We start from the raw sequence: 72,089 nt of genomic DNA, 5'->3' as shown, positions 1-72,089 counted from the left end.
CAATAGATTCATGTTTTGTATTACTTTAAGGTTTAGACTAATTACATGAAAAAGTTTGATGTGAATTGTCTTGTTCTTATGAGTTGCTTAGATTAATAGATAAGTTAATTGATAGTTGTTTTCAATCCATTTTAATCTAAGTGATGATTCTAAAATGTGTTTGTGTAACTTGTCCTCAAGTTATATGAAAAGTCACATTTAAGTTTCATAAAACTCATAAAAGTTGGCAAAGGTTACAAGAATGAAGAGTCTTGTCATTGAATAGTTTTATGACTCCATAACTTGTCCTCAAGTTATGGAAGTTCAAGAGTCACTTCATTAAGTAATAAAATATGTAACCTTAATTTAATTCCATAAGTTATAAAATAAAGAAAAAGTTAATTCTTTTATTAGTTTAAAGTCTTCCATCACTTGTCCTCAAGTTATGGAGCTTGAAGAGTTTTTTAATTAAAACTACTTTAAACACATAAGTTATGGAATAGAAAAGTTTTGAAAGTTACAAAACTTGCCCTCAAGTTTTGGAATTTGAAAAGTTTTCACTTATGAATACTTTAATTCCAAGTTTAGCCCTTAGAATTTTAAAAGTTAAAATTCAACCCTTATTCTTTATAATATTATAAGTTAATAATATATATATATATATATATATATATATATATATATATAAGAGCAAGTTAGTCTTACCGTTAGTAGGCCTTATTCACGAAGTCGGTCTATAAGGGGGGTATAAGGTTACTGCCTATAAAATGGCAGTTTAATGGGTGTCCACTCTCACCCACCGCTTCCTTGACTGGTGGAGGATCGTTAGCCGAATGGGTTTGACCGGACTATAATTTTCCCTTCATTAAAAGTATTAATGATAAATACGAAGTAACTAAACTCTTAATAATAACCAATCTTAGTTACTTAGGAAAATGTGAATAAGGTGCTAATCCATGAAATTACACTTTACACTTTGTTTAAGTCAGTTAGTGGAGCGTGTGTGGTTAACCGGCACACTAACTCGTATTTAACAAGGTAGGCAAAGGGTAACTTAATTTTTATCATCTTATCGATGGAGCGTGTGTGGTTAACCGGCACATCGATTGAGAGGTAAGCACTTAAGGGTACCAAGTAATTTGCATGGTTACTTCACACCTTGTTTTGTGATCCTCGGCATCCCAGTCACAAAACCTGAAGGGCACACTCGAGATTGAAACATGCCATTGAACAGTTCAATGAATCTCAAAGATCTAGGAGTTTCAAATCCAATTAAAACCTAATAATACATTTCGTTTATCTAGATGGAAATTGGTGAATCGTCATTCACCTACCTTCAAATATTTTATAGCTTGGATTACGGCATCCCTCTTCTAAGTTATAAAATAGTTTGTTGGGTCCTAGCCTTAATATTTCATATTGGGTGTTATATTAAGGACTTTAGATCAACTATCTTGAATATCTCCCAAAAGATGTATGGTTTAGACATTTATGATCTTCCCAAATCTCTTGAAACACGCTTTCCTAAATGAAGATGATGTCCCATGGAAATCATACTTCTTTCACCTCCTCCAATTATTCTCCCTAAACCACAAGTTCAAGGTCACTCAAGCCCTATTGGCAAGGCAAGGTCTAGGTGTGATCACATCTTGGAGATGAAGTCACATGCTGACAAGCCGGGAGAGTTGGGTGTCAAAGTCTTAAGAAAGTTAGTGGTTCAATCACTTTCTAAGTCACATAGTGAGTTCCTTGGGACTCCTATGAAACAGACTATGACAAGACCCTTAATGATCTTATCTATTTTCTTGGTGCTGCTAAATTAGAAATGATTTAGTGTACTAGTAAAGCAAATTTGATTAGGAGATCAACTTCCCAAAACTTTATGGACAAGGACAATAGTGACACAGGAAATCCAGAAATTCATTCTCTTACCAATGGAAAGGGATTGGGCATAGTCAACTTGGTTGACCAAATGGTAAAGAGAAAGGATAAGTCTGAGATAGTCCCATGTACTATTACCTAAGGGTCCATATATTTCTATTGTCAAAGGAAGGGGCTTTGGTTACGAAGCTGCCAAACTTACCTAAGGATGGTAAAGTCAATAAGTTTAACTCTACTTCAGGTAAAGTCCACTATCTAACTCTGCTAAGTTTCTATTCTGAGATTCTTGATACATGATGTGACTGGGTCACATGGTGATGTTTTAAGAATCAAAGAAAAGTGAAGAAACTTAAAGAAAGAATATGTTGAATCTGATCGTGTAGATGGATTTCTATCGCATAGTTTGAAGATCGGATTCTTGAGCTACTTCTTAGGAGTTATGAGATATTGCTTAGGAATAGATAACAACAAGTTTTCATATGGATTGTAAGGACAAGTTCTTCCGCAAAGTTTTAAAATAAAAGAAAATTTTTGGTTTTATTTATTTTAAAATATCCTTACAATGGCATTTGAGGAAAAATTGCTGCTTATATGATTCCATTAATAGCAAGAGTGGAAATATGAAATTGATTCTTTCATTTGTGGTAATGTCTAAATTTACCAAATAAGGAAAGATTCTCATCACCCAAGTTTCAATTGGACCGGAACTTGGAATCATGCAAGTTGTATAGCATGATGAATGAGAACTTTCAAGTATTGGAAAATTAAGACTAATTACTTATTCACATGGATGTGTGAGTCAAGAGAAGGACTAAGGGATCGAGTACACATTCTTGTGCACTGGTCAAGTCCACCACAAAAGATTGATAAGACTATTCGTCATAGTTTACTAAAGCTCAGTAAATATGGTTATACTTACAAGCTTAAGTGTAACTCTGAGACATTGGAAAAGGTTCCAATGTAAGGTAGAGCGAATAAGAAGAATCAAATTCGGCAAGAAGGATAAAAGTTTCTCAAATCTGAAAAGATGGGAGAGTACTTTAGTATCAATTTTGTGATCATCTTAACGATTAAGAAACCATAGCACAATTAATTCTCTAAGGAATCTTAGTGCATTCTTATGACTAAGGAGAGGAATCTTGAATTGTTGAAATGGTTAAATCAAGAAGATGTTTCATACTTCGTTCCAATACAATTCTTAGAGTCATACTCCAAGATTGTAATTTGAGTGACATGTCTTAAAGAAGGTTTAAAACACTTGTCAAATGTAAGAGTAAAAGTTTTCTACTCTTGTACATTTGAAATTGGTAAGTTGTGATGTTTTGGATAAAACAAAGACAAACTTAGGCCAATTGTGTGAAGTGTTTGTCTTGATTAGGATCCACACTATCTCTTGAATATCTGACAAGAAAGTCTTATATGTCAACAGGACAGTGGGAGTCTTAAAGGTCTTGAAAGTCTTAAGAACTAATCAAGAATAAAACCTGAAGTTCTTCACTAGCACACGACTTGAGGTTTATAACCTATCGTGTTGACATATTCTATGCCCATTCCAGTTAAAGTTGGTTTTGCATATGAGTTCTTAGAGTTCTCAATTGGTTGCACAATAACTTGGAAGCAATGGCAGGCCCTTGAGCTGCCAGGTGGCAAGAAATTAAGATTGAGTTCAGTCCATATGAGATTGGATTTGTCATTATCTTTGTCTTGTGACTATGGTTTTGACAATTCACATGGATAAGAACACATACACCATTAAATCTAAGTGTGATAAGGTTTCTCTCCGATTCATGAAAATGATGGTGAGGAAACACTTCCACTAAGTAGATTTTAGCTAGATAGCAATTGTGATATTTGCATTCTCAAAGTCGTTAGTGGAGCGTGTGTGGTTTACCGGCACACTAACCTGGACTTGTGAGAAGTGGCAAAAAGGTCTAACCATTATGATTACGCCATCCCTCTTCATAATTGTTTAGACACAAAAGTGTGCTATCTAAGGCAAGGTGTATGATTTTGATAAAGTTTTATCAAAGCAATCTAGTATCAGAAATCTAAACTTTGGTAAGAAAGTCAATAAAGTATTGATTTCTAGAAGTCGAGCTTTCTGAGTATCTGTCAAAGCTCATGGGAGCATAAGTGTTATGCTAATAATCATCACGTTAGTGGGAGCATGATAATTATGATGAGTATTGCAAGTTAGCAATGTTAATTATAGAAAACAAAAGTTTCAATTGGGAAAGAGTTGTTTTGCTATAATTAAGGGAGAGGAAATTATACTTCATCTCAAATCTATAAGCTTAGATTTTGAGGTTTTAATCATTTAGTCAAGGATATATATGAATTTCATGTTGGAATGGCTCAACATAAGGAAATTCTGTATATGAGTCCATTATTTGCATTCTAAAATTCGATTATGATTACGGCATCCCTTTTCATAATCTGAATTATGAGAATTTGGCAAATAGAAATGGAAATAGTATTGCAAAAGACTGGTTTAGTCTTTATGTGAGACATCATGAATCGTGTCCCATATGCTTCGGATATAGGATCGATTACATGTGCTATATTCATCCTTTCTAAAGTTTTCCAAATGCCTGGGGCATTAAGAAGGGAAAAGTTTTAGAACTGGATATGACTAAAAGGATTAAGCAATTGTCGAGGACAATGTAAGGTTTACCAAAGATTGGTTGCTCAAGGACAATTGGAAGTATAGTGATAATTCTGGAAGGACCATATTGACATAATCTATAAGGAGGAAACTCTTGTTCAGAAGTGATACTCAAAATGGAATCTGGAAATGTTTCACAGTTAGAAATTATTTAATCTGTGTAAGATTAGGAAACTTAATGCAAGAAGGATGTTTCTAAGGAGCAGATCTCCTTTGGAATGCTCTGTAATGGTTGTTGTCAAGTCTTTCTGACTTCGTGCATAATCATTACAAGAGGATCAATGCATATAAGTTTAGAATCTAATAGATTTCAGTAAATCGCATGAATTTGGAATTCTTGCATTTGCAGTAAGGATTTGGGTCTGTGAAAAGAGAATCATTGAAGTTATGTTCAATTGATCTAGTTCACAAAGTAAAGATCATAGACAAACATAGTATGCATACTTGGTGTGTGGCATGACTAGTGTTTAGAAAACATAGTGTACATGCGTGGAGCATGGGATAACTATTGTTTTAAATTCAAGAATAAAGTTGATAGATGAAACAGTATACAATGAATAATGTGTAATCATATGGTGATAAATAAAAGGAGTTTTATTTATATTCATAAGTTCTGAGACCAGATTGGATTCAATTATTCTTGTGTTTCATTTTGCATGTTTTGACTTCCAGAATAAACTAGGCTATTCTTCCGGAATGACTAAGTTATTCAAACCATCCACAGTCGGACATATGTTGGAAGTAGATATGAATTAAGACTGTCATGGGTTGGCTTGTAAAGGTCTAAGGTGTTGGACAAAGGGCTACAACACTCATGAGTGCACATAAGTTCTGAGTATTGGATTCAACCCGTGCTCATTGGAATCACTTCATGGATTTTATCACGAGTGATCATGAGACGATAATATCTTATATTCTTCAAACCTAGAGATATGAGTTGTTACTATGAGTTGGTTGTACATTGATTGCATGAAAACGCACTCGGTAACTCGGTGTTATAAAACGTGCCTTTGTGTATGATTCAACAAGTAGTAGAACAAGCCATATGAGTCAAAGTTTATCCATTCCTTTTACCTTCAGGATAAAAGTGATATCTGTGGGCCCCTCGATGATTTAGCGATGACACATGTGAGTGCTTGGCCAAGCTAGGACTAATTTGATTTGTTCAATCAGTCAGTCGTCATGAATCGGAAATCGGGAAACAATAAATGGACAGAGAGAATGATGATAATCCATGTCTCAGTCCATATGATATCAAGAATGGAGGAATATATGATCCCTTATCTAATGGACAAGTTCGTTGACAAGATCAGAGTTCGACAGCGGATTTAAGAGCTACGATTGCCAATTAGGTTTTGAAGTCATACTCAATAATAGTTTTAGACTTATCCAAGTGGGAGACTGTTGGATTAATGTCTAAGTCCATAACTATATTTTGTAAATACTTGACCCAACCCGGCATGGTCCATTTGGGTTGCACTTCATCGACACAATTTATATGGATAGTCTTTTGAGAATAGTATATTTATGATTAATATTAATATATTATAAGTTCTAATATATTAATATGGAATCATATTGTTTAATTAGTATTGATCAAGACTTAATTTAGAATTAATTAAGTGATCAAAATGAACTAATTAAATATGGACTCTTATATATATATATATATATATATATATATATATATATATATATATATATATATATGGAATGGGCCAAGTTCATTTAGGTTGGGCTAAGCTTTCATGGATAGTCCATGGAGTGTTTAACCCATGGATCATATGAAATGAAAGGTCATGGGTTTAACCCTAGTCTCCATACTATATAAAGATGTCCTTCGTTGGTGAAATTGGTCACTAGTGTGGTTACACTATGAGGGTTAGCCGATTTCACTAGAGAGAACCAAGTATTCATATTCTCTAAACTCTTCCAGGGTGTTTTGGTGATTTATGATTCCACTTGAGGCTTCCATACTATTGGGGCTAAGCTCTTAAAGCTTGAATACATCAAGCTACATCAAAAGGTATGTCATCTAACTAGAACTTTGTAGTATAAGAACTTCATAATATGCTAGTTAGGATTAAAGCCTTCGAAAGTTCTTATTTGCATGTATAATAGTGAAAACATAGATCCAAGGTTTATAGGGTTGCATGTACACCATAGGAGTGTTAGAATGCTCAAAACCCAATAGTCTTGTTGTTATTGAATAAGCATCAATCATGCTTTCACATTGTTGGTTCATAGTTGACATAATTGTTGTAGTTACAAGGCATCAAATTCCTAGTTGTGACAATATTTATTTGGAATTAATTGAAATGTTGAAAGGGGTTCATGGTTGAAAAAGAAAAGGGGTTTACGGTTGAAAAATGGGTTCACAGCGTCTTCATGAGGAATTTTGAAGACTTAAAGTCGATATAAATATTTGAAGGTGGGTTTGAATGTTCTTGGTGGAAATATGAAATTTTGAAGGAAATTTGGGTGTAAACACTTGAAGATTGAAAGAAAATGAAGTAGTTCACGGATGAAGATTGAGAGGATTTTGGAGTGGTTTACGGTTGAGAAATGGGGAAATGAATTGATTCAAAGGGTGAAAACATATATATAGGGGGTGTTTACGGATCATAATGGGTTTAGGCCTTGGGGTTTACGTTTATAAAGTGGGCTTGCCTAGTGTTTTTGGATTTAGGCCCACTGTAAACACCTTTTTGCATCAAAATTCAATTTGTAAACTACTTTGAATTTATTCCCTAAACCATCAACACGCTTGATACTTTGATTTTGTACCGTGAACTCCATTTTGGAGTGACTTTTGGACCGTGAACACTCCCTTGGAGTGAAATATTGGTTGTGAACTATTTTATTCTAGAACTCTTTGGCCGTGAACTCCCTTATGAAGGTTATTTTATGTTTTAAACCTTGATCTTTTACCAAGTGTTGGATTATACCTTCCTATTTTAGTTTAGGTTTCTTTCTATACTTCTTTGTTAACTCTATAAACAAGCCCTAAGGCTATAGAGGACACCATGCAATCAAGGTTGCAACACGGATTACACTAGTACTTGGTTAGGGTTTAGACCATGTTGGGTCTAAAATTAGGAGTTGTGACAATGATTATGGTACACTATGTATAATATAAGGGTGTACTTTGAACTCATAGTTATGTGTTTCTGTGAATATTGTAGTAAAAGCAAGAGAAAGCAGAAGGCTTACAAGGAGGTTGGATCGAGATATGGACGTCACTCCAAACCCTAACCCCTAATTCACTAATTAAATGGTGGGATTAATTTTGTATTTACGGGAAGATAGAGAGGGAGAAGATGAATAGGAAAGTAAATACGTACCGTTGAATCTTTTTCTCCTTCTTCAGCCTTGACTTTTGAAAATCTTCCACCTCTTCATCCTCTTACCCTCCTCCCACACAGAACATGTAGGACACTAGAGTAGGCAACCATGTTATGTAATTGCTTCACCGTCGGGCCCCATCGTGAGTTGCAGCAGGGCGTTGTCAACGTGAAGAGTCACAGACCCCCAATCGTCGGTTATATGAAGGATTTTGTGAGGTCCGCATCCCTAGTTCTTTGAAGCGGGGTTTAAGAACTTATATAAGAAGAGAACATAAGAATAAGGTTTAGCTGAGATTGTCGGTGAGGGAAAAAAAGTGGTGATAGAAACTAGGGTTTTGTGGGAGACGGATAAGCAAAATAAGAAGTGAGCCTAATTGTTTGGTCACAGATTTTATTATATGGAGCAAGAAGAAGATAGCAGCGGGGGAGAAGAAGATAGCTCCGACGAAAGTCAAAAATATAGAGCAAGGAAGAAGTAAAGGGTAAGAAGACATCTTCATGAATGGCCAGTGGTTGTCTCTAGGGTTAGAGAGAGATGGGAGGGAGAGAATGGCTCTGTGCGATTCTACAAGAGATAAGGCGATCCAGAGGAGAGAGTGCAGAAGCGGGGTATTCAAAATTTTAGAATTTTAGAGGATCCCTCTTTAAAAACACGCATTTAGTTAAAAAAATATAAAGCGACATTTGTAGATGACACACACTTAAAATAAGCGCCCTCCGTGTTCTTAATTTTGTTTTGTTTGACACTAATTTTAGGCCATGCACAAATGCATGTCCTCTATCCTTCAAATTTTTGAAAACTGACATTAATTTTTAGGGCACGCACAAATGTCCGACCTCTATCAGTGTGTGTCATTATTTGCGCGTCGTAAAAGGCTGTTTTTCTAGTAGTGCAGGTGTGTATGCCGGGGGTACCAAATGGTATGTTGCACGTATGCAGTCAAACCCTCGACTTCTTGGTCAAGAGGAGCACGCCCCGCGTACATCTGAGTATGCCCAACATATTCAATTGGGTTGACTCAGCTGGGTTGACTCGGCTGGTTTGTTAATTTTGACCTTTTGACCAAGGTTGCCCTCAGGGTAGTTAGGGTATTTTAGGTCTTTTGGGATTATTAATTAAGCTTAAGGTCACCAGTTTCATTTATTTGATCAATAGAGTTGGCATTGGAGTTGTACTTGATGTTGTGTACTTTTCTGCTACTCGTCGGACTAAGATGTGAGTTTTCCTCATTGTACCCGTGGGTCGAAGGCACCAATGTTGGGCCACTAGATTATGTATCCTGGTTATAGGATAGTATTATGCTAGTATATGACTTATTAGTAGATTTATATTATTATCTGTATTTGTTGGTTATATGTTTATGTTTATCTATTACATATGTCGACATATTGTGGTTAGGTTGAGGCGGTCCTACTTTTTGTTGAAGGCCAAGACACCCGGGGCGGTCTAGATAGGTTGTAGGCCCTACGAGCAATCCAGTCAAGTTGAACGCCCGAAGAGCAATCCAAACAGACTGTAGGCCTTGTGAGGCGGTCCAGTCATTCCAAGGGCTCGAAAAGCTATCCAGATAGGTTGTAGGCCCTACGAGGCTATCCAGTCAGGCTGAAGGCTCATATTTGCATGTTATTGTATGTTGTGTTGTGTGATGGTACTTTGAGGGAACTCACTAAACTTTGGCTTACAGTTTCAGGTACTTGATAGGCTCGTGGGAAAGCGAAGGTATGATCGTGCACATCTTCCTACTTTTATGACATTGAATCTTGGGATACTCTGATTCTTAATCATACTTTTGAAACAATGGTTTTGTAAACACTTTACGGATGAAATGGGTTATCTTTGAAAAAAATTCTATGATTTCTGGGTCATTACAAGTTGGTATCAAAGCCCTAGTTTTAGAGAATTGGATGAGCATCCGTGTGAATGTAGACTCATACTAAGGATCTATGGAAGTTTTCAAATTAAATTCAAATTATTTCAAAAGTAACCAAGGAAGGATGAGATGTGTACGATCAGCCGAAGCAAGAAAGTTTTCCCCAAGATACCCACACTATTATTTGCTAATGATCTTCAGGAATTGCATGCTAGAATTGCCTAATGTATGATGCCTGATAGCCTAGGAGAATTTAATGTATTCGAGATGAAATTGACATCATTACTTTAGTTGCTTAGTGTGTGTGCATCATAATTGTACATAACAAATATTTTATAGCCTGAGAATGTTTGATTTAGCCTTGTATCCTATTCTTTTCTGATTAAGGGCTTAGGGTAGAGTCAAGTATTCGACTGTCTATAAGATCCATCATTATGTATGATTAGTATGAACGAGTGGCTACAGGGTTGGTGGAAGTTTCATGAGTGAGTATGGGTGTAGCGGGCCAATTGAGGAGTGGTTAGCCACTCTTGAGAGAGTAAATACATGATGTATGTGTATCCTAGATGCTTGGGCCTAGTAGTCAGGAATTTTGTGTAAGGATCTGCCTGATTTCTTTTTATGGTGTCTTAGTGCGAGTCAGTTTCACTGCTCAAATGTTGTTTGCTTTGTACTTTGTAGAGATCATATTGATGTGAGTTAACTATTAAATTAATAAGTTAACTTACATGATGCAAATGCTAAATGATTTTAGAATGATTGATTCGGCCCTATTGCGTAGTGTGACAACCCGAAACTTTTATGTTGTACACTTAGCCAATTCTATCAATGATAAACTCGTTTCAGCTATCTTTTAGCATTGTTTTGAGCCTGTTCGGATGATCTAAAGCCTTGTACAACCAAAGTTTGAATTAGGGATGGGTTGGTTTAAGATTTAGGGTTGTAAATAGGTCAAACACTCCATCAAAAGGAGTGTGTGGCCGCACACCCGAGTGTATGGCTGCATACATGAGTGTGTGGCCGCACACCTGAGTGTATGGCTGCACACATGAGTGTGTGGCCGCTCACCCGAGTGTATGGTTGCACACATGAGTGTCTGGCTGCACACCCGAGTGTATGGCCGCACACAAGAGTGTGTGGCCGCACACCCCGAGTGTATGGCCGCACACATGAGTGTGTGGCCGCACACATGAGTGTGTGGCCGCACACACAAGTGTGTGGCCGCACACTCATCCGTAATTATATAGAGTGACCCCTTCACTCACTCCTTTCATTTTGACTGCACTCTACTTTCTCTCGCTACTTTCTTTCTCTAAAAACTTCATCCAAGAACACTCTCAAGGCCTCATAAACGTGAGTTTTCCATCACCTAGCTTATCATACATGAAGGACCCATTGATCTAAGCCTTGATTCATCAAATTTCATCATGTTCTTCATCTCTTGAAGGAGTGCGGCTGCACACCTTCATAAGGTTGGCCGCACACTCCAAAAAGATCCTCCAAAGTGAGAGTTGGACTTCCATATTCGAGTTGGACATAAACCTAGCCTTGCTACATCCTAGATTTGACGTTTTGGACATCTTTGTGTGGGGTGTACGATCGCACACAGAGCCTGGCCACACACCCATGGCCGCACACACCTTAAAGGTGGCCATACACCCACCTCATGCAATCCTTTAGGACTCTAACACTTAGTACAAGTAGTCCCAAGTTCCTAGAGTGGTTCTCCATCACATTTACTGGTGAAATACCTCCATTTGACTCCTTTATGTGTCATTGCATGTAATTTAGGATCAAATCATGTTCAAGGCTTCACTTGAACATCCAATTTTTCGTGTCGATCCTTCATTCAAATCACCCGAGGTGAGTTCATACCCCTATGCTTTTTTCGAGTTTTTCATGTTTTCAGGGGGGAATACAAGCAAAAGTACAAGGAAACTTGTGCTCAAAATATATTATTTTTTTAAGATAATTATATTTTCAGTATGCTTTTAACATGGAAAACAGTTTTACCAACCGATTAAGAAATCAACATGTAGAAACCGTCTTCAAAACTAGAACAATGAACTTGTGAATCATATAGTAAAATGTATTATTTTATAAAGGATTCATGCAATTCATAAATAGGATTTTCGGTATTATTACATGTAAATTTGATAGGCTATGTTTGAGACATGTCCTTGGTAACACTCACCACAAGAAACAAAGTGGAGGAGTAGCACTCGTGACCAGAATCTCTTGTAGGGAGAGCGTGACTGTTTTGTATAGATCTGTACGGGACTGACAATACCGCACCTCACCGGTAGCTACAGTCGGACCGGCAGGTCTGCGGGTGACAAAGTCATTAAGGATACAGGCCGTTGCGGGCTATATCCAGTCAGTTATTGTCACGAAACTCAAAACCTAGGTAGCAGAGATTTACTTTTGTAATAATGAATCAAGTGAACTAACCTCAAAGTAATAACCAATTTAATTACTGGAGGGTATTAATAATAATATCTTTAGGACTTAGTTCATCACGGTTTTCTGTTATTTAGTTTTTAAAGCTAATATACCTCTCTGGGTGTAACCAGGGTTTTAAAAGAAAACTACTTTTATCAACACGAGTATGGTAGATACTTGCAAACCTCAGTTTAAAACTGATAATCAACCATCAAACGTTAAGGAAAATATAGGATTTTCCCGGGATAAACCGAATATTCAAAACGGACTGTTTTACAACAAACAGATATTCATATTCATTCCACAACTCCTTGGATTGTACATATCTTGTATGAATCTGGAAGTCATGGAAGGAATGGGCTTTCAAAAACGCTTTTCATAAGAAAATATAGGATTTTCTTGAGGAACACTTTTCAAAAGGATAAAAGAATATTTTTTTTCACCAAAAACTAAACGCTTATGAACTCACTAGCTTTATGCTGATATTCTTCAAAACTGCTTGTATTCTGAAGGAATTAGTAGACAGGTACTTCCAGGAGTTCGGAGAAGTCGGAGCATTAGAATTGCGTCTTTACTATTTTACTTTTGATATGAACAAAACTATGTATTAAACAATGTAAACCCTTTTCGTATATGTATTCAATGTCTGGTTGTGTTTACTATGCTTGCTATGATACAATTGTTATGATACTATGCATGACGTTAGCCACCCCCAAACGATTCTATCGTTCCGGTTTGGGGGTGTGACAGATTGGTATCAAAGCTCTTGTTTATAGCGAACTAAGTATACCGAACCTTACATGGTATACAACTATAAATACTAAGGGGCCTAAGTGCACTAAACTAAAAAGTATACTTTCGAAAATACAAGTATTTTTATAAAAGTATAAAAGTATACCTGAATATTAGAATTTGTGTCGTAAGTAGAACAAAACAAAAGTATTTGGATGTTGGACACTGCGGTTAAACCTGGGCAGTTATGTAATCATGTGTAGGGTCAATATAGCCTGATCAACTATATTCATTCGAGACACGACCAACATGTGCTTGGGAGTAACTATGGTGTTGCAACAAGCCTAAAACTTACCTAGATACCAGAAGAGTTCTAGAACCGAACATAAGGGTTAAAATACTATAGGAGTATTTTAGGATGCTATAACGATCGAACCGAAAACTTACCCAGGAATCCATCCCTCAAAAATCAATCATGAAACTATAATATATTGGAAATATTAATAGATTCGATGCCTAATAACTATCCCTTTACCCCTTATCTCGCATAGATAGCATGGCCGGATTCCATCTCCCTGGCGACCAGTATTTTCCCAACCAAGGAAATGTTGGATGGATCGAGGCAGAGCTAGAAGAAAATCATGAAATTCCCTTGGACGATGACTTCGCAGAACAATTCCCCGAAGAGGTCGACCCAGAACCTAAAGTCGAGAACCTACCACCAGTAGCCTCGATACCAAATCCTAACCCCCGACTTGAGTTCGAAGGCCCAACGCCTATGTGGGTTGGAAGCTTGGATAGATGGAGTCACGAACAAGGACAACCCCTCTACAACATGAATGAGGGAGGCTCCGCAGACAGAGCCCTTCCGATCATAGTCCGTCGACTAGCCCGCAATGTCTAAATGAACAAGGCGGCCATTCAACGAACTGTGGAACTCGAGGCAGACTCGGATGCCAACACAAACCATATTCACAGTCTCGAGGTTGCTTATGGGAGGATTTTTAGAGACAACAAAGCCCAACAGCGAGAGCTAGATACAACTCGAGCTGAGGTCGTAGAGCTCCGAGCACGCCAATCAGTATACGAGAGTCGCCTGCTTGAAATGGAGCGCCAGTTCACTAACCTAAGGTTCCGCCCTAGAAGTGCCCGTCGCCAGTAGGAAATATTCTACTTGTCCTTCCTTTTGGTCTAAAGAATATCTTTCCTATTTATGTTCCAAGTAGCTCCTTTCTCTGTAGACATTCTTGCCTTGCAAGTACCGATTTGCTAGTTCTTTATGTTGTCAAATTGTTCCTCTGTTGGTATGTGGTAGACCTACTCCTAGGTCAAATTTTTCAAACTCTGTGTAATCTTGATATCGAAAATGGTGGCAACTATCATATTTCAGTTAAAGATTTTCATTGTCAAAAGTGTACCTTAGATCGATAGCATGAAAAGTAAGCAACTTTATCAAGGTCCCATCACTCTTTGTCCTCAAAACGTGAATTATAAGATGTACTTAGACAATTATTCCTTTTCCCCATCAATTTCGTATCAGCTTCGATATCCTAATCGGCACGAAATGGTTAAGCCTCAAATCATGATGATATCCTTTGCTTCGAGGAAGCGAGTCATCTCAATCTTCCCTTCAACGAAATCCTCACTGGTCTCAGTGATAAGATTTTTCGAACCTTCGTATCATTTCCTGCGTCAAGCCTAGGAGCATCTTCGGAAGGAATGCTATGCATTCCTGGCTCATGTTGACAATGAGACGCAAAAAATTAAAGACCTCGAGAGCATCTTCGAAGTCTGAAAGTTTCCTGATGTCTTCCCCAAAGACACTCCAGGGATTTCTTTCAAGCGTCAAGTTGAATCCTGTGTCGACTTGATCCCCGGAGCTACCCTTATAGCTAACCCTTCATATCATCTAGAGACGATGAAAATGTGAGAGTTATCCAGCCAGCTCAATGAGCTGAGCAACCAGGAGTTCATAAATTTATTGTATGTGAATTCTATTGTGTTCGGATCTTTTCTATCTTTGCTAAAACCACAACATAGGGATGTGGGTCGAATCACTGAGAGTCAGATAGCAAAACGGAAAATCCAAATGCATAGATAAACATTTAGAGTACATCCAGAGGCAACCATTGTTGCTCACAATCTTCTTTTCTTGACATGTAGCAGATCATGCCTCCAAAGAAACGTAACCAACCCACCGGTAAGACCCCAATCCTTCAGATGGATTTAACTACGTTCCAAGCTACTGCACAGCAACGGTGGCATCCGCCCTAACTGTTCTTAACACTAACAACACGAATGTGGGTGGAAGTGTTAACGGTAATCCGAATCTTGGTATTAACCAATCTCAACAACAAGTGCCTACTAGAAAGGACACACCTAACCTTCTAAAACGAAAGTTCAAAGGAAGTTGTTCAACCCAAAGACCTACTGAGAGGCAACGGTTTGGGACGGTCAATACCCCAGTCATCCCTGCTGTTCCCACACCAACCATACCCTACTGTGGAAATCTCCCGCACTGCAGAAAATGCAACTACCATCATCATGGAGTCTGCCGAGTGAAGCATTACACCAAATGCAACAGGAAGGAACACACCTCCCGCAGTTGTAGAACCCTAGTCAAGTTCATCACTCCGAATACCAATGTTGGGACAGGTCCAACCTGTTACCTCTGTGAAAGTTTAGGACATTTCAAAAGAGAATGTCCAACAGAGAAGAACAATGGGGAAACAGCAGGAGTCTGACCTCAGAGAATGAGGAAGCATCAAAGAACCATGCTATGTTTTGGTACGTTTTCGAAAACCCCTATAATTACTTATAATCGTGATTATTTCCTCGTCCAAATTAAATCACGACATTCTTATAAGATTTAAAGCCCCCAATGAGTAAGTTATGACAATTTAGTGAATACTTTAAGTTCAATTGTAATTATACACGGCTTGTGTACACCAAACGATCATAGAGAGATCTAGTAAGAACCAGTTCATGAAAGTCATAGTTTCAAGACATCAAAACCCTCATGTAAGTAGTACCTGTTAACTTCGAATCAAACACAACAAACACCAGAGCTATTCACCCAGAGGCACCAATGTGCTAACAAAACGAACTTTCTAGACAAACTTAACACACGATTCTACGACGTCATCTTGTTTAGTTCAATTGAGTCTATGTTATACCAAACCCTTTTGTCTTAAAACGTTCGATCGCAAAACTCCCGTCACTCGTAATGACAATTAGATGCAAACTTCGAAAAAATTCATCTCTTCGAAACCTGAAGGTATTCATACGAAGAGTATGAATCAGAACCAGTGGATACGACAGTGAAGATCCGCTGAAATATCCAGCGAGAGCCCAAGTACAAAAAGGAGAGACTCACCTATGTATACCTTTGAGAAGTAATATGTTTTCATGGGATACCTGTAATCATTGCCTCCGACCGGGTTAGCAAGGGTATCTCGAGAACTTAGCAACATACATCCTGTCTTTCACGTGTCAAACCTAAATAAATGTCTGTCCGATGAGATACTTCCGATTCCCCTCGAAAATATCGAGTTAAACGAGAGTCTACACATCATATAGGATTCATTTGAACTCATGGACCAGGAAGTCCAGCGCACGATACGAACGTCGTATCCAGATAGTGAAGATTCACTGGGATACCAAACGAGAACTTGAATTCACTTGGGAGCACGAGAATCCAAGGAAACAAAAGTACCCCATCTTTTTCCAAGCCCACGAGTTACCACTTTATTCTTGAATTTCGGGACGAAATTCCCTCTAACCGGGGGAGGATGTGACAACCCAAGACTTTTATCCTATACACTTAGCCAATTCTATCAATGATAAACTCGTTTCAGCTATCTTCTAGCATTGTTTTGAGCCTGTTTGGATGATCTAAAGCCTTGTACAACCAAAGTTTCAATTAGGGATGGGTTGGTTTAAGATTTAGGGTTCCAAATAGGCCAACCACTCCATCAAAAGGAGTGTGTGGCCGCACACCCGAGTGTATGGCTGCACACATGAGTGTGTGGCCACACACCCGAGTGTATGGTTGCCCACATGAGTGTGTGGCCACACACCCGAGTGTATGGCTGCACAAATGAGTGTTTGGCCGTACACCCAAGTGTATGGCTGCATACATGAGTGTGTGGCCGCACATCCGAGTGTATGGCCGCACACATGAGTGTGTGGCCGCACACCTGAGTGTATGGTCGCACACCCATCCTCCAGCCACACACTCATCCCTACTTATATAGGGTGACCCCTTCACTCACTCCTTTCATTTTGACTGCACTCTACTTTCTCTCTCTAAAAACTTTATCCAAGAATGCTCTCAAGGCCTCAAAAACGTGAGTTTTTCATCACCTAGCTTATCATACATGAAGGACCCATTGATCTAACCCTTGATTCATCAAATTTCATCATGTTCTTCATCTCTTGAAGGAGTGCGGCTGCACACCTTCATAAGGTTGGCTGCACACTCCTAAAAGACCCTCCAAAGTGAGAGTTGGCCTTCCATATTTGAGTTGGACATGAACCTAGCCTTGCCACACCCTAGATTTGACGTTTTGGACATCTTTGTGTGGGGTGTACGACCGCACACACAGCTGGGCCGCACACACCGTAAAGGTGGCCATACACCCACCTCATGTAATCCTTTAGGGATCTAACACTTAGTACAAGTAGTCCCAAGTTCCTAGAGTGGTTCTCCATCACATTTAGTAGTGAAATACCTCCATTTGACTCCTTTATGTGTCATTGCATGTAATTTAGGATCAAATTGTGTTCAAGGCTTCACTTGAACATCCAACATTTCGTGTCGATCCTTCATTCACATCACCCGAGGTGAGTTAATACCCCTACGCTTTTTTCGATTTTTTCATGTTTTCAAGGGGGGAGTACAAGCAACAGTACAAGGAAACTTGTGCCAAAATATATTATTTTGTTTAAGATAATTATATTCTCAGTATGCTTTTAACACGGAAAACAGTTTTACCAACCGATTAAGAAATCAACATGTAGAAACAATCTTCAAAACTAGAACAATGAACTTGTGAATCATATAGTAAAATGTATTATTTTATAAAGGATTCATGAAAATCATAAACAGGATTTTCGGTATTATTACTTGTAAATTTATTAGGCTATGTTTTGAGACACGTCCTTGGTAACACTCACCACAAGAAACAGAGTGGAGGAGTAGCACTCGTGACCAGAATCTCTTGTAGGGAGAATGTGACTGTTGTGTATAGATCTATACGGGACTGACAATCTCGCACCTCACTGCTAGCTACAGTCGGACCAGCAGGTCAGCGGGTGACAAAGTCATTAAGGATACAGGCCGTTGCGGGCTATATCCAGTCAGTTATGGTCATGAAACTCAAACCTAGGTACCAGAGATTTACTTTTGTAATAATGAATCAAGTGAACTAACCTCAAAGTAATAACCGATTTAATTACTGAAGGGTATTAATAATAATATTTTTAGGACTTAGTTCATCATGGTTTTCTTTTATTTAGTTTTTAAAGCTAGTATACCTCTCTGGGTGCAACCAGGGTTTTTAAAAGAAAACTGCTTTTATCAACACGAGTTTGGTAGATACTTGCAAACCTCAGTTTAAAACGGATAATCAACCATCAAACGTTAAGGAAAATATAGGATTTTCCCGAGATAAACCGAATATTCAAAACGGACTATTTTACAACAAACAGATATTCATATTCATTCCACAACTCCTTGGATTGTACATATCTTGTACGAATCTGGAAGTCATGGAAGGAATGGGATTTCAAAAACGTTTTTCATAAGAAAATATAGGATTTTCTTGAGGAACACTTTTCAAAAGGATAAAACAACATTTTTTCACCAAAGACTAAACGTTTATGAACTCACCAGCTTTATGCTGATATTCTTCAAAACTGCTTGTATTCTGAAGGAATTAGTAGACAGGTACTTCCAGGAGTTCGGAGAAGTCAGAGCATTAGAGTCGCGTCTTTACTATTTTACTTTTGATATGAACAAAACTATGTATTAAACAATGTAAACCCTTTTCATATATGTATTCAATGTCTGGTTGTGTTTACTATGCTTGTTATGATACAATTGTTGTGATACTACGCATGACGTCAGCCACCCCCAAACGATTCCGTCGTTCCGGTTTGGGGGTGTGACACGTAGCTCGTGTCCGACTCTAACCGTTGTAGGGTTGGGTCTTTTAGTCGAAAGATTATTTAAGTTTTGTTGCATGTAATTACAAGTTTTCATCCTAATTAACAAAGATTCAACATTGGATCAAAATTGTTATAAAGAAGTATAACATCTTTATTTAAGTGTTTTATCCTTTAAGGTTCTAAGCCCTTTACACGTTAGCTTTAGTACATAGATTTTATAACCCATTACATAGTTGCTTCTCTAAACATTTTATTATCTTTTCCCTCGAAACTAGAAAATCAAATTCATTTTCTTTTCAAATACCATAATTATGCCTCATATTCCAAATTAAATACTATTTTGTTACCCAATGTTCCCAAATTTTTCAGCTTTGTTTTCTCACTGGAATAACATGGTGATGCCATCCACTTTAATCTCAAAAGTGACAATTCATAAAATTAATTTGATAGGGATCTTTTGCATTTGAAATCAATAATAGAAAATGAGAATGTACTTGAACGCAATAATAAACAGTTTTAGAAGTTTTGGGATCGTTAAAAATCACACACATATTAACCATTCAGAAAGGAACGAAGTATAAAGTAAGATGAAAGTACCTTATTTTCAATCATTTGGAAACCAATTTGAACATAAAATTAATCTTGGAACTAAAAAGTCCATTGATTTGCAACTCCATATAAGCTTAACCTTGGAGTTGATGTTGGAACCCACTAGTGTTAGGGCTCATTCGATTTCACCATTAACGAAACCAAGCAAATGGACACGGTCGATGATGCTCCCTGTAATTACATCCAATTCTTGTATTTTTTTTTTAAGGACCAATATCATTAGGCCATGGAGGTAAGTAAGATCGTCATCACCATTAACAAATCAGGCGTTGATCAGAATAGTGGGGGGATGGTAACCAGAACTCCTGGATGGAATCGTTGGTGTTGGTCCAGATGAGGTTGTAGGGTATGGTGGTTTCTTAATGGAGACGATGAGTAACTCTGTGACAACCCGAACCTTTTTCGATTTCCATTTACCGATTTCCGTTAATAAAATTTAAAATTTATATTATTATATTGAGCTTCCGTCAAACTTCTTGGTTAGAAAATAAACTAGTTTTATAAAATTAATTAAATTTTATATACGAGTCGGAACCAAAATCGTGCGAAAACCCCGAAGTTCCTTGAAAAACTAGAAAATTTTCGGCCTAAGTGAGTTTACTGCTGTAAACCGTGTACGGCTGTACACTCGTTTACGGTTGGTGCCAGGTGGACCCCACCATCGACCATGAAAATTCCCTATAAATACGAGTCCCTACCCTTCATTTAGACTTTTCTGGCCAGAAACTCTCTCCTTCTCTCTCTAGACTCTTGACCGTAAACTCCCAAAAACACCCTTATTCTCCCAAAAATCATCAAAAATCGTCATTTGGGGTCGATTTGGAGCATCTGGAACACGTTTTCTTCAAAATCAAACACCCTTGTTTTTTAGTGCATGGCCATCCACCCTTCAAATCTGCAAGGGCCGTAAACCCTTCAAAGAGGAGTTCACGGCCATAAACCGTTCATGGCCGTAAACTGCCTGTTTGGCCGTAAGCCACTTTTCACGGCCGTAAACCCCTATTTACAGCTGTACACACCTCTTAAGTGGTGAAAAACCCGTTTCCTCAATTCAATCAAGTCCCGGTAACATTCCTTAACCGAAAGCAAGTGTTTTTCTAACACTTTATTTAACAAGGTCGCTAATTTAGATACATATATGTATTTAATTGTTATTAGGATTCCGTTAATTGTCAGATTAAACAACTCGAGGGTCTTCGTTTCCAGTTCGTTGATTCGACGCTTACACACGACTAATGGTGAGTTCATACCCCTTTGCTTTTACTATTTTTCATGTTTTCGAGGGGGGGATACAAGCCAAATACAAATGATTTTGTAAACATGATACTATAAGAATTTCAACAAGTTTAAAACTTATGCAATCCACACAACCAAAGGACTTTCCATGTTTTATAAAATATTTATATACTTCATCCCTTTTTGTAACATGCTGAGCATAAGCGATGTTTTCAACTTACATGCGTAATCACATAGTTTTCATATTAATACATAAATCAAAGTACATAACAAGCATACAAAACTATAATGGGTATAGTTTGGCAGTTCAATACACGGTTATACATATACAAACATACAAACTATAATGGGTATAGTTTGGGAATTCAATACATGGTTATACATATACAAACATACAAACTATAATGGGTATAGTTTGGGAATTCAATACATGGTTATACATATACAAACATACAAACTATAATAACTATAGTTTGGGAATTCATCAAATGGTTTTACAAACTTATCTTTTATAAACTTCTCTGTTATTTATAAAAAGGGTTTTCCATATTAGTACTTGTAAAGTCATTAATCTAGTTTGAGAGACACGTCTTTGGGTATAATTACATGTACTAGTGGAAGACTGCCTTTATGAGCCAGAGTCTCCTTGAGGGAGAGCGTAAGTTCGTGTATTGATCTATACGGGACTAACAATCCCGCACCTTGTTGTTAGCTACAGTAGGACCGGAAGGTCTACGAGTGACAAATTCATAGAGTATACTAGCACCCGATTCGTGCCATATCAGTTAGCATGGTCATAAAACTCGCAAGTAGATAACAACGATATATTTACATAGTAATATACGTTACATGAACAATACTTATTTAGCATAAGTATGGAAAATACATGGTTTCTTTTCAAGAAATTGAAGAGAATTGTTATCGAGATTATGAAAGCAATTATGAATGAATGATTGAAAAGTATGAATAATGAGAGTAAATATTAATCAGATATTATATTGATAAAGAACTGATTAAAAAGTAAGCAGAATGAATACTCGTGACAAGCCCATTCTACTTCTAACCTCATTCCCTATTTATAGGGAACCTGAGTGAACAAAAAATATACTAAGTCTATTACAATACACTTCGCACAAAATGTGACTTAGTAAAATAACTAATATGCGAAACTAAAGAAACTAACACTTCGACTTTTACAACACATAGACTCTACAATCTCCCCCTTTGTACACAGTTGAAACTATTCAGTTTGTGAGATGTTGAATAGCAGAGTGCATAGTTCTTCGAATTTCAGAATACCAAGTAATTATCTTCTTAAGCTCCTTCTTGTCTCCTTCATTGTTCTTCTTGCAGTTATTCATACGAACAATAAAATTCGTATATTGTGAAGAAGTATATCTTTCAACCTCAGAGACTTTGAACAAAAATTTCTTGGGCTTTCCTTTTGTATCCTTTCCTTTGAAAACCATTCCAAATGGTTTCAGACAAATTTCTCCATCAGCATACTTCCTTAACTCATATTGAGGTAAGGTTGGTTCCCAAGCAACTATAACTTTTCTTCCAAGACCCACTGCAAGTTCTTCATTAGTCAACGCCATGCAATCATAGTAGTTATCTATGAATATCTTGATATGTGCGAAACCAAATCTGAATACACCAGTATCATATCCTTTCAGCTTGTTATCTTGCATGTCTTTGAGAATGGATGCCACTTGAATGAGATCATTTAGATTCATTAAGGGAAAATCAGCAATGGTGAAGTCGAATGCCTTGTTGTTTGCTCTAACCACAAAATATCGAAAGTTTTGAAGCATGTCTTCAAACATCACATCCTTCTTTATTGTTACAACTTTCTTGATCTTCATTAGAGACCACACTTCATCTTGATCCTTCGCAAGTACAGCATGAAATCTTATCTTAATAAGTGTATTCATCAACATTTTCAAAATTTTCACTTATCTTGTACTGCGTCGTGATAAACATCATCTCGTTTATCGGAAAATCAAGTTGGCTTCTATCAGAGTTCGCAACATCATAACTCTTCCTTGGCTTTTTCTCGAACTCATATAAGTGATTCCCCAACACTTTGGATTCAATTGTTTCATACAAATATAACTTCACAGGATCACCTTTGTTCATTGTTGGTGGATCACTTTCCCTTTGTCTCATGATACTCTGCACATGTCTTAATTTTTCCATTTCAGCTTCTGCTTCTGCTTTCTTTTCCTCTTTCAATTTTTCATATGATATCCCTTTTCCTTTCCCTGTATTCTCAGTTGAAGGTTTCGCACTCGAACTACCTCCATCTGTTGAACCAATTGTGATTCCTTTGGAAATGGAAATTGGTTTTGTTGTTGTTACAGTTGAGGAAATTGGTTTCGAGAATTCTGGCAGAGTGGTTTTGAGTTGAGTGGATATCACCTTCCCCACTGTCTTCGCATCATCCTCTTTACTTGCTTTCTTCTCTCCCCCTTGCACCCCTGTGAAAGCAGGTGGGGCATTCTTTGGCAATAAAGAAGTAAAGTTCGCAATTGGAGCTAATGTCTTCTGAATAGCTTGTTCCAAAGTATTGACTTTTAGCGACAAGTATTCAGGAGTGAGAATTGTCTGAGAGGTAGGTTGCGAAACCAAAGTTTTCAATTCAGTCACCAACTGAATTAACTTATCAAATTTCTCCTTGTTTTCTTTTTTATTGGCTTCAAGAATCATAGTAGGAGATTGGGAATCAGTGATAACTTTGTTTAGGGCCGTAGCCAGCACATCAACTCTCTTTTGTACTTCCAAATGTTGAGAAGTAATATCACGAAGGTCATTCGCAAGTTCCTGCTTTAATTCTTCAACTTTAAAATTGACATCCTCCCTAACCTTCTTGACATCTTGTACAAAAAGAACATGACGTTCTTTTGCAATATTTTTCAATTCATTGACAACGCCATTGAACGAACTCCCTTAAGCTTTAATGCGAAGCTCATTCTTTTTGTCTGATTGATATACTTTGTCAAGTATTCTCTTCTCAGCTTATTTAATCAGATATTCCACTTCCAATCCCGTCATTGTTTATTTTGAACCAGAATCAGCTTGTGACTGAATAATGGTATTTAATTTTCTGTTCAGGATTTTGAATTGCTTACCTGACATAAGCATATGATCAGGTATCTCCTCCTCCTCTGAATCGAAATGTAGTGCCTCAAAAGTCCCTCCAAAATCTCCTCCTTCGGTTTCATCATCAGACATAGGTTGTGAAGATTGAGGAGTTTCGGGTGATTGTGATGGAAATAAGGTTGTAAATGGATTTTGTAAAGGATGATCAAAAATTGATGAAGTAGTGAGTGTAGTGGTTGGAAGAGAAAATGGTGGTAATGAAGTAGATATATTCGCAGAAGAGATGGGTAAAGAAGTAGATAAGCTGATAGTTAATGTGGTTTCGACACTTGTGATAGGTGCCCCCGTATCAGATACGTTGACAACCTTATCAGAAGTAGGTACCTCCTCAGAAACTGATTTGGTAGTGACTACTTCAAGTAGAATAGAGGTTGTTGTGGAATTTTGCGAAGTAATAGGAATGGAAACAGATGGAAGAGAAACAGTTACCATAACAGAAACAGGTGGAGCCTCTGGAACAACTTCTTCATCAGAGGATTCATTGCGAATAATCAACTTGCGTTTCTTGAAAAGTGTTTGTTGCATATGCTTCGCAACTTCCTGAGCTCGTTTTCGCTTTGAACCTGGAGAAACAGGAGCTGGAACATTGCGAAATGCTGCCCCTCAACTTGATGATTTTGTTGAGATTGCGAATGCTCCCCCTCAACTTGATGATTTTGTTGAGATTGTGAATGCTCCCCCTCAACTTGATGATTCATATTTTCATTCTCCCTCTCGAAAGTTTGCTGTCTGTGTTCATTGTTAATCGTATGCTCCCCCTCCATACAAACTTCAGGCACACTTTCGCAAGATATTGAACTTGTAGTGACTGTTGAATCATCAGTATGTTTTGAGGATTCTGATGTTTGATTATCAGGAGCATTAGTTTCCGCATCAATTGCCCTGTCATGAATTCCGAAAATTAAGTCATAATCAAAATCATTTATTTCAGAATTATCAATTTGAGTATCTGAATCAACAAGAATTGATTTATTTTCAAATTTACTATCTGTTTGTTTAAGATAGTAATCATCGAAAGTTAAGTTGAAAGTTTCTTCAACTTTTCTTGTTCGCTTGTTTAGCACCCTATATGCAACTGAATTTTGTGAATATCTTAAGAATATGCCTTCATCAACTTTAGCTTGGAACTTTGTCAAATTATCTTTGAGATTCATTATGAAACACCTGCAACCAAAAACATGAAAGAATTTGACATTAGGTTTTCTATTGTTGATTATTTCATATGGAGTAACATTGAATCTTCGATGAATGAATGATCGATTCTGAGTAAAGCATGCAGTAGAAACTGCTTCAGCCCAAAGATATTGAGGTAGATTCGCATATGCTAACATGATTCTGGCTGCTTCGCATAGAGATCGATTTCTTCTTTCAACAACACCATTTTGTTGTGGAGTATATGGTGATGAGAAATTATGCGAAATTCCTTTGCCTATGAGAAATGAATCAAGTGTTTGATTTTTAAACTCAGAACCATTATCACTTTTAATTTTGCGAACACTCTTTTTAAGACTAATCTCAATCTTATTGATAAAATCAATCATCGTTTGAGCAACTTCAGATTTTAACCTGAGAAAAAATACTCATGTGAATCGAGAAAAATCATCAACAATAACTAAAATGTACCGCTTTTTATTGATTGTAGTAATAGTCGACGGTCCACATAAGTCAATGTGCAGAAGTTCCAATGGTTCCAGGATTTTTGAATCTATCACAATTGGATGACCTTTTCTATGTTGTTTTCCTTGTTCACAAGCTGCACACAAAGTATCATTGTCAAATTTTAGTACAGGTAAACCTCGAACTAAATCTTCAGTGACAAGTTTGTTAATATTGCGAAAATTCAAATGTGACAATCTTCTATGCCAAAGCCAGCTGACATCATTAGATGACTTTGATAGTAAACACATAGCAGGTTTGCCCACGATTGGTTTGATGTCCAGTGTAAACATATCACCATATCTTTTGGATTTGAGAAGTACTTCATTTGTCTTCTCATTTGAAATGATACTTCCTTCTTCATTAAACACAACCTATTTTCCAGTACCCACAACAAGTTGCGAAACACTAATCAAATTCTGTTTAAGACCTTCAACATAAGCAACCTTGTTAACTGTGAATTGTCCATTTGTGACTTTTCCATATCCTTTCACTTGACATTTGTGATTATTTCCAAATTTGACTACTCCAGCATTCTCCAAGCTTCTATAATCTCGCAAGTTTTCCTTTCTTCCAGTCGTGTGACGAGAGCAACCACTATCAATATACCATTTCGCATCATATTGCTCGTCACACATCACCTGCATTTAATGGAAAATTTTAGGAACCCAAGACTTATTGGGTCCATCATTAGTATTTTTGAACAAATTCTTTGAATTTAAAAACCATGTTTTCACTTTATCTGAGACACTATCCATTAAATCAACATCATCAGTTCTAGATATTGAAATATAGTTGTTCAACAGTTTTGGATTTTCATTGACTTTCATCTCATCTTTCACAACATTCGCAACTTTGATAATTGGTTTCCATTTTTGAACTGGAACTTGTGAATCATGAGATGATGAACTACCCGTAGAAGAGTTATTCACGAACTTGTTAAATGCAGTCTTGATCTTTTGCTTTGAGAACTTCCCATTCTGATATTGTTTTCCTTTCCCTTCAAGCCAACGGTTGATCGTATAAACATCAGATTTTCCTTTTGTATACGAAACTTTGGTCGGTTTTGAGATTGAAGGATTTGGAAAATTTGGTAGATTTGGTGAAAAGTTTGGTTTTGCTTGAGTTTTGATATTCAAAGTTGATGAATTATTCATTGATTTTCCAACATTATGAAACTTATGATTATTCACAAATTTTTGCGAAATCTCAAATTTTCTAATGTTCTCATATTTCCGAACAAATTTATCAATATTTCTCTTTGGAATTTTGTCAACAGAATATATTGGTTTGTGAAAACTTGTATCCTTTTAAACTTTTGATGATTTTTCCTTTGAAATTTGTGCTTTTTCAATTTTTGATTTATCATTTGACACAACTTGCCAAAAGATTGCTTTTCTTTCTTTTCTTTTTGAAATATTATTTTCTGTTGAATACTTTCCAACCATCAATTTGAATTCATGAGAATTTAGTTTCACTTCCATTTTTGGTTTTTTCATCTTTTTCAAAAACTTTGTTTTCTTTTTGACGTTTAACCACCCATTTTTGTGGTGATTTTTGATTTTGAAAAACATAAGAATTTTGAGTCAAATTGTTTTCTACTGTGTTTTGATTTGCAAAGAAACCTTTAGTAGTTGACCTTTGATTATCATTTTCAACCATTTTATTGAATTCAGGTTTAATATTCTCAACATTCCCAGTTGTGACAAAAACTTGATTTGGAAAAATTGTGTTATCTGTGCATGTAAAATTTGGATAAACCACAGTGTTAATTTCCAAATAATGTGCACCTTTGTCACTAAGAATTTTGTCGAATTCTTTTGTATCACCAAACACTTGATCAACAACAACTCGTTGAGTTGTCTCATGCGAATCCTTCACTTATTCTTTTTCTTCATCAGTGTCATCAGATTTCCAGCTTTCAACTTCCACATTATCAAAGTCACTAAGTTGTGAAGTAGAGGGTTTATCATTTTCATCATTTACTATTGAATCAACTATAATTTCTTTACCTTTGATCTTAGATGTGATATTAATGATTGACAATTGAGAACAATCAACCTCTTATTCCTCTTCAATCTCACTGATTTCACTCACATTATCTGAATTGTCATCGACATCAGCATAATTGAGTTGAGAATCAAGAGTCGAGTTTTTAGTTTTGTTTAAGATTTTCACTTGTTCATTCTTTGTCAAACTTTCATTAACAATTTCAACCAACTCATTAGCATTCAAGAATTCATCAATTTTGACAATACCATATGCGAATCTATCATCAGGTACTTTGTCAAATTATGCAATTGTGTTTTCACAATCATACGAAACAACATCAAGTTTTTCACGTTCATATTCAAGAAAAGGTAAAAGTTTCCTATGTTGTTCTTTGCTAATTTCTGATGAATGATGTAAAGCAGTTAATTTTGCATACAATCGTTTAGCAGAGTTACAGTAGATATTTCTTTGTGCTAGTAACAACCTAACATCTTTTCCAAGATTGTCTCTATCACAATTTACATTTTTGATCTGCAATTCAAGTTTATCTACTTTGCTTTGTTTTATTTCTAATTCTCTCCGTGTCTCAACTAGTTGCATATTTAATTTTTGAGCTTCAGTACTAGCAGACACAATAACAGAATCAAAATAAGCCACAGTATCATCAAATGAAGTAATTTCAGCATCATAAGCAGATAAAGGAATATTAAAAGATTCAAGAATAGCACGTACCTTGGTAGTCAATGGAGATTCGTCTGTGGATTTAGACATAAAGCATCATCCTGTAACATTCTCTTCGCAATTTTCTTCAAAGTTTGCGAACATTGCACCATGAGTTGGATGCCTCATTTCTTCATCATCAGATCCTAAAGACCAGATCTGATATGTTCCACTCTCTTCTTCATCAGACTCTCCTTTTGCTACTAATGACATTCCTTTTGCCTTTGCACGCACTTCTTCGAGCTTTTCTGAATAGTAGGCTTCATCTTTAATTTTGCTCCTCTTCTCCTCTTTCTTTCTCAGCATGCAATCAGTTGCGAAGTGATTTGCACCATTGCAGTAGTGACAATAAATTCCAGACTCACCTTTTAGCTTCTTCACATCCTTCGCATCGTTTTGCTTTTCATCAATCTTTTCCAATTTCTTCTTCTCCTCACCTCCAGCTTTTGCCACACCAATCTTCGCATCATTTGACTTTCCTTTTGGATTAAAAGGCTTTTTGAAAAATTTCTTAACTCTGTTGTTTGAGTAGAATGCAACAGCTTCATCATCAGAGTTCATTAAGAATCCTTCATTGTCTGAACCATCTGTTTCATTAGTATCAACCTCTGAAACCTTTGAAACAAAAGCCAAAGGACCTCCTAGACTATTTTTTGATTCCTCAAACATTTCTGAAACTTCACTTTCGTGTGTTTTCAGCTGGTTGTAGAGATCATTCAAGCAATTTGTATCAAAACTTTGTTGATTCTTTATCATCATACTCACACTTCTCCATTCCTTGAGAAGGCCCATGATGAATGTTAGATTGAATTCCATGAGAGACCTTGTGATTCCATACCTATTGCAGCGATAAACAAGCTCATTCAGACGATCATAGTAGTTTTCAAGAGTTTCAGCATCCTTTTGTCTGAATTCCTTAAGTTCAACAAGACATTGCTTCACAGAGTTGATTTTCGTCTTTTCGCTACCTTGATACTTCTCTTTCAAAGTGATCCAAATTTCCTTTGTTATTTTACAACTATGAATTTAATTGTAAACTACAGGAGGCAAAGCACCTCTTAGTTCCCTCATGCATCTCTTCTCTTATTGCTTCATGCGAATTTCTTGATTAGCAACTTCTTCTGAAGAAGTAGATTGTCCAAGTTCTTGAACATTATTAGGAAGTTGAGCTTTTCCACTGATACAATTCCAGAGCTCTTCATCGATTCCATTTAAGTAATCCTCCATCCTATCAGCCCACTGATCATAGTATTCAGGGATTAACATCGGAATTTTGGTTGAAGAACCAAGTAAGTGAGAGAAGGAAGTCATGGTATTCATATTGAAGTTCGCCATTGATGAACACGAGAATTTCAGAAAACTTGAAAAACTTGATGAATTTGAGAATAGATCAAATGAAATGATCACAAATTGCTAACCGATCACTCGACTAAACAATTCAAAGGCAGAATCGATTCAAATCTGAAGATCAAAAGTGATTTTCAAAACCAAAATGCGCGGAAAATTTTGAGTAAAGTTACTACTCAAAAAGCAAATGATTCTAACACAAAAATCAGATCGATGCAGTTTGAATCCTGCTCTGATACCAATTGAAGAGAATTGTTATCGAGATTATGAAAGCAATTATGAATGAATGATTGAAAAGTATGAACAATGAGAGTAAATATTAATCAGATCTTATATTGATAAAGAACTGATTACAAACTAAGCAGAATGAATACTCGTGACAAGCCCATTCTACTTCTAACCTCAGTCCCTATTTATTGGGAACCTGAGTGAACAAAAAATATACTAAGTCTATTACAATACACTTCGTACAAAATGTGACTTAGTAAAATAACTAATATGCGAAACTAAAGAAACTAACACTTCGACTTTTACAACACATAGACTCTACAGAAATAGAACTACTATACATACTGATAATAACCAGGGTTTTCCAATAGAACGTTTTATTCATACTAATGATAGCCAGGGTTTTCTTAGAAAAGGGATTCTTCATTTAAATCGGTATTATACAATTTATCTGGTGGTAATTAGACATTCGAACAAATACTTTATGGAGCATTGTAACCAACTCACATGTAGAAAGTATTGGATTTTCTTGGAAATATACAAACACTTTCACTGATTCATTTACAGGATTTCATTAAAAAAATATGCTTATGAACTCACCAGCTTTTATGTTGATACTCTCTTTCAAAACCGCTTGTATTCTTAGGAAATCAGTAGACAGGTACCTCGGTAGACTTTTGAGAAGACGGAGAGTATAGAGTCTCGTCTTTATTTTGCTATACTTTTGATGTATACAAATTATGTATCAAACTAATGTAAATATTCTACTTATTCAATGTAATGGTTGTGTTTACTTTGATTACTATGACGCAATTGTTATGATACTACACATGACGTCTTCCACCCCCGAACATTTTCGTCGTTCCGTTTTGGGGGTGTGACAGATTGGTATCAGAGCTATTGTTTATAGTGAACTAAGTATACCGAACCTTACATGGTATACAACTATAAACACTAAAGGGGCCAGAGCGCTCTAAAACTAAAAGTATACTTTAAAATATAAGTATTTTACAAGAAGTATACAAGTATACATACGTACAAGAAACTATAACATAGTAAGAATTACATAAAAGTATTTAGGGCAAGTTAGGCACTACGGTTAAACCCGAATAGTTATGTAATCATGTCTGGGATCAATATAGTCTGATTAACTATATTTATTTGAAACATGACCAACATGTGTTTGGGAGTGACTGTGGTGTTGCAGTAAGCCTAAAACTTACCAAAATATATCAAACAAGGGATCGATAGAACAGAACATACAACATTAAAATACTATAGGAGTATTTTAGTTACTATAAGATAACAACAAAGTATCCAGCATACAATTACAATACTATAGAAGTATTATTAGATTAGTTGTTTATTAACTATCCCTTTCACCCCTATTCTCACGTAGATATCATGGTTGGATTATATCCTCCTGAAGACTCGTAATTCCCTAACCAAGAGAATGGAGGATGGTTAGAGGCCGAACCGGAGGAGTTTGAGGAAGAAATACATGAAGATGACAACTCAGAGCCTAAAGTCGAGAATTTACCTCTTGTCGCTCTAATTCCAAATCATAACCCTCGACCAGAGTTTAGAGGCCCAACTCCTATGTGGGCTGAGGACTTGGGTAGGTGGAGCCATGAGCAGGGTCAGCCTCCACCGTACAATGGGAATCACAGCTTCTACAAACTAAGCGAAGGAGGCTCAGCAAACAAAGTCCTTCCCATCCTGGTTCGCCAAGTGGCTCGTAATGTTGAGGTAAGTGTGGCAGCCATTCAGCGAACCGTGGAACTTGAGGCAGATTCAAGCACAAGTACGGATCACATTCATCGCCTTAAGGTTGCCCATAGGAGAGCTATGAGACACAACGAGGCTCTGCAGCAAGAGCTAGCTATAACTCAAGCCGAAATCATAGAGCTCCACGCACGCCAAGCAGTGTATGAGTGACACCTCCTTGATGTGGAGCGTCAGTTGGCCGAATTAAGAATTTGTCTAAGGGGTACCCGTCACCAGTAGGAGATACTCTACTCATCCTTTCTTTTGGTTTAAGGAATAGCCTTCATATCTATTCTCTAAGTAGCACTTTTCCCTGTAAACATTCCTATCTTGCAAGTACTGTTTCACTAGTTCTTTATACTGTCAAAGTTTCCCTCTGTTGGTATGTTGTAGACCTACTCCTAGGTCAAATTTTCCGAATTCTGTGTAGTCTCAATACCAACTATAGTGACAGCAATCTTAGTTCAGTTAAAGACCATCATTATAAAAATTTACTCTAGTTCAGTAACATGAAAACTGAGTAACTCTATCAAAGCCATACCACTATTTCATCTTTGAAATTTATAACTGAGAAATGCCACCTCACAAACATCTCGTTAGAAATTCATTCAAGAATAGCCACTTCAAATCCAAAAGTTTATTTCATATAGACTTCCTTTATGGATGGTTATCAGGACACTATAGAATTTGGATCATGATATTCTCAGAAACCAACATAACTTAGCTTAAATAACACTTGTGCAATACCACTTCCATAGAATACACTTCAGGAATGTTATCAAAACCATTCAGGGTAGTCCTTCAAGGCGTGAAATTTATAAGTAGAACTACCAATGAACATCGTTTCTCATCATGACATAGAACCATGCCTTCACAAGGAGGTAACCAACCAACTGGCAAGACACCAATTCTACAGATAGACTTTGCTACATTTCAGGCCACAGTCACAGCCGTCATGACAGTTGTCATGGCGCAATTCAATGCCAACAACCCAAACGAGAATGGAAACAGTTTTAACAATTCCAACCATAGTAAAACACAAGGAAACCGACAAGGGCCTAGCCATGATGATACTCCAGCTCACAAACCTAAGAATAATAAACAAAAATTCTGGAACAAAAAGGAGCGCAAGTTATCTCAAAAACTTGCCAAGAGACAACAACCTGTGGCAACTTCTACAGCCACGACATCTGCCACTCCAGTACCAATGACAGTACGGCAATATGCTGGAAATCTACCGGAATGCAAGAAATGCAACTTCCACCACTTAGGAAAATGTCGAAAATTGCAATGTAAGAGCTACAACAGACAAGGACACACCACTTGTTTCTATAGGGCACCGGCATGATCATTCACCCAAGTTCTCGACATGGGAGTGAGTCAGGTCTGTTATAGTTGTGGCGGATCTGTACATTTCGAAAGAGATTGTTCAAGGACTAAATATGGCGAAGAAGCTCGTTGTAGTAGGACCCGACTCAACACATCACTTCAACTACCGATGCTAGTATAATTCAAGTATGCCATGCATGTGGAGAAATGAGGCATTTCAAGAGAGATTGTCCGATGGAGAGAAATGACGGGGGAGAAGGAGGAGTGTAACGGCATGACATATAAGAGCAACGAGGAACCCCTCCCCTTTTGAGATTGTGGTACGTCTTCTAAATAAAATTTCTTTAAAGATTTAATCTAAATTAATATTAAAATTTGGGGAAATTAAAAACTAATTATAAATAACTCACTCGTCTGAACAAGTCATGACATCCATAAGAGAACTAAAGATCAGCGCAGGTGAGCTATGATGGCTTGGTACGTACATTAGGGTTATGCATAGCTAAGATTTTGTAGAATTAGAGTTAATGATTCAGCCTAAATTCCTGTTCCTTGTCTGGTTGTCGATTTAGAGCAGAGTCACTCAGTCGACCGTCTTATTCATCTTAATTATATATAACTTGTAAATGCCAAGCGATCATAGAGGTACCGAGAAGGATCATAATATAAAGTATCGTCACAGATTATCAAAGCACTTTCATTGTTAGTACTCGCTTTTTGCGATACGATTTGTGGTAGTAGTAATATCAATAAAGGACCAGAAAAGCATACACATAATGCACTGTCGAGCACACTCGTTGTACACCATCGTTATAATAAACATCTCTTTCAAAACGACTCAAAACTTGTTTCTATAAAGAGTCTGACATAGTCATTCGATAAGGATTGGTGTAGTCCTCACCATACCAAGTTCGTGTATTACAAAAACCCACCGCCTTAACCAACCGATTATCGAAACCCTCGTCACTCGTAACAACAAACCGACATAGATCTCTGAATCACCTCTCTTATATTCTAGACCCCGAAGTACTCATGCGAGGAGTACCTTACCCTCCGAAACCTTTCCGAAGTATACCCAGCAAACCCTCCAGAACCACCACTCGTCCAATGGGTTATGTTCAAGAATAGAGACTAACACAAATCCATATTCAAGAGGTAGTCTGTCTGCATAGTGTGCCCGTGTCCATTATCTCCGATCGGGATAGCAGATTCACCTCAAGATGTTGGCGGTCACTGCAGAAGGCTCTTGGAACTAAGTTGGATATGAGCACAACTTACCATCCACAGACAGACGGGCAGAGTGAGAGGACCATTCAGACATTGGAAGATATGTTGAGAACATGTGTCATAGACTTTGGTAAGTCGTAGGACACCCATTTGCCCTTGGTCGAATTCTCCTACAACAACAGTTATCATACCAGTATCAAGGTTGCGCCATTTGAAGCCATGTATGATCGTAAGTGCAGATCTCCTCTGTGTTGGACTGATGTGGGCGACATGCAACTAGTCAAGGGGCAAGTTCCCCACAACACTCTCACAGGCCCAAAAATCATCCGCGAAACCATAGAAAAGATCATACAAATCCAGGAACGACTAAAGGCTTCGAGAGACAGACAAAAGGGCTACGCCGATAAGAGACGAAAACCCTTGGAATTCCAGGTTGGTGACCGTGTTCTATAGAAGGTCTCACCCAGGAAAGAGCATGATACGCTCTGGAAAGCGTGGAAAGCTAAATCCGAGATACATAGGACCATTCTAGATCCTTGTTAGGATCGGTCCCGTATCATACAAACTTCCTCTACCGCTAGAGCTCAATAATATTCATCATGTCTTCCACGTCTCAAATCTTAAAAAGCGTTTATCTGACGAAACCCTTGTGATCCCTCTTGACGAGACCAAGATCAACGAGAACCTTAACTTCTTGGAACAACCAGTCTAAATCATGGATCGGGAAATCAAACGAATGAAACAATGTCGCATACCAATAGTGAAGGTTCGCTAGAATGCCAAGCGAGGACCTGAATTCACTTAGGAGCGCAAAGATCAGATGAAGCATAAACATCCTCATCTTTTTCCTAGTCCATGATTTGTATTTTATGCTTGAATTTCGGGATGAAATTCCCTCTAACGGGGGGATGATGTGACAACCCAAACCTTTTTCCATTTCCATTTACGAATTTCTGTTAATAAAATTTAAATTTTATTTTATTTTATTGAGCTTCCGTCAAACTTCTTGGTTAGAAAATCAACTAGTTTTATATAATTAATTAAATTTTATATACGAGTCGGAACCAAAATCACGCAAAAACCCCGAAGTTCCTTGAAAAACTAAAAAGTTTTCGGCCTAAGTGAGTTTATGGCCATAAACCATGTACGGTCGTACACTCGTTTACGGTTGGTGTCAGGTGGACCCCACCACCGACCATGAAAATCCCCAATAAATACGAGTCTCTGCCCTTCATTTAGACTTTTCTGGCCGGAAACTCTCTCCTTCTCTCTTTAGACTCTTGACCGTAAACTCCCAAAAACACCCTTATTCTCCTGAAAATCATCAAAAATCGTCATTTGGGGTCGATTTGGAGCATCTGGAACACGTTTTCTTCGAAATCAAACACCCTTGTTCTTGAGTGTATGGTTGTACACCCTTCAAATATGCAAGGGTCGTAAACCCTTCAAAGAGGAGTTCACGGCCGTAAACTGCCTTTTCGGATGTAAACCACTCTTCATGGCCGTAACCCCCTATTCACAGCCGTACACATCTCTTAAGTGGTGAAAAACCCGTTTCCTCGATTCAATCAAGTCCCGGTAACATTCCTTAACCGAAAGCAAGTGTTTTTTCTAACACTTTATTTAACGAGATCGCTAATTTAGATACATATATGTATCTAATTGTTATTAGGATTCCATTAAGTGCCACATACAACAACTCGAGGGTCTTCGTTTCCAATTTGTTGATTCAACGCTTGCACACGACTAACGGTGAGTTCATACCCCTATGCTTTTACTATTTTTCATGTTTTCAGGGGGGAATACAAGCAAAATACAAATGATTTTGTAAACATTATACTATAAGAATTTCATCAAGTTTAAAACTTATTCAATCCACACAACCAAAGGACTTTCCATGTTTTATAAAATATTTATATACTTCATCCCTTTTTGTAACATGTTGAGCATAAGCGACGTTTTCAACTTACATGTGTAATCACATAGTTTTCAGATTAATACATAAATCAAAGTACATAACAAGGATACAAAACTATAATAGGTATAGTTTGGGAGTTCAATACATGGTTATACATATACAAACATACAAACTATAATGGGTATAGTTTGGGAATTCAATACATAGTTATACATATACAAACATACAAACTATAATAGGTATAGTTTGGGAATTCATTAAATGGTTTTACAAACTTATATTTTATAAACTTCTCCATTATTTATAAAAAAGGTTTTCCATATTATTACTTGTATGGTCGTTAATCTAGTTTGAGAGACACGTATTTGGGTACAATTACACGTACTAGTGGAAGACTGCCCTTATGAGCCATAGTCTCCTTAAGGGAGAGCGTGAGTTGTGTTTACTTTGATTACTATGATGCAATTGTTATGATACTACAGATGACGTCATCCACCCCCGAACGTTTCCGCCAGTCCGGTTTGGGGATGTGACAAACTCCAACGTTTTCCATTGTTTCTTCAATTCATCTTCTTTCCCTGGTAGTTTCGTTCCGTAGTATATGGAGACTATATATTGTTAATGTCTTCCTTAATTATAGGCAATTTATGTTTGAATATTGGTTTGATAATTTTAGATAATACATTAATTCATTGTAAAATTCCAAAATTACCATTATAAAATGATTGGACCATATTTGGCCATACAATCACACAGTAGTTATAACTTATAAATGAACATATATATATATATATATATATATATATATATATATATATATATATATATATATATATATATATATTGAAAGGCAACATATATTAAATAGAGCAAAACCCCAGCCATGAACTAGGGCGCTCAAAATAGAAATACATGGGATTGATCGCTATTCTAGGAGATAAAATCCACATACTCTTATCTATCTCCACTCTGTTGGCCCTACTATCAACCCAAAGGAAAGAATCCCTTTGGATTTGGAGGAAAATATCCTCCGCCTTCTTAAAACACTTCTTAAAAGTTGCCTCATTTCGATTTCTCCACTGGCCACACAAGGTGGCTATCCCAATAGAAATCAAAGACAATTTTTGTTCCTTATTATGCGTCTCAGCCTCCATCCAAGTAAACACGTCCTCCACATTCTTCAACTCCTTATTATTGAGACCCCACCAAAGCTTCAGTTTTCCCCAAACCTCTACAGCCATCTCACAATCTAAAAAGGAATGAGAAATTGTTTCCTCTTTAGATTTATAGATATCACAAGTGATAGGATCTGACTCATACCCATCTTCTTCAGCCTCTCCTTCACATCTATCCTCCTTAGAAAAAATCTCCAGATAAATATATTATGCTTTTTTGGAATCCATTTGCACCATCTGTTAATACCAATCCTTTGCTGAGTTTTATTATTCAATTTTTTTCTTAGCCAACTCACCGATAAACTCCCTTTAGGACCATCTGGACAGAACCAATTATCATCCCTATTGGACAACGAAATCGATGACATAACTTCCAGAAACCGATCAAATTCTTCTCTACATCTACCTGCTCGAATATCTCCTCTCCACTCCCATATACCTCCTCTAGTAACTATTCTATCCGTCACCATACAGTTCTGATTAGCTTCCAAACTAAATAGTCTAGGAAATTCTTGTTGTAGAGATCTTTCCCTTATCCACCAATTCAACTAGAAAATCATACTCTTCCCATCTCCAGTTTGTTTTTTGATAATCCTTCTAGGATCAAGATCCCAAACCTTCAGTTGATTCCACTGTTGAACAATTCTCTTCCAAGTGTGACCAGATTTAAACCTATCACCATCTTCCATCGAATTATTATTACCATGAATGCTATTGATGATTGAAATCCATAAAGCCTTATGCTCTTTTCTATATCTCCAATACCAGTTGGCTAATATAGCCATGTTTAATGACTCCATCGAACCAATTCCCAGACCTCCTTTTTCTTTATAATTAAGAGCTTTTTCCCATTGTACCCATGGTATCCTCTTCTTATCCTTACAACTCCCCCAGAAAAAGTCTCGCCTCATGCCTTCAAGCTCATTAAGAATTTTTTTTGGGGCCTTGTAACGAGAGAACCAGTAAGTGCCCAGACTTCCCAGAACATTACTCACAATTGTATGTCTTCCACCTATCGATAAAGTATTGATTTTCCATTTGCTCAATTTTTTCTTGAATTTTTCTAATAATTGTTTCCAATGTCTTGCTAGCCCATATTCACTACTATAGGCATACCAAACAAAGTGAAGGGAAGTTTTTCTGCTTTATAACCGATAATAGTGGCCAAGGCTTCAACTGTGAGCGATTCACTACTAATTCCAATTAGTGAACTTTTTTCAAAATTAACTTTCAGACCAGCTGATCTTTGGAAACAATACAAAATTCTAATGAGGTTTAAAACATTCTCCACCGACCAATCACCAAAATAAATGGAATCATCTGCAAAAATAAATGGGTTAAATAAACTTTATTTTCTCCGATTTCAACGCCTTTATAGCTACCATTCTCCACAGCTCCCGAAATTGCTTGACTAAGTCCTTCCATGATCAATGTGAAAAGGAAAGGAGATATGGGCTCTCCTTGTCTATGACCACGACTCATAGAGAATTTAGAAGTCGGACAAGCATTGATAAGAATCGACGAAGACCCAGAAATTAGGCACTCCCTAATCCATTTTCGCCATTTATAACCAAAACCTTTCTACTCCATCATCGAATCGAGATAGTCCCAAGACACCGTATCATATGCTTTGGAAATATCATATTTGAAAATTAACATGGATTTCTTTTTATATTTCTCCCAATCAATAACCTCGTTAACAATCAAAGGCCCATCAAGTATTTAGCGATCTTTAATGAAAGTCGATTGGGTACTGCCAATGATAGCAGGAAACACTTTTTTTAAATGGAGAGCCAACATCTTTGATAAAATTTTATACACACTTAAAATTATATATATATATATATATATATATATATATATATATATATATATATATATATATATATATATATATATATATATATATATAGAGAGAGAGAGAGATAGGTTCATATTTAAACTATATATATATTGTGTGAACGTATGACCAATTATAGACCAATCATCGGGTAGGGGTAATTTTGGAATTTTCAATTAAGTTAATATATTATCCCAAAATAACAAATCATTAATTAAAATGATAACCAAAATTAAAGCCTAAAGTTGTGCAGAAATTGCATTCCTCTGGAATTCATCTTCTTCTTCTGTTCTCTCTCATATTCATCCTTGCTACAAACGATGTTTAGGATCGCCCTTTCTGGTGACTTTCACTATCACATAGATATTCAAGTTTAGAAATCAAATTCAATCTATCAGGGGAAAACGTCAACATCTAATTGTTAATTCTCCCCTCTCTATAAATTGTAAGCGTCCTTTCTGGTGGCTTTCTCAAAAGTCGTTACGGATGTATCTCAAATTTTGATTTTCCATTAGGTATTAGTTTTGATTTTGAATTCCTCCTCCCATTTCCTCACTCATTGCAAGTCCTCTCAGCTTGGACAAAGAGAAGCCATTGTTGATCTATTGATATATTATGTAAGTTTTTTATTTATGTAATTGAATAGTGAATTACACAATGATAATCCTAGATTTACATATTACTTTATCCTCGTACCTAGAAAAATAACCTACAATTTTCAAGTTTTTTTTTTAAAAACCAATTAGATTGCCTACTAGGTATTTGCCGAACTGCCTCAGTGAAGTGATGAAAAAAATTATATGGGAATTGTTTATCAATATTTTTTATTTGCAAATAATTTCTTCAAAAACACAACGATGGATAATTCTTCGAAGAGAAAAGTACAATTAAGAATGTCAATAACTAACCTTCTATGTAGTTTCATATTTGTATTTGAATAAAAGTGTATAGGTTTCAAACAAATTTTAGTTTAAGGGTAGAAATAGGAAATACATCATATTTTTATAATCTAAAAATGTTAGGAAGAAATACCATCAATCAAACAAAAAGGTTTCTATTTGTGAAATAACTTATACATGTAATTTTAGTCCTGATAAAAGTTTATTCATTTGACTATATGTGATAAATTTTGGCTATTTAATAGCATGGATTTAGATGCTTGATTAATTTAGCAAAAAATAGAATACAATAAGGATCCAAGGTGTTGCATAATTTAGATATATCTTTCAAGACGAATTAGGTAATTATCACATTGGAGAAACATGGTATAACTACTTCCTGAAGTATATGAATTTAGAACATATACTTTGCCTTACAAGTTAGTCCTTTGAATTTCTAGAATTTGCAAATAGGATTGCAACACCTTTCATCACACAACAACATATTGAGAAAAGAAAAAAAAAAAACAAGAGAATCTCATAAGTAAAATGAGATCAAATTATATACAGACTTTTAAAGATTCGATTTTTATAATATCTTATATTAAATAATCATTGCACTGAAAATTTGCAAATAGGATTGCAAGACCTTTCATCACACAACAACATATTGAGAAAAGAAAAAAAACAAGAGAATCTCATAAGTAAAATGAGATCAAATTATATACATACTTTTAAAGATTCGATTTTTATAATATCTTATATTAAATAATCATTGCACTTTCAGTACTGAATAAATATATACATTTTTTCAAATCATTTTGAGCTTTACAAGCTAAAATACAACACCACTGCCACAAAAAAGTCATGAATTTGGAAAAAGATTCATCAACATAGAGGACCTGTAATTTGATAAGATTCATCAAAAAAAAAGTCTAACATTCTAGTTTTTTTTATTAATTTTATTTCATGACAATTAAACCCTTATATTTATTTTGTAGTTGTTTGAAATTGTATTAGAGAACCTTCAATTCGATAATCAAAAAGAAGAGTTGTTATTGATATTCTTTTAGAATGAATACTACAATATTCTTTAAGAATATGTATTCTTTCAGAATGTTTCTTAATTTTTTTTTACTATTAAAGCTTAAGCTATTAAAAAAAGGAGAAACAAAAGTTCTGATTGTGTTCTTCCTTTTTGTTGCTAAAATATAAATTATGTAGGAACTAACATAACCAGTACCCTACTTCTTACTTCCCACCAATGACCCATAAAACTCCTTACTCTCCTACCCGTCCAAAGGTTCAGGTTGCAGCACTTAAGGATGAACCTATATTATCTTTGGACATAACTAAAGGAAACACAAATGGTGAAAATTTAGTTTTCTCATTGTAATTGGACATCATTCTCTTGAATGTTCTTAAGCTATTTTGCATCATATGATATCTCATGTATGTTTTTGTGTTTTAATTGAATGATTTGTTTGTTCAGGTTCAAACATGACGAGGTAAAGATAAAAGCATGGAAAAATCATCAAAAAGCAAAGACATGTTCTTCAAGATGATTACAAATTCTTAAAGAATGATGACAGATTCTTAAAGAATGTATTATATATCATAATTTGTTTGTATATTTTTAACAAATAATGGCATATTCTTGAAAAATATAGTATAGAATGTTGTGTGTATTATTTAAAATATGGTGTGTATGTGTGTGTGTGTATATATATATATATATATATATATATATATATATATTATTTTAGATATTCAGAATACTTTGTGTTTTGTGAAATTCTAATATTTTATTACTTTTTACATTATTCTCAAGAGAATATGTCGACTATGGAATAGAATTAATGTTATTCTGATATAAATTGTTATTATTGAAAATCATATAGATGCATATTCTTTTAAGAATTTTAATTCTCAAACAATCACTACGTTGTAGTAGGATTCTTTAAGAATGAAAGTACGGTATGTTTTAATGGTTAAGGGTCCAGGATAATAATAATAATAATAATAATAATAATAATAATAATAATAATAATAATAATAATAATAATAATAGTAACTCCTTGATTTGAAAAAAAAAAATTGTAACTCTTTGGATAATAATAACTTTCTTAGTTGGTAATGAATAAAAATGTCTATAATACCATTAGATACATGTTTGTATTTAAAAAAACATTGTAAACGTGTGATGTATAACACAATAACTATGGTATACAAAAACAATCTTAGTCATTTATAATTATACTAGTTTATAACCCGTGGGAACCACAGTTATAAAATTAATTAAAATTTTATAATAAAAATTTATAATTATTAATCAATTATTTTAAATAAGTTATTTTAAATAAATTATTATTTAAGAGATATATCAAAATTTTAAAGTTATTATAACTTCAAATTTAACATATAATTAGAAAATGTAATTTTGAATTTTGAAATAAGTTGCCTAATATATCTACATGACACATGGCATAATATTAACGAAGAGTTGTATTAAGGTGACACTTGGCAAAAGGAGATTAAAACTATTCATTTATTAGAATCGGGATCCAAGGCTCTAGATTTAGTCATACAATCACACAATATTTATAATTCATTTTTAATCATAACCCTATATATATATATATATATATATATATATATATAGAGAGAGAGAGAGAGAGAGAGATTAACCATAATAATAAGAATTAATAATAATAAATATAAATTGAAAAAAAATCAGGTACAACCTCTAAAATTATTTGTATTTATCTTATTTTATATTTAAAAATTATAATATTTATTACAAGTATAATAAGTATTATTCCGACATTATTATTTATAACAAAATATAATTGTCGATATTAATGGAGTATTATTCTACACTATTTTTTTGAATGGTAAAAATAAAATAAAAAAGCTAGCAAGAAGTTAAGCGAAAGGAACAAATTACATAATAGCGTTTTTTGGGTTTTGTAACGAACCAACCCAATTAATAGATGACATACACCTATTATTAGACCAAAAATATGACTGTGACACAATATAATCAAATAACAATGACTTCTTCAAAACATTAGGTCCAAACAAAAATTCATTATGGAATCGCCATATGTACCACGATGTAACCAGGAAGACGCCTTCATGAACCTCCTTTTTTAATGAATTGAAGCAAACCAAGATAACCAATCAACATAAGACATCAACACTGAGATCGTGACAACCTAAGCACCTAGAAGATCACTGACATGGCTATGGAACACGGAAATAACATGTGAGAAAGACTCGGCACCATTATCACATAGAGGGCACATGATAAAAGGAATATCCATACCCCTCCTAGACAAATTAGCACGAGTCGGAAGGCTATCAATCACCAATCTCTAGCCAAAAACATTAACTTTAATCGGTACAACCTTCACCCATATAGTAGTGTAATTAGAAGAACCTAATGTCGCTTTATCAATAAAAAGTCTAGCCGGTGCCATAGTAAAAAGACTTGAAGGATCAAGCAACCAAATTCACCTATCGGGAACCGAAAAAAGAGACACCAAAGACAACAAATTATGTAGATCCTCCCACTACTCAGCCTCAACACCTCCATTAGGACTTCTACGAAAAGAATGATAAAAATGATCATTTTGCCATTTCATTTTGATTGAAACATTAGGATCATTTTCAATAGCGAACAATCTTGGAAAAGATAGTTTAAGCATCTTATCACCTATCCAAAAATCTTCCCAGAAACGTGTTTGAGCCCTATCACCAAGTTTCCTTTGACAACCTTGCATCAAATCTTCTAAAGATCCTCTTCCAATGTCTAGTTTCTCCACAAAAGAACCAAGATCTATCTATGTGGGCCTTATTAGATTTCTTGGGCTTAAAGGTGTCCAGTCCATATAACATGGGCCTTTTAGATCACATAAGGTGACTCTTTTAGCCTTGCATTGTTCCAAATGTTTGAGCTAGTTTAAAACAAAAACATCATTATATTTACCGGCATATTGATTAACCTGTTATATCATCAGATATATATCTAAATTATTCAAGACTTTCGAGAAGTCAGGAATAATTATTCCTAGTTTGATATTAGAAACATCTTTAGCATCACAGTGATGTCATTATTAGGTATCATGTTCAGGTCGATTGCTCAAAGCAAATAGTTCAGGACTAGATTTTATTAAAGAGATTTATGATGCATAATTTGACGTTTGATGAATAATTTACTATTTTTCCAAATAATATTGAAACAAAAGAAAAATTACTCATCAAATGTCAAATTAAGCATCATAAATCTCTTTAATATTTAGAATAACGCCAAAAATGGTCCCTATACTTGCACATAGAGTCGCAGGACAAAAGAAACATCTTTAGCATCACAGTGATGTCAAACGAAACTTGGTGATTGTAGTGTCAGTTGATAAGGAATTGGATGGTAGTGCTAGTTGAGTCGCAGGACAAAAGAAATAAGTAAGTGTTTTGATCGGCTCGAGGATTGCAACTAGAGGCTGAGTGAGCGGAAGAACGACAATATGTGAATGCATAAGAAGATTTTGTGGTATGGATGCTTGGAGATGAGACTAAGGTCTGTTTCTTGGGATATAGGCAGGTCAGGTGCTAGCTAATGATTTCAGGCGAATCGGGAGTAAGAACTTTTGTTTTATCTGATGTATCCCAACGATGAGGATAATGTTTTTTGTATTTACGAATGATTCTCACGATGATCTGACGGTTGGGGGTTTGCAGACGAGGAGTGTGGTAGTTAGTTTGTTCGAGATAGGTAGTTGGTATTATGAATGGACTATCAAAATTATTGGTTGTGCATCTATGCAGGGTTCTCAGTGTTAGAAGTGATTATGATTAGAAATTTCTGAGATCTTCATCTGAAAATAAAAATCTCTTAGGGTTGATTGGTATTTATCTGGAAGATCATCTTGTGTGTGTTATACATTCCAAGAGTCAGGGATGGTTTGTACCTGGTTGAGTCGGTTTGAGATATGGCTTGGTTGCAACACCAGTAGGTGGTTTGTACCTGCTCTAAACCCCTGAATTGACCAAATCTTGAAACAAGGTCTCGTATACCCAAACCGCAGGTCCCTATATACCATTCATCCGTCACCATAGACTCAAACAGATCAATGATCCTGCAAGAAAATTTTCTTGGAGGATCATTGATCTATTTGAGTCTATGGTGATGGATGAATGGTACATAGGGACATGCGGTTCGGGTATGCGATACCTTGTTTCAAGATTTGGTCAAGTCAGGGGTTTAGAGCAGGTCGTTATCAATGTATGTGCTCAGGAAATGTGTAAATCGTCTCACAGCAGGAAGTTGTTGGTCTAGCAATTTGTTGCAGCAATTGGTTCCTTTTTGGATGTAGAGGAATATATCAGAATGCGCCGATTCGCTCAGGTTAAGACTTGGTTGTTGAGGGATTTGTCAACTCGTAGTATGGATTGTTATTTATAGTTTAGATTAAGCAGTGGTCGATCGGTAAATTAGTTTAAGAGATGGGTATGTTCAGCTCCGCATGGGTTTTGGTTTAGTAGTCTACCGATTCGTTGGATTAGGTATCAATACATTCTTCTTAATTGGTCATTTCGTTCATCATCAAAGCGGAGATTCTTCGGAAGTTTTGAACTGTATCAGTTAAATTTCAATGAATTAATCATCTGATCATCAAGTTCAGTTAAAGTTTGGAAGATGTCCTTAGTTATTGGGAGACTAGAATTTGGTACAGTGTTGTTTAGATTTCCAAGCGGGACATTAGATCTGCGTAGAATCTAATTTTGGTATGCCATGCTGGCAGGGTTGATATCTAGATGGATCTGACCATGGTTTTAGCAATATTTATGGTTAACTTTAAAAGATTTATAAAGTTAGTTACGTATTGATGGGATATGTTTCGGTCGTTCATGAGGATGTTTCTGTTTATGATTGAGGGTCGTCATTTTATTAGATCTACTAGTCCTCCACCTTTAGGTAAGGTTGTGAGAAAAAGGGAATGTAGTGGATCCAATGTAGGTTATGAGTTTCCTTATTAGTGTGTATGAGGGTGATCCAAACTTATGATGAGGACCTTGTATGGGTATTCCATACATAGGCTATGGGCCCAGTAATCATGATTGTTTATTTTTTCGTGTATGGTACTTTAGGTGTTAGTGCATTGTTGGAAGTCGGAAGACTCACTGACCAACTAATTTAGAACATGTGGGAAGTTAAGGGTTGTTGGGACTAATAATTATGCGTTACAAGTCCCTTGTGAAGTGTTTTCATTATGAATCATATTTTCTTGCGGGCTGTTTATTAGGATTTTGGTTACCAAGGTTAGAAATCAATTATGGAATCTTGAGTCATGAAGTTCATTATGAATGTCTCGAGTGATTTTTCAGGTGGAGGTACACCTAAGCTGATAAGGAATTGGATGTAACGTGAAGTTATTGGATGTACCATCATTATGCTCGTGGGAACAGTGGGTTGGTGATGACTTGTTAGGAAGACAAGTGAGTAAGGTTTTAGGCATAATTTTCGGATATGGGATTGGGCGTAATTCACGATCGGTATGTCTTGAGTATCCTTTTATCACATTTTGGTGGTGTCCCTAGTCAGGGACTAGGCGTAGGTTCGACGAATAGATGATCATTAGTCTTAGGGTAAGGTTTCTGGAGTGTAAACTGATGGGTTTCCGGTTTCGAGGAGTATAGTGACGAAGTTGGTTTGTGGTTGTAGTTATGAGAAGTTCTCGGTTTGTGTGGTTTTCTCTAGAAGTTGGTTCATACCATTGTGGAGAGAAAGAAAAGTGTTGTGATTGAGCATTTTCAAGTTATTGGGTTGCATGTTGGCAGTTGGGGGTTTCCGAGTGGTCTCTCGAGTTTTATTTATAAGATGCCTTGATTTTAAAATGGTTAGAGGGCGTTTATGGAATATATATTGTTGTTGTTTTAGAAATTGTAACCAATACGGATTTTGAGGACGAAATCCAGTTTAAGTGAGGGAGAGTTGTAACATCCTATTTCGAGAAGTTTCTTATTTCGGGATTGTGGACAATAAATGGATCAAGTAAACGCCTTGGGCTTCAAGGGAATAGGGTTTAGACCCTATTGGATGTTGATAATATTGGTTATGCAATCCAAGCCCTTGGTTTGTGTTGGAGTCAAAGGGGAAAAACGAGAAAATGATGTTTCACACTACTTGCATGAAATATGTTGCGCATATGCCGTCAAACCCTTGACTGGTTTATTGACTTTGACCTTTTGACCAAGGTTGACCTAAGGGTAGTTTGGGTATTTTAGGTCTTTTGGTATTATTAACTAAGTTTAAGGTCACCGGTTTCGTTTAGGTGATCAGTAAAGTTGGTGTTGGAGTTGTACTCGGTGTTGTGTACTTTTTTGCTACTCGTCGGACTAAGAGGTGAGTTTTACTCACTGTACCCATGGGTCGAAGGCACCAATGCCGACCCACTATATTATGTATCCTGAATATAGGATAGTACTATGCTAGTATATGACTGATTAGTTGTAGTGACATGACATAAGAACATGGTTTGGCATGCGGAATTAAAGCTTGCACAATTGAACATGGTGATTTGGGTGTTTAAGAGATGTATTGATTGTATATGGTGTTACAAAAAGGATCTAGATCTAGACTACATAAATAAGACACACTTACACACTCACTTTTACATCTCTCAAGCACACCTCTACAAGTGGCATGAACCCACCTTATATAGAGGTGTTTACATGTCTCTCTCTCACTCTCTATCTCTCATGTGTCACAAGGCTAATACTCCACATGCAAGTGAGTTTTACAAAAGTCAAACATTTACAAAGTCATGAATGAATAACTTTGCACCCCAACATTCTCCCCCTCAAAGTTAGGAATGGATGACCCACTTCAAATCTTCCAACATCAAGCATTACGCGGTTCGAGCCTCAAAGGTGACACATGTTGAAACGAACTTCAATCTTCAATTCTTCCATGACTCTTTAATTTGGGCTCTAGGATGTGAGACCATACAATCCGAGCAGCAATGAATGATCAAGAGTATTCCAAACTCCAAATAATCACCCTAAATTTGCGCATCAAAACACACCCCAAAAATCTTCAATAATTCCAAACTCATTTCGAATACATCACTTCCGAACTTCCAATTGCATCATCTTGTGGCTTCAAAACATCAAGATCACTTCGGTCTTCAAATCCGCGTAATATGAAAAATTCAAGTTCGAATTTCCAAATAAAACTGTCCCCCTTTTTTATAATCGAAATTTGATTATAAAACTCCAAGGAAAAAAAACATGCTTTATTCGGAATTTTTCGTGTCAAAACTCTCCCTTAACATGTGGCATAAACTTTGTGCTTCAACCGGAAAATCCAAAAAATAATGAATTTTTATCATCGTTCACGGATCGTCTTTGACATAATTTCTCAAAAATGGGTAGAAATTGTCAATTTCAAAATTCTGCAGTGACCCGTTGCGCCAAAAACAACCAAATATGTGAAACACACTCTTATTTGCGAAACTGGATAGAATGTGTAAATTCGCACAAACTGTATGGACCAGATTTGAAAATATTCCAATTTCTCAAAATTTTTACCCCAAATGCGAAACTGGGTAAAATTTGCCATCTTGCGAAGACTGCAGGGATGCGAAATGAAGATTCTGTATTTTTGTCATTTTATGACCCCATTTGTGAAGTTGGACCAATTGTGTTATTTCGTGAAAAGATCAGGGACCCAATTCTAAAATATTTGTTTTCTTCTTCCCAATTCATTAACCAGTGAAACTTCGTATCGTCATTTGCATGCCCCTTACAAATGCTTCGCATCTTTCACCCAATTAACCAAATATGCGAACACAATCTCTACAACCAAATGCGAATCCAATGGTTATAAGCAAATGCGAATCCAATGTTATCTCTTTAACCAAATGCGAAAATTAGTTTGAAACCCAAATGCGAATATCTCCATAACATAACAGATTGCGAATGAACTTCCTGTTTGACTTCCAAATTGCGAACCATATCATATCCTTATATGTGAACTCAATAGATGCGAACTACCCAGATCACATCTTTATATGCGAACTCAATTTGATCATCAGAATAGATCCATAGATGCGAACTTAATCATCTGATACCAGTGTTGACTCCAAAATCTTGAGACCCTTCGCAATATCAAAATCAAAATACCAAACAATAAACGAAATCAATTAAACCCAGTTATCGAGTCCAACACCTTCCGAATTTTCAATTAGTCTTCATAGATCCTTGATATCGATTTCAAATCAAAATCAATTCCCAGTAACATACTCGATATCAAATCTTAGTAACATCAAAGTCGTTGATTTCAATCAGTCCTCTTTCCAAATCGATTATTGTTTGTCCCTAACCATCGACTTAGAACCATTGAACTGCCTTCACTCATAATCAATTTTGAATTTATACAAATCAGATAAAATCGATTCACAAGACAGATTTTAACAATCAAAAAGAATCGACTGTTAAGAATGATGAGAGGAAAACGAATTCGTATGAACACCCGTCAAGAACAACGGTATGTACAAACACTTAAAGAGTATGTTTAGAAATAATCGAAGTGAATACATTCAGAAGGATTATCAAAATCGAATCTATTAATGATTTCTGAATCCTAATTGCGAGACCAAATAACACCAAAGATCAATTTCGATTTTATAGAGTAAAGATCGATAGTATCTCGAACAAATAAGTTTGATAAAGAAACAATTTCACGAACTGTAAACAAACTTATGTTGGGCTGAAAGTAAACAACAAATGATTTAATATTTGGGCTCAACTTTGGATTGAATGAACAGTAATTGATCGATCTTTTGATTAATCAAAGTAAATCGAATTTGGGCTAAAAAATAATTGGGCTAGATTTTGTTTCAAATGTATATTTGTAAATTTGGAATCGAATTGAACAAAATAGTATGGAATTGGATCTGGATATGATTAACGAAAAATTTATTGAATCTCAACAAATGGGTTTTTCAAAGAAAATTTGATCCGATGAGTCAAATGATCAGAAATCAAAAACGCAACACACGAATTCAATGAAATTAAGAGAGATCATAGAGAGAGACTCACCAAAATTGTTCAAATTGCGACAAAAATTGCCAAACCGAGAATCGTTCTTCAAAAATCACCTTGATCTTGAAGACCCGCTCTGATACCAATTGTAGTGGCAAAGAACATGGTTTGGCATGCGGAATTAAAGCTTGCACAATTGAACATGGTGATTTGGGTGTTTAAGAGATGTATTGATTGTATATGGTGTTACAAAAAGGATCTAGATCTAGACTACATAAATAACACACACTTACACACTCACTTTTACATCTCTCAAGCACACCTCTACAAGTGGTATGAACCCACCTTATATAGAGGTGTTTACATGTCTCTCTCTCACTCTCTATCTCTCATGTGTCACAAGGCTAATACTCCACATGCAAGTGGGTTTTACAAAAGTCAAGCATTTACAAAGTCATGAATAAATAACTTTGCACCCCAACATTAGTAGATCTGTATGATTATCTATATTTGTTGGTTATGTGTTTATGTTTATCTGTTACATATGTCAACATATTTTGGTTAGGTTGAGGCGGTCCTACTTTGTGTTGAAGGCCAAGACACCCGAGGCGGTCCAAATAGGTTGTAGGCCCTGCGAGGCGGTCCAGTTAGGCCAAAGGCCTAGAGAGCGGTCTAGATAGGTTGTAGGCCCTAGGAGGCGGTCCAACCATGCCGAAGGCTTAGAGAGCGGTCCAGATAGGTTGTAGGCGTTGCTAGGCGGTCCAGTCAGGCTGAACGCTCATATTTGCATGCTATTGTTGGTTTTGTTGTGTGATGGTACTTTGGGGAAACTCACTAAGTTTTGGCTTATAGTTTGAGTTTATTATTTTAGGTACTTTAGAGGATCGTGGGAAATCGAAGGCATGATCGTGCACATCTTCCTATTTTTATGTAATTGGATATTGGGATACTTTGATTTTGAATAATATTTTTGAAACAATGGTTTTGTAAACACTTTACGAATGAAATGAGTCGTTTTTGAAATTTTTTAATTTCTATGATTTTTGGGTCATTACAGTTTTATATTGCAAGTACATTATATTCCTAGCATAATTATTAAACTAAACTCCGAGAGTGTAGTTCCAACTTGATTGTGCTCAACCGGTTACTCTTTTTTTAAATATCTGCAAGTCATTTACAAATATCAGCTTAACATTTAAGTACCAAGTACTTGAATGTTATATGAAAAGTATGAATTACATCTTGTAGATACCCGAAGTACTAATCTTTTTCAAAATTTCTTTCCATATAAAAGGGGCAGATCCTCTTTTAGAGTCTAGTTTCTCCACAAAAGAAACAAAGTCTATCTATGTAAGCCTTATTAGATTTTTGGGCTTAAAGGTGTTCAGTCCATAAAATATGAGTCTTTTAGATCATATAAGATGACTCTTTTAACTTTGTAAAGTTCCAAATGTTTGAACTAGTTTAAAACAAAAACATGATTGTATTTATTGGAATATTGTTTAACCTGTTATATCATCAGATATATATCTAAATTATTCAAGACTTCCTGAAAATCAAGAATAACTATTTCTTGTTTGATATTAGAAACATCTTTAATATTACAGTGATGTCATCATTAGGTATTATGTTCAGGTTGATTGCTCAAAGCAAATAGTTCATGACTAGATTTTATTAAAGAGATTTATGATGCATAATTTGACATTTGATGAGTAATTTTTCTTTTGTTTCGATATTATTTGGAAAAAATAGAAAATAATTGGCGTTGACCAATTTAACGTGTGTGACATACGGAAACAAATTAAATTATTTATTTGAGAAAGCCAAAGCCAAGTTGCGAGTCGAATTTGTCAGCGGAGAAAACACGCTGAAGCAAACCCATCCGTACCAATTCCCAACTCTCGATTTCGCATCTTCAGCCATCGTCCCCATTTGCCATTAAGACTAAAACATTTGTTTAAGCAAAATGCTCTTCATTTGATACCTTTCCTATTAATCAATCCTATCGTGGTTACGAATCTTCATCAGCATTTGTTCTTTGTTCTTGTTCTTCCATTTGATCGGTCGTTATGTACCCACAACAACCACCGCCATCGTCTTCATCGTCCTCCTCCGATCCGGCAGCCAATTATTGGGAGACTCACGTCATGGGAACACCGGTACCCCCTTCCTCCAACCAAAACAATCCCCACGCTCCTCCCAATCCCTACGCCCAATACGGCGCCCCTCCGCCTCAACCTCCGCCCAACAATATGGATAACGTCAAGAAGAAGCTTAATATGTGGGGCAACAAGGCGGAGGTCGCCGCTACCAACATCTGGAGCAATTGTAAGTCCCTTTCTCTTCCCTCCATTTAATTTGCATATGTGTGTGTGTGCGCCTTATTTATGGTTTTCTGTGATTGATTCAGTGAAAACGGGGCAATCTGTAACCGGATCTGCGTGGGGGAAAATGAGTTTGACAGCGAAAGCGTTAACTGAAGGTGGATTTGAATCCCTTTACAAACAGAACTTCACGACTTACCCAAACGAGAAACTCAGCCGGACTTTTGCTTGTCACTTGTCGACGTCCACCGGACCTGTCGCCGGAACTCTTTATCTCTCTAACATTCATGTTGCCTTCTGTAGCGATCGCCCCTTGTCTTCCATTCAACCCAACGGCATGGAGGCTTGGATCCATTACAAGGTACTCCCTTTCCCTTCTCCCATAGCCATATGGCAAACTTCATAATTTATAACATAAAGCCATGTACTTTTTTCATGATTTAATCATTTTGTTAACCAAAGCCATCATACTTTTACAATCTTTTTAAGTTGACCGATTTCACATGGCTCAAAAGGTTATAAAAGTAGAAAAGAGGAAAAAGGTGAAGTTATTTCTCTTCTCTAGCTGTTGGTTATCTGATTCTCATGATTTAATATAAACTGAAACAGGTAATAATCCCATTGGAGAAGATAGCAACAGTAAACCCAATCACAATCCCAGGCAAGAAACAAATAGACAAGTACATCCAGCTCTCTACAATCGATGGTCAAGATTTCTGGTTTATGGGTTTTGTGAATCATGACAAAGCTTCAAAACATCTTCTAGCTGGTGTCTCCACTTGTGTTAAATCAGTCCCAATTCATCAATAATAAACACTTGGTCGTTTGTAATGTGTTTGTATGGTATTTATTTACTATATTGTTTGATATTAATTACCCATGGCTATGTTGATATCTGTTACTTTTGTTTTGTTTACATGCATTAGTTTTACTAATAATGCCATTAATGGTCTGCTTACAATTTTTTATGGAGATATACACTATTGAAAAACTATGAGAAAAAGGAGTAAATGCACGAAATATAAGTTGCTTTTTATTTGGATTACATTGCACAATTATTGGGTAATTTTTTCAAAAGCTATTTCTTGCATTTAACCCTTGAAAAAGCAACCTTATAGATGAAGCTAAGGGTGATTATGGATCTCAAATCTTCTTCCACAAATCATCTTTTTAAGAAGATTTTACAAAACAAATTCCATCACAACAAAAACAAATTTTTTTTTGGACATGACATTATAGAGAATAATAAAAATCAACGCCTCTTCTTACTTCCCTTTGCAGCATTGGACTTATTAGGTGGGGTTACCATCAGATACACAAATAAAACCACAAGGGAGATTACGGATACTAAGTTTCCATATTTCACCATCAAGCTCTGCACATTTACCAAAAAAGACACAAAAGGCTTCAGTTTTAACTTGTCTAATACTTTCAATATTAACACATTCTACTTTGAAAAATTAAAAATCTACACACACTTGTATCATTATACTTTCGATATATTTCTTATAAGGACATTATGGTTTAAAACATCATAACAAAAAAGGGATGCCATAAAGAAAATGATAAGGTAAAGAAATGCATTAATGAAAAAGAAAAAAAGAAAAAAAAAGAGAAAAGAAAAAAAGCTTGTACCTTAACCTGAAAGAGTAGCAGCCATCAAGCAAGAATCCATGCACAAGAACAACAATGTGTTGTTATCAGTGAGAAACAAAAAACATATCTACAAGGATTAAATGCAAAAAATAGCAACATACTTTTGTTTTTTTTGTTTGTTATAAGTTATAACATCCTACTTTCATTTCTTCTTAAAAACTTTGAAAAATCTACCCAATTATAAAAAATGATCATCCATATACATGAGTAGCTAGATTTTTCAAAGTACAATGAAGTAATAAGAAAAAAAAACTGAAGGTAAAAAGCAATATTTTATTATTTGGGTAGATTTGTTAAAGTAAAATGCCTTAATGAGAATTTTTTTTTTTGAAAGAAACGAAAGTGGGATTCTATAATACACAAATAAATAAAAGTACAATGCTATTTCATGTATTTAGCCAAAAGTTGATTTTATCAAATTCTTTTTATGGTAAACAACTTACAAGACCAAGTGTAGTTTTGCGTGGCTTATCTGATAGGATTTCAAGAGGCAGAAGTGGGGTCGAATATGCTTCCTGCAACAGTAAAAAAGATTGTAAGACTATAAGTTATAATAATTAAATAACTTCATATTTCCATGAATGATGAATTTAACCTGTAGTGCAGCCTTTGTGGGGACACGGAATGTAATAACAGCAGGTGTGCTGTAAAAGACAGATTTTGTTCTGGATTCTAACTCAAATGAGTGTGATAGAAGAGCACCACTGACAACATAACAAGTATTATATGAGGTGTGATTAGTTCAAGAAAAGTAAATTATCAAATCAAATTATTAGAATATGATACATACACATCAAGTTTTTCCCAAGAGGTTGAAGTGTTCCCTGAGACAATGCTGAATATCTCAGGAGACCAGCCATCATCAGAGAGGCTAACATCATATGCAGCCCTGAATGCAAAACATGTCAAAAGTATGAGATTATGCAAAAATAATTTGATAGATTTGTTAACATTTATATAAACAAACAGTAGAAACCATAGTTCTTAATTAGAGTAATTAGTCACTTCATGCTTGTTGTTACACTAAGGAGGTGAGAATTCATAAGTACTTTACACTCGACTTTCAGACAACTCAATGGTATATAGTCTACATTTTCTAGGCCCTCATTCTGAAATCCAACATGAAGCATCTAAGATAGTTGAGTATTTCTTCCAAACAACTCTCTAGGCTTCCAGATTTTAATGATTATGTCAACTATATAACTGTAGATGAAGATATAGAATCCAAAAAAGGTAACTTAGACAACATTTATGAAGGTGAAAGTCTGCAGCTCTTCAAAAGCTGTTACAGGAAGGAATAAATGTATAAAACTATATCCTTTACAAAGTGAAGATTTTGTTTTTATTCGACATAAAAAAGATACTTAAACGCTTAATCTACTGTAACTAATTTGAGATAAAGGGCTTCTTGTCAATTGGTTGTAGAACAGATCCAGACCATAAACACTATTAACAAGAAATGGAAATGGGGAAGAATCGGTTTAAAAGTTGGATGGAAAAATCAATTTTAATTGAAATGCTCATCAGTACTAAATCTCATATTGTATATTTTCAAAAAAGTAATAATATGCTGCCAAGTGCCAACTGTTAGTGCTACTGATAGAAGGCGTCAAGCTAATATCACACCTCATGACACAGATAAACTAGGGAACAGTAAATGGACATCAAGGGAAAATATTTCGTTTATTTAAGTGGAAGTAATGAAACTCTATAAAGTAATAACATCGAATTTCAATCTTTTGTGAACAAGTCAAATGAACAAGAAGAACACAAAGGTTGCAAAGTTAACCACAATTAAATCTTAACAGAAATCCAAAAGGTACAAATCTCTACCGACGTCTAAAAATGAAATACGCTCTAAGTAATATTAAGCACTGAATCCATGAGCAATTACATGTTACGGAGCTGATGAGACAATTGTAACGATCAATTCACATAAATATACAACAAAGTAACCAAACGTAAGTAAAATCAATCGAGATACTTGAAGGACATGCATGCAGATACAAATCATGAATCGGAACTATAGAGCAAAGAATCAGAGGTAAATGTAAACGACAGAATATAAAAGGAGGTGATTGCGTACGCAGATCCTTGGTTATAGATGTTTATGGAAACGGAGAGTTTTTCGACGGCGGAATTGAGCCTATTGAGTGTGGCTTTCTTGTGAGCTACGATGAACGGAGCGTCGGATCCGGCATTTACCGTCGATGCGATCAATAGGACTACTGCAATGGAGAGGAGAGAAACCATGGTGGTGAACTTGGCCATTTCTGTGATTTGATCGTACTAGCATGGATTCCAAATTAGGCAGGGTTTTTGTACTTTAGAGAAAGTGGGTTTAGGTGGGGATCGAATAGGATGGGTATCCAGCCCGGCTATTGGATTTGGGCCCAGATCCGGATAAAAAATGGAGTGCATAAGTTTATACTTATGTTAACTAGCCGAAAAATGTGGGTTATTTGGGTTATTTGGGTCGGGTCGTTTTTTGTGTTTTTTTTATGAAAAAATATAAAAAAAATTTACTGTAAGGACTAAAAGTATCAAAATGGCTAAAGAATTAAAGGGGTTAGCATTAACAAGTTTTTAGAAAAATGACCAAAGTTATCAATTCCTTAAATATTACATTTTTAACGGCAAATTAATACACAAATTAGTACTCTAAATTGATTATTTTTTAATTTTTATTTTTGTGAAGTGAACTTCCCTAACGTGGATTTTCAAACCAACTTTCGCATACCGACTAATCAAATATTCAAATATTACGAAAATAATGTTATTTTTTATGCCTTAAAGTAACTGCAAACGAAATTACGTAGTAGTCAAAAGGGTTGAGACCAGAGGGAGTGGAGTGGCATGTGAAACCACAGTGAACACCGTCCCCTTCAAGTTCTTAGGGTCTGATTCGTAACCAATATAATTATGTGATGTTGATAGATAGATAGAGGCGGCGACAGATGCTGATGGTGGCATTAGAGAGACGATTCAATCGCTAATATATTGTCGGTGTTATCTCCTGCGTGGGCAATAAATGCTCAGAGGAAAAAAACACCACGTAGATGGTAGCTCTGGAGCTGAACAGACGTGGAGTACGTTCAAAGCGGTGAAATGAGTAAATGGATCAGAAAAGAATGGTGGTGCAGAAGGATCAAATAGAAATGACCGACCCAATACAAATAACATAAAAAGGGACAAAATTGCAACTTCAAGACAAAACCGGGAAATTTCATCGCTATGTATTGAACTTTATTTAGTTTAAAAAAAAAAATTAAAATGGTTAATAGGCAAAATAGAAGGACCAATTATGTCAAACCCTTTAGTTAAAAGAAAAAAAAAAACGAAAAAAAGAAATTCCAAAATGATTAATAAGTAAAATAGAAGGATCGATTATGTCAAACCCTTAAAACTTTATTGATCTTAAGGAACCTAAAATTATATATATATATATATATATATATATATATATATATATATATATATATATATATATATATATATATATATATATATATATATATATATAAAGACTGTGAGGATAATTCTTAATATATTGTTATATCAAAGGAGCATATTGTTATATCAAAGGGTAAATATGTTAAAATTAATTAAACAAAGTTGGGTGAGCGAAAGTGGACCGCTTCCTTTTGTGAGGACAATTCTCAGCCGCTTCCTTTTTTTTTTTTTTGGATTGAATAACGTTGGGTCGAGTATATATCTTGGCCAAATGCCTAATCAAATTATGAAGGCGTGAAGTTTTTGTGTATGTGGCCCAAGAGTCTATACAATATAGCATTAAATGCATTACATTTCTCTTTCCTTTAATATTATTATAGTTTTTCTTTAGAAAACGGCCAATATTATAAAGATATCCCAACCTAGCAAGTAGCAAGGCAGGGCAAAAACGAAACAACCAGGAAAAATTAAGGGTCATTATAGAAAAGAGAAGATAGATGTATTCCACTCATCCCAGTTACAAAAATCGCCACAACTTCTAAATTTCATCAATATGAACGTTATTGACTTTATTAGTTCAGCTTCCCTGTCAGGTGTTGTGACCTTACATTGGAAAATTCCGTTGTTCCTGAATTTCCATATCCCCCATAATATTCATAGTAGACCATAACATATGACAATAAATCTCCGTCGTTTGTTGGGACACTTGTCCCGTGTGGTAGCAAATTGGACGAAATCACAGACACCATTGAAAGAGGGGGGAAGTTACTCCACACCAAGTATCTTAAGCTGTAAATAGACAGCTAACTAACAGGTGGTCCACATGTTCATCTGATCCAACACATGAACCACATGCCGAGGAAGAGATGGTGATTCCACGACGCGCCAAAGTCGTTGTTATGGGGATGCGACTCATAGTTTCCCTCCATATGAATCCTAAAACTTTGATAAGAGCTTCTTTACACCATACAATAGTGGGGTAGACCTAGAAATTTCAGACACGAAGACACGAATCTGTGAGAGACACGACACGACACAAATACATCTTAAAATTTGAGATAAAGCTTCTTTCTCATCGTGTACCCGTATCGTGTCAAATTCATGGCTGACACGTTTTCATGAAACGAATACACAAATCGTCAGGTTTATAATGGGGTTGGCTACTTAAGGCTAGTTTTTGCCTTAGGACCTCCACCTTGTACTTACCATCCATCGCCAAGTTGCATTTCCCTTGATCATGTAAATCCCAAAAATACAAGCCAAAAATTTCGTTTTAATTAAGTTATTATAAAACTAACAGTATAAGAAAACATCCATAATAACATATCATGTCAAAACTCGTACGTCGATAATCAAAACATGTCATCATAAAATCATATCAGAGTATAATCCCAAAGATCTCCTGTGCGGAAAACATAGTGTGATGCGTTGCGATCGAGCCGGATCCTTTCTTTGAAAACGAAATACCTGAAACCAAAAATGAAAACTGTAAGCACGAAGCTTAGTGAGTTCCCCAAATACCACATACCATACATATCAAGATACTGCCTAGCATATATGGGTGTGGCCTACCCCTTCGGTCTCTTTCAACCGGATACTGTCTAGCATATAAACACGTACTCGCATACTGTCATACATAAACATGAGCCATACATATATCATAATCAGTAAAGATGCTATATGCCAAACATAGTCTTGCTATTATGCCACGAGCCACCACGTGGTCTTTCTTGCCAAGCCGGGGGCCACCCCCTCGATCCCACAAATAAGTGCCAATAGCCACCTCTTGGTCTTCCATGCAAACGTCACAAAGACAACTAACATACATACTACTCTACATAGCAAATCAACATATAGTGTGCCAGGAGCCACCTCCTGGTCTTTCATACATAATTGCATATAGTGCGACAGGAGCCACCTCCTGGTCTTTCATACATATTGCCTAGGGCTAACCCCTGGGTCTTCCTACCATACATAATAACATACTAAGTCCCTGGAGCCTCCTCCTGGTCTTCCATTCATAATGCCTAGGGCTAACCCCCGGGTCTTCCTACCATACATAAACTAAATGGGCCGGCATTGTGGTCGTAGACCCATGCACACAGTGAGGAGACTCACCTCGCACTGCCGAAGTCCCGTAGACACAATCCCAATTGTTGGACGACGGATTCCCGAACTGCCAATAGCAAAACATCACCCAATTAATAATTGGGTTCCAACTCATAATCATAAGTCCATGCTTAGGGTAAGAGACTACTCTACCCCTAACTTGGGTTGATTCAATCCCAATGCCCAATCCAAGGGCCCAAAAGTCCAACCTTGGCTCAAACCCTAACTCATGGCCCAATTTCCAAATTAAGCCCAAACCTTTGTAAGGTCTCACCATAACGCCCAACCATTTAGTCCAGTCCAACATTCAACATTCTAACGGCCCAATATCACATAATCATAAAGGCCCAAACTCTGGCCCACCTATGGCCCAATTTTCCAAATTGGGCCCAACTCCTCATATGGGCCTTACCTTAAAGCCCACTCATTATTCTAAGTCCATTTTCTTGATACTGGATGGCCTATTAATATCCCAATCATCAAGGACCAATAGAAAGGCCTAGTAATAAACCCAAGTGAAATTAGGGTTTCACATAAAATGACGATTAGGGTTAAGTTTCCTACTTAACCCATTAAGGACTTAATCCACTAAGGACTTAATCCATTAAGTTCAATATTGCTTAGATTAATCTTTGCCAATGATTATTATTTAATATTTCAAGCTATTAAATAATTCTCGTGTGTGTGTCCCGATTAATTCTCAAAATTTGGGTTTTATTGGCATTAGGGTTTTCCAAACACCAATTAGGGTTTCCAACCCAAATACTAGCCCATTTATCAATTTGTTTGGCTTTTAGGTCAATTAGGGCTTTATTGGGCCTATTAGGCCCACTAGAATATCATTAAGCCCGTTAGGGTTTTCATTAAGCCCATTAGGCTTCATTGGGCCCATTAGGGTTTCAAGCACCCCAAACGAGTCAACACAACGAGGCAAAGCACATCGCGACCCGACATGGCGGCAGGAGGCGGCAGCCACCACCCTACGGTGGTGGTTTGAGTTTTCTTTTCATTATTCCGACATGATTACAGTGTACAACGAAAAAATCTTAAAAATAACACACACAGTAACTAACATAAACACACACACATGGCGGAACATGGTGGCAGCCACCACCTCGCGGTGTTGTTGGTTATGATCTTGGGCCAATGCAACACCAAAAGCACTCCAAACATCAATCTAACGCACCCGAAAGCCCACAGCCACCGAAGATGGTGGCTAACAGTGGCGGAGCATCGGCGGCGGCAGCAGGCGGCGGTGATGAGCTTCTTTCGTTTTCCTGTCTAAGAAAAACCATACAACATTATCCTTACAAGATACAGTCATACACATAGCAATTCACGCACACAGTCACCTCCGCATGGTAGCTGGTGGCGGCAGAAAGAGATGGTAGGGTGGTAGCCACCATGGTTGACAGACATGGTGGTTTTTCTCGGGTAGTACCAGCCAAATAACACACATGCCACACCACAAATGCCGACAACAACATGCATACTCGAACACACACTCCCACAGCCACAGTCTAGGCGGCGGGTGTCGCCGGAAAAGCGAAACAGTGGCCCCATGACCACCGACGACGGTAACGACGTTTTCAACGTCATGCCCACAGTAAACAACAAGAGGGAGAGAGAAGAAGGTGGATTGCGGTTGACTTACCAGCGTTTCTGGTGGCTCACGAGCCGCACACGACAAACCAAGTTTACTTCCCGGTATCGGCGGTTCTCCGGTTGCACACACGTCTCAGGTAGCGAGGTTACGTTTTAATGATGAAGTGGCTGCTTGGTGGCAGCGTCTGATCGGAAAATGAACGGAGACAAGTGGTAGCGGCTGTGAGGCTCACGGGAGGTGATGACGGCTGAATAAGGTCTTTTATGCTTAGGGTTTAAGATGCGATGAGGGGGGGGAGAAAGACACGGTTTAAATCCAGTGTTCTAAATGAAACATTGAAGAATTATAACAAGTTTGGCCCCTGACCCCAAAAACTCTTTTCAACATTGATCCAATATTTACCATTCAACCCCCAACTTCCATAAATCTTCACAATTTAAATCCAAAATTTACATTTTAAACCTTGCTTCCATAATTCCTTTCATAGTGAGTCCTAATTGTTACCAAGCAACCCCTGTCTTCCATATTGCTTACAAATTAAGTCCGGATTTTACACTTTAAACCCCAATCTCTAAAACTGTGACAATTAGCTCCTCGAGACCAACACCTTGCTATATAATTATTGATTTTAGGGGTACTATTCAGTGATCACTTTATTTACTTATTTATTTAATAAATGGGGTGTTACAACTCTCCCCCACTTAAATTAGATTTCGTCCTCGAAATCATTCCTTACATGCCCAACCACTTACCATCCTGGGCACACCCTAGCCTTTCTAGGGTAGTCGTGAACAATCTTCGCAAAGCCCTAAAATCCGCAGGTGAATGAATTCCTCGCAACGAGGTCACATCTACTCCGTCTGAAATCTGCTGTCTCGGGATGGTTCGAATCCCTGACAGACCACTCATACTGAGTCATTATCGTTGAACCCAGTCTACTTATCCCTTACTGACCACTCTAATTCTGATACTTGAGGATCCCATTATGAAACAGGATCACCAACCTAGTTATCCTTGCAGGTCCCTTATACTTGACAGAAGGCTTAGCTAATCCTTAAAGTAGAAGATTCATCCCTGCAACGGTTAGACTCAAACGAGAGTTGGGAAACAGGGTCAAATCAACTACTTGAGATTATTTAATCCCGCTGCAAGTGACTTAGCACTTTCGATCATCAAGCAACTCCACACAAATGAATCTCCAAATCACTACTACCCTCTGAAGCATCACGCTGCCCCCTATTTGCTTTCCAAAGGCACCCGAGGCCTTCCATTTCTCAAATCCGACCATACTGTGGCCTACTCACCTTCGTGCGGCTGACCCGCCCTGGCCTAAATCATCTGAAGGAATCTGTGAGTGAATCACAAATCTGTCACCTTCTCACTGTCGAATAGGGCATGGTGAATGCTACAGGTCACCCCGCAATCTTACAACACTCCAATACTAACCGACCACTAGTGAACGCTACGGGCCACCCCCATAGTCTTACTATACCACTATACTAATGGCTAGCTAACGAATGCTACTGGCCACCCCACAGTCTTACAATGTTTTCACTCTATCTGCTAATTAGTGAATGTTATGGGCCACACCGCAGTCTTACAACACTTCCACACTACCTGCTAGCTAGTGAATGCTACGGACCACCCCGCAGTCTTACAATGCCTCTATACCGTCTGCTGACTACTGCTATGACCACTTTGCAGTCTTACATCCCACACTGAACTCATGTCCTGACTGGGATCCTCAACCTAGGTTCCCATAGACTGCTACACATCAATCAAATGTGGATCCATAGTCGGAAAATTTCCCAAACTCCCCCACTTCAATCCGATTAAGTCTCCATTGCATACTAGAGATGGAAGGATTCCATATCCTTCGTACCTCCCAATGATTGATCTGCTGACGATTAGCGCTTATTAAAACTAGCGACCCATTACTATGCTAACTCAAAAGATCATGTGATCCCTGAAGACTAGATGAGCACCTTATGAACTCCAACAATACTGATAACTCCAGATGCCTTGAAGTGGTACCGTACTCAGGTCTTGGGCTCCAACTAACTGACGCTCTGACTAAAAACCTCGATAATAGGCCACTCCCCTTGGTGACCCCATGAGTCAATCCGAGCACAATGACTGATCCCTCCGAAACCTGACGTAAGTGGATAACCACCTTGCTAAACTCTGACAGGAGACCTTCCACATAATGTCACTGAACCGATCCCGATCACGAGTCGAGATAATGTTGAACGCCCTGAACCAGCAAGATGGAAACAATCTTACACTAACCACTAATAATTCACGGTATGCAATTGGCATATGAAATTTCTTGAAAATATAATCCAAACACAAGCAGAGAATAACCAATTATATGCTTACCCAAACTGATGCAATACCCAAACCATAAACACATATATAAATAAACCGAAAGAAGGCACAAGGTACATACCTGTAGAACTCAACTCCTCTCTATCGGGGCTCCTGCCCTACCATCTCCTCCATCAGTGATCCTCAAAGTAGCCGGAGCAGGCGTGCTCACTGATCCTCCCCTCAACGTCGGACAGTCGGCCTTCTTGTGGCCCACCCGATCACAATGAAAACATAATGGGCTTGCCCCCTGAGAGCAATCCCTGCTGACGTCACCATCCCCGCCACACTTGTAACAACCTGAACCCCTGGAATGACAAACTCCCTCATGCATTTTCCATCATGTTCTGCACTAACTTCGGCCCTGCCGGCCTACCAATCGCTGATCTGAAGTCTTGGGTCTCTTCCCGGGACCCTCCACAGTATGCACCTGATCTGACCTTCTCTTCTCAATGTGCTCCAAATCAATCTCACGTTCTCGAGCTCTAGAGATCACATCATTCAGGGTCCCGCACCCTGAAATACTCACAAATTTCTTGATGTCATCCCGCAGCGTATCATGATACCTCACTTTCTTCATCTCCTCATCTGCTACATACTGCGGTATTAGTAAAGCCTTTTCCTGAAACTTGGTAGTGATCTCTGCCACAGTCTCCGTAGTTTGGCAGAGATCTAGAAATTCTCGCGCCAACTACTGCACCTAAATTGTTGGTGCAAACTCAGCTCGAAATCTGGTCATGAAGTTATCCCATGACATGATATCGACTGCGTCATCACCCAACTCACTACTGATCTCTTCCCACCAATCACGTGCCCGATCCTTCAACAGGCAGGAAGCATATATGACCTTCGCCTCCTCGGGGCAGAAACTCGTCCTGAATGCGTTAGCCATATCTGCTAACCACCTCCTACTGATAATAGGGTCCCTCTCCCCATGAAATGCAGGAGCTCCACAAGCACGGGACTCCCAGAAAGTCAGTGTGCGAGCTCCAATGATAGCCATAACCTCTGTACAGAACGCGGCCAATCCCTCATCCATTATCTTCGATACACGGAGAGAAACCTCTGACGAAATAAACTCTCGCAACTGCTCGCTAATTGGCTCAACATCCGCACCTGAGCCAAAACCCGAACCTGTACCATCTCTCTGAGAGCTCATCTCCAATCTGAAAATACAGCATTCCAACAGTCAAACATAACCAAGGGTCCTTTCCCATAAGCTTCTTAGATTCTTCAAGACTTCTCACTAACTCGAGTATGGATCCTGTGCTTCTAGTAGTACGGGCCCAATACTACCTTCCACACCTATCCATACTCTCCTCAGCAATCGTCCCGGATCCTCCAAGTCACTTTCTCAAACCATTATGCCAGTACTCACTGAACCATACTACTAAACTTCTGAAACATGTCCTAGGCTTTCCTAGGTTCCCGAACCCACCCCATCCTCAACTGCTGAAAGACTCTTCATGATGCCAATTAACCACTACATGAATACCATCACATGTGACGAGGCTCGGATAATCCTTAGAGCAAAGGACTCATCCCTACAATAGTTAGAATCAAACGAGAGCTGCGTAATAGGGTCAAAACCAACACTCTGAGATTATTCAACCCTGGTCACATGTGACTTAACGTATTTATCTAGTGGTTAACTCCCATCACTCGAAGTCCCACAAAGCACAAAGCAAGCAGCATTCAGAAAAACGGAAAAATCTAACCAAACAATCCATTCAATCCTCTTACCAGGAATTTATGCTATCATATAACTCAAAGGCTCATACAATCAGGCATATCACTGACTGATCAGTACTAGCATTCAAGTCAACAATCATATACAATAGGCATATAAGGCATCCTTCCTAGATCCTTAGCCCTAATCTAGCATGCAGTTCTCATAATCGTATCATAACATAGCATATCATAACATCTATAGGTATCCTGGGAAAAACTTACTTGAGCTCGGCTGATTGCACGCATCACACACTTCGTTCTTTTCAAAGTTCTTTTCTCTTTTCAAGCTCCTTTTGTAAAATGATTTTAATTTTGAAAATTTTCATACCAACTCCTTAGTTTGAGTCCAAACATACCCGAAAGTATGTTTGAATCCCTAAAACCAAGGCTCTGATACCAACTTGTAACATCCCAAAAATACCGGCCAAAAATTTCGTTTTAATTAAGTTATTATAAAACTAACAGTATAAGAAAATATCCATAATAACATATCATGTCAAAACCCGTAGGACAAAAATCAAAACATGTCATCATAAAATCATATCAGAGTATAATCCCAAAGATCTTCTATGCGGAAAACATAGTGTGACGGGTTGCGATCGAGCCGACTCCTTTCTTTGAAAACGAAATACCTAAAACCAAAACTGAAAACCGTAAGCACGAAGCTTAGTGAGTTCCCCAAATACCAAATACCATACATATCAACATACTACCTAGCATATATGGGTGCTGGCCTACTCCTTCGGTCTTTTTCAACCGGATATTGTCTAGCATAAAAACACGTACTCGCATACTGTCATACATAAACATGAGCCATACATATATCATAATCAGTAAAGATACTATGTGCCAAACATAGTCTTTCCATTATGCCATGGGCCACTACATGGTCTTTCTTGCCAAGCTGGGGCCACCCCCTCGGTCCCACAAATAAGTGCCAAGAGCCACCTCCTAGTCTTCCATGCAAGCATCACAAAGACAATTAGCATACATACTACTCTACTTAGCAAATCAGCATATACTGTGCCAGGAGCCACCTCCTGGTGTTTCATACATATTGCCTAGGGCTAAACCCCGGGTCTTCCTACCATACATAATAACATACTGGGTGTCAGGAGCCTCCTCCTGGTCTTCCATGCATAATGCCTAGGGCTAACCCCCAGTTCTTCCAACCATACATAAACTAAATGGGTCGGCATTATGGTCATAGACCCATGCACACGGTGAGGAGACTCACCTTGCACTGCCGAAGTCCCATAGATACAATCCCAGCTACTGGATGACAAATTCCTGAACTGCCAATAACAAAGCATCACCCAATTAATAATTGGGTTCCAACTCATAATCATAAGTCCATGCTTAGAGTAAGAGACTACTTTACCCCTAACTTGGGTTGATTCAAGCCCAAGGCCCAATCCAAGGGCCCAAAAGTCCAATCATGGCTCAAAGCCCAACTCATGGCCCAATTTTCCAAATTGGGCCCATACCTTTATAAGGTCTCACCATAAGGCCCAACCATTTAGTCCAGTCCAACATTCAACATTCTAATGGCCCAATATCACATAATCATAAAGGCCCAAACTATGGCCCATCTATAGCCCAATTTTCCAAATTGGGCCCAACTCCTCATATAGGCCTTACCTTAAAGCCCATTCATTATTCTAAGTCCATTTGCTTGATCTTGGATGACCCATTAATAACCCAATCATCAAGGACCAATAGAAAGGGCCAATAATAAACCCAAGTGAAATTAGGGTTTCACATAAAATGACGATTAGGGTTAAGTTTCCTACTTAACCCATTAAGGACTTAATCCACTAAGGACTTAATCCATTAAGTCCAATATTGCTTAGATTAATCTTTTCCAATGATTATTATTTAATATTTCAAGCTATTAAATAATTCCCGTGTGTGTGTCCCGATTAATTCTCAAAATTTGCGTTTTATTGGCATTTGGGTTTTCCAAACACTAATTAGGGTTTCCAACCCAAATACTAGCCCATTTATCAATTTGTTTGGCTTTTAGGACAAATAGGGCTTTATTGGGCCTATCAGGCCCACTAGAATATCATTAAGCTCGTTAGGGTTTTCACTAAGCCCATTAGGCTTCATTAGGCCCATTAGGGATACTTTGGGCCCATTAGGGTTTCAAGCACCCCAAACGAGTCAACACAACGAGGCAAAGCACACCGCCACCTGACACGGCGGCCGGTGGCGGCAGCCATCACCCTACCATCGTGGTTTGAGTTTTCTTTTCATTATTCCGACATGATTATAGTTTACAATGAAAAAAAGCCAAAAAATAAGACACACACTAACTAACATAAACACACACACACACATGGCGGCACATGGTGGCAGCCACCACCTCACGGTGGTGGTGGTGGTTATGATCTTGGGCCAACGCAACACCAAAAGCACTCCAAATATCAATCTAACGCACCCGAAAGCCCACAACCACTGAAGATGGTGGTTAACAGTGGTGTAGCAGCGGCGACAGTTGGCAAAACGGCGGCAGCAGGTGGCGGTGATGAGCTTCTTTTGTTTTCCTGCCTATGAGAAACCATACAACATTATCCTTACAAGATACAGTTATACACACAATAATTCATGCACACAGCCACCTCCGCATGGTGGCTGGTGGCAGCAGAAAGAGATGGCATGGTGGTAGCCACCATGGTTGGCAGGCATGGTGGTTTTTCTCGGGTAGTACCAACCAAATAACACACATGCCACACCACAAATGTCGACAACAACATGAATACTCAAACACACACTCCTACAGCCATAGTCTAGGCGGCGGGTGTCATCGGAAAAGCAAAACAGTGGCCCCATGACCATCGATGACGGTAACGACCTTTCCAACGTCATACCCACAGTAAAAAACGAGAGGGAGAGAGAAGAAGGTGGATTGCGGCTGACTTACCGGCGTTTCTGGTGGCTCACGACCCGCACACGACGAACCAAGCTTACTTCCTGGTATCGGCGGTTCTCCGGTTGCACACACGTCTCAGGTAGTGAGGTTATGTTTCAATGATGAAGTGGCTGCTTGGCGGCGGCGTCTGATCGGAAAATGAACGGAGACGAGTGGTAGCGGCTGTGAGGCTCACGGGAGGTGATGGCGGCTGAATAAGGCCTTTTATGCTTATGGTTTAAGATGCGACGAGGGGGGGGGGGAGAAAGACACAGTTTAATCCCGTGTTCTAAGTGAAATATTGAAGCATTATAACAATTTTGGCCCCTGACCCCAAAAACTCTTTTCAACATTGATCCAATATTTACCATTCAGCCCCCAACTTCCATAAATCTTTACAATTTAAATTCAAATTTTACATTTTAACCCTTGCTTCCATAATTCCTTTCATAGTGAGTCCTAATTGTTACCAAGCAGCCCCTGTCGTCCATATTGCTAACAAATTAAGTCCGGATTTTACACTTTAGACCCCCAATCTCTAAAATTATGACAATTAGCTCCTCGAGACCCACACCTTGCTATATAATTATTGATTTTAGGGGTACTATTCAATCATTAATTTATTTACTTATTTATTTAATAAATGGAGTGTTACATATCATCTCCATGCATAAGCAGGTAGGAGATTATATCACTGTACAACAAGCTTAATTCCAGCGATAGTCCTAAAGCAAAGGGACATGATCTCCAACACCACACGTTTCCATTGTCTGTAACCTTTTGGCCAACAATGCATTGTTTATTTGTTTCAATAGCATATAGATCCGAGTATCTGGATCTAAATTTTTCTGACCCACTCCAAATATCATGCCAGAATTATGTCTTGTTCCCGGATCTTACCATCTTTTTGAAAATTTCATTGACATGGATTTCATACTTTTGGATATCTTTCTTTACGTTTGCGATGTTGTTCTATACCCCTGGGATATTTTTATTTGATAAGTAAAATTCATGTTTGTTCTCAAGATTGTGTATACCTTTCACAACCTCGCTTCATAAGGAATACGAATCTATTTTCATTCCTCACCACCATTTAACTATGAGTCCGATATTAAGTGTTGTTATAGATCCGACCCCGAGGCCTCCGTCTTCTTTGGAAGCGTTCACTTTGTCCCATGAGACCAAATGGATCTTCCTTTTCTCATCATTCCCTCCCTAAAGGAATTTCCTGTGTATTTTCTCGAGCTTATCGACAACCCCAATTGGACCCATGAATATCGACAAATAATATGTAGGCAAGTTACCTAGTACAAATTTCATGAGGGTTAACTATAAATTTTGGGAGTCAAGTATTTTCTATATTCATTCATAACAGGGGAATATAAAGGAAAAAATATATACAGAGGAAGGAAACTAGAGATCCTATCTTTAAGGCTTAGAAAAGGAAATATAATAATAAAAGGAATAAAATTATGTGAATAAGATAAGGAAAGGATCAATAATTGGAACAATCCCAAACTCCCCCTCAAGTTGGAGCATGAAGGTTGCAAATGCCCAACTTGTCAAGTAGAGATTGGAGTTGTTTAGCTCCCAAAGCTTTGGTAAACAAATCCGCAACTTGAGACTTAGTGTCAATGTGTAAAGGTTTCACTTCTTTTGACTCGACGCGTTCACAGACAAAATAGCAATCCATTTCAACGTGCTCGGTGCTCTCGTGAAATACCGGGTTATTTGCAATGTGTTTCACAGCCATGTTGTCACATAATAGTTGAGTAGGATCACTTTGTTCTATACCTAACTCTTTTAGAAGCCATCGAAGCCAAATGACTTCACTAACCGTAGTTGCCATTGCTCGATATTCAGGTTTTGCGGAAGAGCGAGACACAACAAACTACCTTTTCGATTTCCATGATATCGGGGCACCCCCCAGAAGTAATAAGTAACCGGTCATCGATCTTTTCGTATATGGACACCCAAGCCAATCTGAATCGGTATAAGCAATTAAATTTGCTTCAACCTCCTTTGTAAGGAGTATCCCCTGTGCCAGTGTAGCTTTCAAGTATCTCAACACTCTCATAGCAGCATTTATGTGACTTTCACGAGGATCTGTCGCAAACTGGCTTAAAACGTTAACCGAGTAGGTAATGTCGGGCCTGGTTGCTTGTAAGTATAGCAATCTTCCTACTATTCTTCTATATTTATGTGCATCCGCTCGCTTATCTTCATCATTCTTCTGGAGTTTAGCATTTTTATCCATGGGAAAGGTGCTAGGCCGACACCCCATCATTCCGCTATCCTCCAAGATATCAAGAATATACTTATTGTGATTGAGCACTATTCCGTCTCGAGTACGAGTCACTTCGATACCTAAGAAGTATTTCAAGGACCTAGATCCTTAATGCTAAACTTCGCATTCAAGAATGTTTTTGTTTCTTTGATCATTTTCACATCGTTTCCCATAATTATGACATCGTCTACATAAATGAGTGCCACCATGAATGAGTTTTCCATTTTAAAAATGAATACTGAGTGGTCCGCTTGAGACTGTCTGAAACCTATCATATGTAACGATAAAGTAAAGGGATTTTCTGAGACGACATACTTTGTTTTTCCTTTCCTTTCTCAAAACCTTGTGGGATTTTCATATAGACCTCTTCGTGTAGTTCTCCATGTAAGAAGGCATTGTTTACGTCAAGTTGATTGATAATCCAATTTCTTTTGACCGCCACTGCTAAAAAGGTATGAACGGTGACGAGTTTGGCTACCGGGGCGAACGTGTCATGAAAATCAATGCCTTCCATTTGGGTGAACCCCTTTGCTACTAGTCTCGCCTTGTATCTTTCGATCTCACCATTCGGTTTGTATTTTATTTTATATATCGATTTTGAATCAATCGCACGCTTCTCTTTCGGAAATTCTTCAAGGGTCCATGTACCGCTTTGTTCAAGGGCTCGTATCTCCTTCTTCATGGCTTCTCTCTAATTCACATTTTGTACGGCTTGGTTAAAACTCTTTGGCTCATTATTGGTGCTGATTTCCTGCTAGGAATGCCCTATGAGAATGAGTGCAATTTTTGTAAGAAATAAAATTAGCTATAGAATGTACCGTAGAGGAGTTCCGATTGGTGACGAGTGTTGCTTGGTTTATGGATGATGGAAAGTTGACAATGTAGTCATCAAGGTAGGTCGGCTGTGACCTGTTCCTTCTTTCTCTAGTGAGTGGCGAATTTTCAACAGTAAGTTCCCCCGAATCTTCTTCATGTGTGTGTGAATTATTTGACTCCATTTGCATGTCATTAGAGTTTACATTCACACCGTCAACGTTGTCGTGCATGGGGAAATCATCTTCATGCATATTTTGAGGAACATTAACTTCTTCATGGCCCACTGGTACACTTTGATCATCTTCTTTAATAGTGACAGTTTGTTCATCGGTAAAGGTTTTATGATACCATGTGGGTGCTTCAAATATATCGCCTTCTTCATTTTCAATTTGTATTTTTTCTTTATCATGGGGAAACATATTCTCAAAAAAATTTACGTCTCTTGACACCACCAATTTCTTGTTCTTTATATCAAAAATCTTATATCCCTTCGTGCCATGCGGGTAGCTCAAGAAAATTCCCGGTCTCCCCCTTTCCTCAAACTTATCTCCTATCGTTTCTGTGTTGAGATAGTATGCAAGACAACCAAAAGATAGAAGGTAACTGT

General features: G+C 37.1%; 3 protein-coding genes across 3 annotated transcripts; 1 reads left to right on the top strand and 2 right to left on the bottom strand.

The window, feature by feature from the left end:
- Nucleotides 1-38,002: 38,002 nt before the first annotated feature.
- LOC145095995 (uncharacterized) lies at nt 38,003-38,879 on the bottom strand. Its single transcript, XM_079033788.1, has 3 exons — nt 38,837-38,879; nt 38,571-38,774; nt 38,003-38,466 (listed from the first exon to the last, which is right to left on the bottom strand). Exons 1-3 carry the CDS (start codon nt 38,877-38,879, stop codon nt 38,003-38,005), a joined length of 711 nt encoding a protein of 236 aa, XP_078889914.1.
- A 13,178-nt stretch (nt 38,880-52,057) lies between these two features.
- On the top strand, nt 52,058-53,459 carry LOC145093535 (GEM-like protein 5). The gene is made up of 3 exons (XM_079031683.1): nt 52,058-52,547; nt 52,630-52,904; nt 53,153-53,459. Exons 1-3 carry the CDS (start codon nt 52,289-52,291, stop codon nt 53,351-53,353), a joined length of 735 nt encoding a protein of 244 aa, XP_078887809.1. The 5' UTR covers nt 52,058-52,288; the 3' UTR covers nt 53,354-53,459.
- A 218-nt stretch (nt 53,460-53,677) lies between these two features.
- On the bottom strand, nt 53,678-56,506 carry LOC145093536 (uncharacterized). Its single transcript, XM_079031684.1, has 5 exons — nt 56,286-56,506; nt 54,990-55,088; nt 54,795-54,903; nt 54,643-54,714; nt 53,678-53,918 (listed from the first exon to the last, which is right to left on the bottom strand). The coding sequence occupies exons 1-5, from the start codon at nt 56,468-56,470 to the stop codon at nt 53,796-53,798; spliced, it is 588 nt and encodes a 195-aa protein (XP_078887810.1). The 5' UTR covers nt 56,471-56,506; the 3' UTR covers nt 53,678-53,795.
- Nucleotides 56,507-72,089: the final 15,583 nt, after the last annotated feature.

Source organism: Lactuca serriola, chromosome 3 (genome assembly GCF_051521515.1).
Source record: "Lactuca serriola cultivar US96UC23 chromosome 3, Lser_US96UC23_V15, whole genome shotgun sequence".
Classification (NCBI taxonomy): Eukaryota; Viridiplantae; Streptophyta; class Magnoliopsida; order Asterales; family Asteraceae; genus Lactuca; species Lactuca serriola.
This window is presented reverse-complemented; position numbering and strand designations above follow the sequence as displayed.

Coding starts and splice junctions, on each gene's coding strand:
- LOC145095995 (XM_079033788.1), bottom strand. CDS start 38,879: ATGGAAGGACTTAGTCAAGCAATTTCGGGAGCTGTGGAGAATG. Junction 38,775..38,836: donor TTCGGGAGCTGTGGAGAATG/GTAGCTATAAAG, acceptor TTATTTTTGCAG/ATGATTCCATTTATTTTGGT. Junction 38,467..38,570: donor ACTTCCCTTCACTTTGTTTG/GTATGCCTATAG, acceptor CTTTATCGATAG/GTGGAAGACATACAATTGTG.
- LOC145093535 (XM_079031683.1), top strand. CDS start 52,289: ATGTACCCACAACAACCACCGCCATCGTCTTCATCGTCCTCCTCCGAT. Junction 52,548..52,629: donor TACCAACATCTGGAGCAATT/GTAAGTCCCTTT, acceptor TGATTGATTCAG/TGAAAACGGGGCAATCTGTA. Junction 52,905..53,152: donor AGGCTTGGATCCATTACAAG/GTACTCCCTTTC, acceptor AAACTGAAACAG/GTAATAATCCCATTGGAGAA.
- LOC145093536 (XM_079031684.1), bottom strand. CDS start 56,470: ATGGCCAAGTTCACCACCATGGTTTCTCTCCTCTCCATTGCAGTAGTC. Junction 55,089..56,285: donor ATCTATAACCAAGGATCTGC/GTACGCAATCAC, acceptor TTTTGCATTCAG/GGCTGCATATGATGTTAGCC. Junction 54,715..54,794: donor CCACAAAGGCTGCACTACAG/GTTAAATTCATC, acceptor TTACTGTTGCAG/GAAGCATATTCGACCCCACT.